The sequence below is a fragment of the Cinclus cinclus genome, chromosome 6, assembly GCF_963662255.1.
Source record: "Cinclus cinclus chromosome 6, bCinCin1.1, whole genome shotgun sequence".
NCBI classification, from domain to species: Eukaryota; Metazoa; Chordata; class Aves; order Passeriformes; family Cinclidae; genus Cinclus; species Cinclus cinclus.
The window spans coordinates 3,284,638-3,356,726 of NC_085051.1; positions in this window are offsets into that span (position 1 = coordinate 3,284,638).

A 72,089-nucleotide genomic window follows, 5' to 3' on the forward strand; every position below is an offset into this window, starting at 1 on the left:
CTTGCAGAGTCCAGAATGAGATAAGTAAGGTATTGCTGCATTCAATATAAATAATAGATTCAGAACAAGTTTTTTTTCAGACTGACAATTACCAAGGGAAGGCACAATTAAACTGTAACTGTTTTTGAAGAGGCACTGTGGAACATTCCAGATTATAAAACTTGAACCAAATTGGCATAAGCACTTTAAGGTCTTGGACAGGCTGTTATGGAAGAAAAAAGGACTTACCAACACCACAGAATTACAGTAGTTTGCAATATTCATTTAAAGCTGAGTGGAGGGTTTTTGCAGGGGGGAGAACTTGCTAGTGACTGACTTACAGCAACAACAAAAGCACTCTGAATTGGGCATCCGTGATATTTATTACACATGATCCATCAGATAAGTCTTGTTTGCTGAATCCAGTGGCACCAAACAGAGCTGCAGACATAGGCTTCTCTTTAATGGTTGGGTTTTGCCTTCATGGTTTTTCTGTGAGTCTCTTCGAAAAGTTTCTCTGCTTGTCTTCTTTTGCATTGCAGAAAAATAAAAAAAAAAAAAAGACACACACAAAAGACTGCGTTGTGCTGAGCCCTGCTTCAAAATGTGTGTTTAAGTGTCTGATTCCTAATTCAAAAACATTGAACAGGCTTCACTATATTTTGGATGTGAAGCATTAAAAAGAGCTCCTTTTTATTGTGGTGGTGTTAATTCCAACTGTGTTTTGAACGAAGTGATTCAGTAATTTTCTGTATGGGCTTTGACAAAATTTAATATTGCATTTCACTCTAACTCACCTGAGTTACATATGCTAAATGCTTTTTTCTGCAGGGGCAATATCAGCAGTGAGGACGAGCCAGTAAAAATCTGTAACTGGAAGTATTTCTTTCACAGATAGCAGTTAATGGCCTAAAGGGCATGAGGGTTCTCTTCCTGAATGGCTTGGTACTGGTTCTGTCTGACACCAGAGACCATTTAGTGCCTGGGACCGTGGCAACGACTTAGGAGTGAAAGAAATACTGCCTGGGTAAATAAAGAGCTTTGAGGAAATAAGTAGTACAGTGCATGTTTGCAGTACTGGCTGGTTGAAAGGGGAGGTGGTTCATAAGAGGTGGGATTTCAGACCTCTAAAGGAAATAAGAAAACTCTTGGAATCACTTCTAATATACACTCTTACTGCAGACACAGAGCTCAGCACGAGGGGAGTGCTCCAGCCTGTTGCTCAGCTCCTCTGCTCCCTTCTAATTTAAAACGAGCGTGCAATGTCTGGGCTGTGCTGTTTCCAGAGCAGTACCTTGCTGTCAGAAGGAAAAGGGCTGAGTGTAGGGCCTCCCAGGAGCTGCAGAGCGACACCAGCCCTACGCACTGCGGAGCTCTGTCCTCAGGTAATGGTGGAGCCACCTGCAGAGCACAAACCTCTGCACTTTGCCGTGATGAACCAGAGCTACGGAGCTCAGTGCTAGGTTGTGCTGCCCGTTTGCTAGAGCTCTTTGAATCACAGAAAGAATTGTGCATCCCAGAATGGAAGCACTACTAGGGTTTGTAATTTGATTATTCGACTATCTATTGGTCCAGTCACAACATAGTTTTAACGTGCCAAAGTCCTACTGCTAACATGCTACAACCCAAAGATCCCAAGTGCTTTACAAGAAATAGAAATTTGTGTCAAGTGTTACTTCAGTTGAAATAGTTACTTCAGAGAAACCCTCTACTTGAGCTGTTATGGCTCCAAATTACTGCTCCTGCTGCAGACCTTCCCCAGTGATACTGACAATTCTCACAAAAATAATTTGATTGTGACTTGGGCATTTTACATTTTAAATCATAGTGGTGAAATGCATTCCCGATGTAACTGATCTGAATGGATTTACACTGGGTACCATTTTAGTTCTATTAATGTAGTTTAAATGATTTCACATTGACATACATTTCAGCTAAAAATAATGCAAAACAAGGTATTTCAGGTTCACTTGCAGTGGTGAAAAAGTTTGGAGGAGTTCCACTAGAATTCATGGAAACACAGCAGCACCAAATCTGATTTCAAATATAGTCTGATACTTAACAGCGTGCTGGCATTTGTTTAAAGAATTTCCTAAGTATTTTTATAATAATCTTAAATGCCAAGGCCAGACACATAAGGAGAGAGTTTTGCCAGCTGAAGTGTTGGATTTAATGGCTGACTTCAGAGATCCATAATTTTTTTTTCTTTATTACACTTCTCATGTTACACTGGTTCATTGAAAACATCAGCCTGGATGCTGAACTTCATACCAAAAGAAGTGTTGTGTAACTCAATCAGAGCGAAGGGTTTTAGTGTTAGAAAGTTAAGCTTTCTAGAATGATTCCGCAAGAGGCTAATTCCGTTTGATGGAAAATATAATTTGTTTGCATTTGAAGGAGAATTCTTCTGCTTACATAGGTTTTCATGTGTAGAATCCACCTCTGTGGTGTCCATGTAATGCAGAATAAATTTGGGAGATCCAGGGGGTAAAAAGCCCCACTGTGATCATGATTACATCTAATTCATGACAATAGTGTCCTTGGTCTTTGGGGATACTATTAAGCATTCTTGTGGTCATAAAATTTGGGATTTGAGTGTGTTTTCAGTCTGTAAAGCTTTTCAAATAGCTTTGGAATGTGAAAATGATTTTCCATAATGCTGGTGTAGAAAGCATTTGGGATCAGGCCATAACCTTGAATAAAGGATCTTAGAGTGTAACTCCTGACATGGAAGATTCCTGTCAAGTTTGCTTTCAGGTGCTGAGAGTCATTTGACAAGAACATGAGGTACTTCATGTTTGCATAAGTGTAGGATAAATGTGCCATAGAAAACCAGCAAAATATCAGAAAATCTATTCCATTTATAGCTAGTTCCTGAAAAGTCTTTCTCACACAGAACTGAAAAATGAAATGTGTCTTTCTGGCCATCCTGGATGCATAAAACTGATTCTGAATACCAATTAATTTTTTAGCATAATCATTAAACTTTATAGATAATCCTAGTATTAAATATAATCTACCCATTGTGTCACTGACGTCCTCTGTTTTTTACTGGTTCTTTATTACTTTTTATTGTAATTGCACCAAGTTATAAATGCATAAGTAAATGTTTTAAAAATTTTAATTAATTGAAATGAGAGAGTGAGAAATAAAAACAAATATTTAAAACTCCCCAACTGTAGTATCCAGCATAAAAGTTACATATCTTTTCTATCATTAAATAATCTAAATAACAGAATAACTTCTGTAGATGGGGCAGGGTATATACTTTCCTCTTGCTATAACTGTATGATCAAATGCTTCAGATTTTGCAGTGAATAAGACCTAGTTGAGAGATTTATCATATTTTTGCACCTCCATTTGAAACAAACACGTGTAGTAAAATTGGCACTTTTGTAAAAATGAACATCCCTTCTTTCTACAGAGACCATCTAATGTGGACAAAGTGATTGGCAGATGAATTCTGGGTTAAAGTGCGTAAATGTTTTGTACCTGACACCAAGATACTCTACATTTTGCTGCCATGCTTTCTGTGTGTTCAGAATTCTGACAAAATTCATTCTGAAGGAAAACTCATTAAAGCATTATGTACTGAAATGGTTGAATTAATTCTCATTTTTAACCCTTTTCTGTAAAATTATAATGTGCCATGAGACCTTTTTCTGCAACAAGCCCTTTGGAAAGTAAATACATATGTACATAAAAAGGAAAGAGGAGAAATATTGCATGTAAAAAGCTCATAAAATATACTAATTGAGGGAAAGTAGGTAAGTAAAAACTTCTTTTATTTCCTTCATTTGTGCATTTGTGGTGCTGCCAGTAAAAGCAAACTGGGGGCACACTGGTTGAACAAAGTCAGAACAAACTAAGTTTGGGCATTTTAATTTTTTTTTGTTTTTGTTTAATTTGTTGTTTTGTTTTGTTTTTAACATTATTGTTATTAATTACTTAGTCCTAGCACTTATTTTAAAGGCCATTTCAGTGGGGCAGTGCACACTGAATCTGAAACTATCATCCTGGACATGAATGGTAGTTTTCATTCAGAAAATCAGCTGAGACATGCTCAGTATCACTCCTTCTCACTTGTTATTTATGTAGGTATGATTTTGATGCAGAATTTTGCTGTAGAGGAGGGATGCTCCAGGATGCTTCACTATGTGTTTCTCCTCATTGCAAGGGGAGCAGCACCCCATGATATGCTTTGGAAAGGAATCCAATCACATGCATGGGGAGACTGCATTCTCTTTTTTTTGCTCTGCCTTGTGCAGTTGAAGGATGCTGCTGGGTACACTGGGGTGTTGCCCTGCGCTGTGGATTCAACCCTGCTGCTGTTCCACTGAGATCAGTGGAGGTTTGGTTTTCAGTCAGAGCCTGTGATATCTGTCCTTGCTGTGGATCATCCGCTGTATGAATGAACTTCAATTTCTGCCTGCTGTTGTCTCCCTGCTGGCACAGCTGTGTAATGAATTCAGGGTGTCATTCAGTGACAGTTTCTCCTTGCACAGTGGAGCCTGAATAGCACAGAAAGCCTGAATGCAGAAAGCTGCAGAGGGCTCTTGATTCTGATGAAAGGTATCTCCTGTTTTTCTACCCAAAAAGTATATTTGTATTACAAGTTACACATTCCACAGGCTCTGTATTTCAGGTTAAATACCTTCTGTTTCGTTACTGGGTTTGTGCTTTAAAGATGCCCTCAATTTGCCCTGAATTCCTCAGGAATTTAAGGCATTGACTATTTTTCAGGTCTCAAGCATGAAGGAAGATGATCCCTCTTTGCATTCAAAATGGCAAGGCGTTATTTTGAAACAGAAATCTTGCAAATCTTCAGGTTAAGAAGCTAAGGAATAATATTTTTTGTAAAGTCTTTCTAAAATATTAGCTGCAGACACACATACCAAAGACACATATGGTTTCACCACAGGGAAGAAATAGAAAATATTTCTAAGTCAATGTTTAAAAGGCATCATTTTATTCTATGTATTCAAGGTATTTTATTAAGTGCCAGATGACAAGCTCAGATAAATGTTACTGTAGCAAGAATCTATCCTACTGCAGAGAGTGCAACAGAGGAATTGTACAGCAATTTCTACTCCAGCATTTATTTCTGTATATATTTATTTCTGTTAGCTATTTATAAGCAATGTTATTTATTTGGGACTCATAGATCTCAAAACTAAGGAAAAAAATGTTACAAGGATCTGAGTAAATGAAAGGAACAAGATTTAATGCTTCTGAGAATCTGCAAGAAGAAATTGTTATTTTGGTGCCATTTTACTTGTGAACATCTCCTCTAATAACTGAAAGGATGATTCCATAGGCTAGAAGATAAAACTGTTTTCTCTGGCTAGTAAAATATCTTGTGCTACTCAGAGTTTAATGGAGGATTAGCATTTTTATGTCTTTGAAATATGTAGAAAATGTGAGAAGACTAGAAAAGAGAAACTGTACTAATTTCCTGCTCTTTGTTCAATTTTACAAGAAATTATTTCCAGAATTGATTAGTGATACTGGACAACTCAATTCCTAAGTGAAATGGAGTGGTTGTAAAGAGATTTACTTTTGAATTTATGCAGTAAAAAGCTTTTAAGATTTTCTCCTTTTTGGGCACCCAGTAGTAACGACATTTGGATCGCTACCTATTTCTGAAAATTTCTGAAGGTTTGACTGATTTGTTGCTTTTGAGAGGAGAGAACAAATCATATTTCTGTGATTTTCTGTAGTTTTGAATTATACCTAATAGAAGCAAGCAGAAAACCCACAAGGTTTTCAAGCACAGTCTCAGTTGCACTGCCACATGAAACAACAGATGTGATTTAACAGGTTCACCTAATTAGTCAGGCATCTTACATTATTGGATTGCCCAAAGAAATGTTCCTAATACTTTTGACCTCTGTTCCATGCTTTAAAAGGTTCTGATGCCTGGCTAATACATAACAGGAATGGCAATTTGAGGTGGTGAAAGAAATGTGTTTGGGAGCAGCCAGCAAGGGCTGGCTCCTTTCCCAGGGGCTGGGAAAGGCAGGAGCTGAGCACGACCATGCAGGCACCAGGGCTGGGACCTCATCACGGTCCTAGAGCACGAGGAGGACTCCGTGGGGCTCCTGGACCCACAGGCAGGGCTGTGGGGGCAGCAGGTGAGGCTTGGGGGGGACCATTCCAGCCAATTTGGACCTCAGCAAAATCCTTGCATTTGCTGGTCACTGCAGCCAGCAGGTCTGGGTCTGCTCTTCTAAGATGCAGTTGTACCTCAAGGTTTGTGTTGTTCCACCCAAAATTGAAAATGTACATTTTTCAGAGCCTTAAGTACTGACCCATTGCTAAGCTTTTTGCTACTCTTGTTCTTTGTTCCCAAATCATCCATAGTTGATGATTCTTGTTTCTTCAGTGTTTAACTGCTGCCAACACATCTGTGATTATTTCTCCTAAGCAGTGTTATCACTAGGTGTTTTTTAGACAGCTTCCTTTTTCTGATAGGCCAGAATGTTTTCATGGATTTTCAAAAGCAAGGCTATTTTTCAGCTGCTGGATGTCCAAAGAAGGTACTGGGAAGCTGGGAAGCAACTAATGCTGCTCTGATTTGGACTGACCTCCAGAAAGGTGCTGAAGCATGATGTGTAGTATTTCTTAATCTTTTCATTGAGATGATTAGGGGTTTTCTTTGCTGTTCTTGCAGCAGTGTCATTATTGGAACTGGAGCAGATGTTGGTATTAAGTAAACAGAGTCGTAGCAAATGACTACCTGTCTAAATTTTTGTGTCTTGTATGTATTATGAAGTATCTGAGCTCTGTACCATCATTTTATAATGGTTGAAATATTTGAGAAGATGTCTAAAGATTAGCCTGACGTGAACTAAATTAATGAAAAAAATGCTGGAGTGATGCCTTCCATTTGATCTCTTTGCCAAAGGTGGGAGGTGAGCTATGTGGCTTGTGCTGGAGTTCTGAAAGTAGAATTTGTTGTTAAAATAGTGATTGGATCTGGAATATCATTGTTTCAAAGAAAGCCAGAGCGTTTTTTGCCAATATTTGTGCACACCGATGGGAGACTGCACATATTTGAGAAGTAGAATGTCCAAGCTGTTTTCATGGGACCATCCATGTCTGCAGACTGAAACATGGTGGAAAATTCCAGAGCACCTGTCAGTTCACACCAAGGTTTAGGTTCTGAGCATCACAAAGCACAGCTCCATCTCTTTCCAAGGACTTGCTTCTTCACAGAGGTCTCAACCACCCTCATCACCTGTATAGTCCACTGGCAATCCCAGAAAGGAGCGATCATAAGCAATGAAAATATGAAGGTGAAGAACCATACCTATCCCAAGCTGTGCAGAATAAAGGCCTTAAATGGAAAATGCAATCTATATATTGCAATGCCTTCCTTCAACTTATTTTTTTTTCTGAACACCTGGTGTTTGATGCTGTGCTGTGAGCATTCTCTGGACCCTTTTTCTGTGATGAGCACTTAGTTTTTTGTGGCTCTCTGGTGTTAATGAGTCCAAGCAGATTCAGGAACTGAATCCAAATGACAGAAAACTTCACAAATTCAGTGAGCAAAGTTAAGAGGTTTTGTTGTTATTTTCAGTAACTGCTGGTAAGAATGTTATGTTAATTAGAGAGGTTGACTGCTGCCTCCAAAGGTGGATTCATAATTACATCCTCTCCAGCCTTCAAACTGTTGTATCTTGAACCTTCCTCTCTCTAAGGAGTGGCATTTCCCTTGTAAAGCATTAAAAGATTTTTTTCCCCATTTGGAGGTGGGTTTTTTGTTTGTTTGTTTGTTTGTTTGTTTTTTAAAAAACGAAGTATCTTAAGTCCTGTGAGTGCCTGCTTTGAAGGCAGGGCTGTAGTGGTTTGTATGTCAGTGGTACAAAGTCCTTGGGAGAAGGAAGGGCTGCAGCAGAGAATCTCTACTTCCAGAGAATGGGAAAAGCTGCTCAGGGATGCCATTTGGAGCTCAGCAGAAGCGACTGTTCAGCTCAAAAGAGCAGCGTACTCTTGCCTTGCTCCAGGTCTGTGAGCTGTCTGCTCATGCACTGGGCAAGGAGAAATGCTGGGGAATGATTTCCTAAGATGATACAGTGAGTAGCAGCAACTATAGTTTTTCACATTGATAATGAGTTTCACAGGCTTGGGAAAAATGCTTTTAAATCCCAGGATTAAGGAGAGCTCGACAGGAATTACTTTGTTTCTGAAATTACCCACAATGTTTCAGATTATGGAGGGGCTGTACTTTTTTCTTTCTGAAAGTTCAGGCATCACTCTTCTTCTGCTGGTAGTGGTCTTGCCTGAAACCACTTGAGGTGGATCATGATCTTTCTTTTAGCTAGATGTTATTGCCCAGATAAATACTTAGGTCAGAAATGTTCAAAATGATGTTGCCATCCTCACTCTGTACAGGCTTTCCATGCTAAAAAAAGAGAAATCTAAAAAAATATTTAACTGCATAAATTATATTGCATATGCACAGGCATCAAGCAGGGCATCACGTTTTGCAGGATCAAGATCCCTGTTTATGGAGACATGAAAATCTGCAGTATTTTGCAGAAGCTGATCTTGAAAAGTCAGAAGCAGAGATGTGTAGGATTCTTGTTTTGGAGTTTGGCCCCATTTCTGTTCCTGCCACTGACTTGAATTTTGGGTTATATTCAAGTAACCTTTGTATTTGGGAAAAAGTATTGCAGAAGTTACAATGGGTATGTTAATGTGACACAGCTCGAGCAGGACATGGCACAGTGCTGTGGTGTTTGAGCCAGTTCTGAACAAATTTGCTCAGGACTTGGAACAGCCCTGCCTAGAATACAGGAGGGGTATTTGTGTGATCACTGAATGTTCCTCTTGATTTAATATAAGCAAAAAAATAGAGATTTATTTTTGGAGTGCAGTGCAACTCTCTTTAAACCTGTCCCCTTTAGATTAATTTTCATTTTCATTTGGATTCACTTTTTGTTTTATTACTGTTGTTGAGAATGTTGCAGACAACAAGGTTTCATACCCCAGTTCTAATCCAAAGACACTCAGTAGTCTTTGCTCTACAGACATTATTGTGCAGAATAACGTGTACAGCACAGCTCATGGGCAGATTTATTTGTACTATGCATATATAAAATGCCTCTAAGCAATGAAAGCTTTGGGCTGCTCGGTCAGATCTTTGAATGATAAATGGATTTACTCAACAGCAGTCATCTTCATGCATTTGACATTACCTGAGCTCCATCTTTTCTATGAACACAAGGAGCTGAAGGAAATTGAGTTTTGCCAATCTTGGGAAATTGCATCTAATTGCATACTGGTTTATTTTCTCTTCTGGAGAGCTGATACAGTTGATATTGTAGGATGATTGCATTTTACTGATGTGAGGCTGCTGGCTATGAAAAGGAACATCGTGGTCCTGTTCCACTGCGATTTCTTTGTTTTATGAAAATATTTTTGTATCTTTCATATCGGATGTGATATTATTTCCCCACCAGATGTCACGCAAACAAGCCCTAATTATGCATGTATTCAGTGTACTGGAGCACAGGGAACCTGCTCAATGCCTGACTAATATTACTTGCAGAATACTGTACTAGCATAAATACAGCATTTTCTTGTTCCAAGCCACCTACGGGATACTTATGTTTCAGATTTATATAATCAGTAATATTTTATGTTTCCAGTCTATACAAAGACAGTATTGTATTAAATAAAGAAAGTGCTTCTTTTTAATGGTGTAGTTAAGGCTCCACAGTTCCTCATCTTACTTTTGGTCTTGTTAAATTCACAATGAATTTTTTGATTTATTTTATAAAGGCAGAGTTTGTTTTTAGAGCTTTATTTCCTATAAGTAAGTGATCCGATCTTCATTTTGAGATTGAAGTATTTCAGTGCAACATTTCAGTATGTTTCAATTCACTGAGAACCTCCTGGACTGGAGCATAAAATATTATCATCAGCGTAAAATATTAAATGGTGCTGTATGTCAAATTTTGAAAAAATAGTGATTTAAATAATATCCAGGAGGCTCCATTCATAATCTCTCTCTCGTTATTACGTAAAGAATAGTATATATCATGTACACTCATTGAAGAGGACATGGAGCTACTTTTAAGTGTAAGGGGCCCAGAATAGGCACAAGTCATAAAGCCATGCATTTCTGCCAGGGGTCTGGTGCTCCTTGCAGCCAGCACAGCAGCTGTGTCATGAGCTGGTGAGGCACTGGAAAAGGTGTCCTGAGCATCTGTGGCTGCCCCATCCCTGGAAGTGTCCAAGGCCAGGTTGGATGGGGCCTTGGGCAGCCTGGTCTGGTGGAAGGTGTGCCTGCCCATGGCAGGGGTGTTGGAATGAGATGAGCTTTAGGGTCCCTTCCAACCCAAACCATTTTGTGGTTCTCTGAGTCTGTGGGGCGTTTTTGCAGGGTTTCTCTGTGAGTACAGGGGAATCCTGCAGACAGGATCTCCTGAGGAACCTGCAGAACATGTTCTGCCTCTTGCTCCCAAATCCACTCATCTTCTTTCTGCTTTCTTCTGCAGACACTCTGGACTTGTGGAAGAGGCAATGCTGTGAGAGCAGGCAACCTCTTTTAAAGTCAACATGTGACTTTAAAGAATAAAGGGTTTTGTTTGTCATGTAATAGCCAACTCTTCCAGAAATGTGAGGCAACAATGTGATTTGTCCTAAAAAGTCTTGAGTACATAACTGCCAGGTATTTTCCTCAGAAGGAAGCAAGAAAGTACAGAGTCTGTGCATGACAATCCAGATGTGTCATCTTCCCTTTTCCTTTAGCTAGAACTTTCTCTACCTAATCCAAAATGATTATTGGTTACAATCACCCCTGTTTCTTGAGGGACGCTTCTATTTCCATCTGTACCATCGTGAATTTTTAACTGAGTTGCTCTTGGTAGCTAAGAGGTGATCATGGGAGAGACATTCCTGTATGTTAGGGTTTATTCTGATAATTGGCCTTGACCAGGGAGAGGCAACGTTCCAATGTCAGTAATGTCAGTGAGATATCACTCTTTTAAGTATATGTGACCTAATAAGAAAACTCAGTAACTAACTATGCAAGAGTAATTTTAGCAGAGAACAAATTACATTGGGTATATTTAGTTTCTTTAACTTTAAACCAGTGAGAATGTCATTGCTAATCTTTTTTTCAGGTGTCTTCTACTTAACTGCATGGCAAAATGTGTAGTCAAAGAATATAAATAGATTCAAGAGCAATTGTCAAATGCTATCTAAAATGAATAGCTGAAATTGGACTTGGAAAGTGATTGTGATATAAATATGAATTCAGTATCTTGCTAATTTTTTCTAGCTAGAAAGCTTCTTTCTACTTTTGTTTTAGTAAGTTTTTTTTTTCTGGTTCTCATGCTATGGTGCCATTCTTGAGAGGACTCCAAAGAAATACAAATACCCAAGAAAAATTACATTCATGAGAAGTGCGGGAAAAAAATCCCACAAGGTTTTGGGTTTTTTGTTGTTGAAATACTCGTAATTTTGTGGTTTAAATACTTGGCCTAAAATGACTGACAAAATAATTCTAATTATGAAAAAACATTATCAAGCTGTAGTATATTCTGATTAGTGTGATCACTCACTAAAGTGTTCTGCTTGGGAATTGATGATGCGAGATGGCTTAAATGTGTAGCTCATTATTATTATTATTATTATTATTATTATTATTATGGATGGCTTCTAAATTTACTGAATTGCTTCACCCAGTGCTGCAAAATAGAAAATTATATTCCCAATAATGGCGTTCTGTACTGAAGTTTATCTAGCTATAAGAATTTACATGTTGAAATAACTTGCAAAATAAAAGAATTGCTGTTTCCAAACAGAAAGCCAATAAGAATAATGGCCGTTAACTCAGTTTTCCATTAAATAGCTTAAAGCATCCTCAAATGTAGAGACAAACAATCAGTAATAAACAAAGCACTGAGTGCAGGCCTCTGGTTGAGGTAATTCTTCTTTTTGCTCCTGCTGATCCCACTTTGCTGAACTCACCATTGATGAGTTTCAGGGACACAGATGGAGGTGTCTGATTGTCCCAGGCAGGAAGGTTTGATCCACTTCATCAGAGTTCTGGGTGAAAGGAACACTGGCGTGTCTGTTCTCAATGGGAATGTGCTGCTATGTGGTTTCCTTGTTCTTGATGTCCCTGTGGACACCATGGGAGAGGCATCTGGTCATCCTGGGTCAGCAGTTGCCATCACATTAGTTAAAATCAGAGATTGCATTTTATGGCTTAGATAATGAGTTTCCTCTTAATACAGGCTCACAGGCAACGTATATATTTTAGACTAAAACTTAGTTACAGAAAACGCTAATAGTGTGAATGGAACCCGTGATTAAAGACTGTTAGATAAGAATAGATACTGGAAAACATTCTGGATGGATTCAAGGAAATTTCTGTTCTCCATTTTTCATACTGGAAAAGTGTCTTCTAATAATCAAACACTAGTTTTTTAATACAGTTCTGACTTAGTAGCTGAAGTATTTGGTTATTTTGGTAATTGTTAGAATAATGACCAGTTATAACATATAGTTTATAATAATAACAGATAGTTTATAGTTGGTCAGTAGTTTCTCATTCAGCGCTGTGGCTTCTTCTTTGCCTCTCTGAAAATTTAGTTTAATGGAAGTAGTGCTGCAGCACTTGATGCTGGATTTTCAATTACTTTGTGCATGTAAAAGATATAATATTTTTAAAAATAGTGTTATATTTGTGTATTTCCATGCATCATAGAGATTACTTTAGTCACTTTCTATCATAACATGCACTTCAGAAGACTTTTATTAAAAAAAAAAAAAAACCTATGCATTAACACTAATTCATGGATATTTGGAAACGTGGACTGTGGTTTGTCTTCCAACTCATTTTAATGTGACATTTTTTAATCAAAGAAAGAGTACTAAATGCAGTAGGAATCAATAGGCTTTGTTTTTGCACACTTGCGGAGTAGGAAATACCAGTGACTTTCTGTGGGGTGAAGCTGGCAGCATAAGGAAGAGTGACCCCAGAAGCAAGAAATTCAGAAACTGGTGTGAACTTGCTGCAAAGTGCTGCTTAAGTAGCACTGTGAAAGAAAATGCACGAGTGATAAAGGAGCAATGCACTGTGGTCAGCCACAGAGTAAGGTCTGCTCTGAAATGTGTGCAAGTTAGAGAGGGTAAAAATTCAAAGTACTGCTAGAGCACAGTAGCTCTTGATTGTTCTTGGTTGGTTATGAACTACTTTAATAAGTTTCTTTTGTGAAGGTACCTGCCTTAAATTATTGGTGAGTCTGGATTAAGCACTACAGGCTAAACAGAAAGAAATATGTTTTCTTAAATTGAACTGTGTCATCTTTTGACAATTGTTTTAAATATGGCACTCTCTGCATTTACAGCAAGAAATGTTATTATTTTATAAGGTATAAGAGCTGGACTTTATTAATTATACTTCCTTTACATTATTATTGCAAACACCGTTGAGCCCAATCAATCATTTCCTTGATTGAGAACTTAATGCTAAGGATTAGTTCATGTGGGGCTGGATGTTGCTGGGAAATTGCAGCATCTTCTTCCTCTTTTCTGCACCTTTTCATTCCATTTGGTGAGTTGTTTTTCCCAAACTAAGCCAGAGCTTGTTGGCATTCCAGTGCTGGCCTGTTGCAAGCAGTTGGTGAAGCAGTGGTTCTCCTTTAGGTCTTTGTGTTTGAATGACCACTAACTGGCAAGCTTATCTCTGTCATCCTTTCCTGCAGCAATCATGCTAATTATGGCTTTTCAGGACACTGGGAGCTCATGTCTGGGCAGCTTCCAATGCTCTCAATAGCACTATGGGCTATTTAAAATGAAAATTTGTTCTGATATTTAAAAAGGCCATTTGGAGGACTGCTTGGCATCCATGTGAGGAGACAGATTGATGGCTTCTCCCAGTCTACTCCAGCACTAGACCCAGGTGATTTAAAAGTCTTCAAGGTGGCTGTAGCACATGCTGTGTCAGCCAGTGAAGGCAGTCGAGGAAAAATTAAACTTTAAAAGTTTCCTCCAGGTTTGAACATCAAAGGTGTTTTGAAAGGAACTCTGGTGATTCAGCAAAACCTTTTAAATTCAGAGGAATGTTTTGAGGCTCACAGTTTTAGACTGTAACACTGCAGAGTTAGTGTTGAATTGCTGTTCCTAAATTACTCTAAAAGTGAATGAGAATTTTTGCCAACTCAGTAAAAGTTAAGGTGAGATAATTTCTATGTGTTTCTGGTCATGTTCATGTCTAAGGTGGCAAAAATAGGATGTTGAAGAGTGTCAGAGGTCAACTTCTTAATTTAGACCAAAAGTGGAAAATATTCAGGAAATTCTTGGGTAGAAGATTAGTGATGTAGTAGAATGAGTGAAAGAATGAATGAATGCTTGTGATACTAATTTATAACAGAAAGATTGATTTTAGAATTATTTATATGAGCTCCCTGAGCTCATTTAAAAATGATGTACAAAGATTTCAGTAATTGAAAAGAGCTAAGAGCAGTGCTGAAGAATGACTTGAGGATAAAGAAAATGGTGTGCAGTATTGAAGAATGAATAAGAGAAAAGTACAGAATAAACTTGTGGAGAACTAGTGGATTTGGACCAAAGTATGGGCCGGCTGCAGCAGTGAAAGAACCACAAAACATAATGGAGCTGGAAGATATGAAGTCTTTGACTTTCCAGTTTTACAGGGTATGCATGTGAATTGTTTTTTTGACTTAACTTGAACTCCTCTCTTGCGTCTCCTGCTTCTTCTTTTACACCTTTCTGTATGTGCTCCAGTGGCTTTTTGGAGACCATTGCTGTTTACTGCACAGTCTGGCAGAAATCTGTTTGTAATTCATGGGATTAAATTTTTCATTTTTTCCTTACAAATACCTTGAAGTTTCTCCCTTGGGAATGTCTCAAGAGTGTGACTGCAGCTGAGGCAATATGCCGCCATAAAATGCCAATATTTAACTTACTTGAATCTTTAAGCAGTCTTTGATGGTTTGTCCCCTTGATTTTCCTGACAAGGTTGATACTCGGTTTTAAAATGTCCTTTTCCTTTGACCTGATTATTTTTAAGAAGTGCCATGGGTTTTTATGATGCAGAAGCACAGTAAAATGGGTATAGCTTATACTCACAGAACTGGGCCCAGTTTAGCTTATGTCTGGCTCTAAGGCCCTTTCCTTCTTAGGCACAGTATGTTCCCTTGGGGACAAATTCTGCTCTTTACAGAGCCTCTACATGTGTAACTCAGAGCAGAGTTTTTTTCATTTGTGTCAACTGTATTTAGATTTTATAAACATCAGCTTCAGTATTTATTCTAGCTGCTTTGAAGTTGTTGGAGGTTAGGTTTTTTGTTTTTTTTTTTTTTTTTTTGTTCCGTCTTACGTATTGAATTTTTTCCCATAAATTGCTAAGAAATGCTAACCACTGGGCACTTCTGGGTACTTAAGAAAACAAAAAAATGGCTAAGCCCGGGGGAAGGAGGGCATACGGCTGCATTTTCTCTCATCTGGGGAGTTTCTCTCCGAGGGACAGAGATACTGGGAGATTTTGGGGGCAGGGAAAAGTCATGACTCAGGACAGCTGCTCTCGCCTGCTCTCTCGGGGCTTTGGAGGAGGACGGTCGAGCTGCTGTCCGGGTAAGGGAATTTCACTTCCACTGCCAAAACCCAGCCGGGAGCTGCCTTTCTTCCGCTGCCGGGATGTCCTGCAGTTCCTGCCGCGGAGCTTCTGATGCATCTCGTCCACTGCCCCGGCGTTTCTGGTCATTCCTGCCATTCCAGCTTGGTGCTCCTCAGACTCCTGCAGGGGCACCGGGACCGGCTGCCCCAAGGGGGGTTGTAAAGCAAAGCCTCTCCTCCGTCCCCTCCCATCCGGGCCCGGCCGCCGTCACCGCCTGCTGCCCGAGCTCTCCCCACAGCGCCCCCTGCAGGCGTGGAGGAATCGTCGCAGCCGCCCCGGCCGGCCGGGAGCCAGCAGCGCCCCTGCAGGCTGTGCCTGGAACTGCACCCAGGGGAAAGTGCCTGCAGCCGAGCCAGGGCCGGGACTGCGTTTGTGGTTCTGTTTGTTCTTAATGCCGTAGCTGGTTTTGCTTGTTTGCTTTATTACACGTACTAGTAAAGAACTGTTATTCTTATTCTCATGTCTTGCTGCCTGAGAGCCCCTTAATTTCAAAATTATAGTAATCCAGAGGGAGGGCGTTTACATTCTTCATTCCAAGGGAGGCTCCTAGCCTCCCTAGCTCCCAGCCTTTCTAACCAAGACAACTATACCTTTGCTTTTGAAAAAGGCCAATCTGTCCAGAAAATGCTAACATATTTTTGTTCTGTGGCTGCTTGTTGTCAGTGTTTTTAGCCAGCTATCTATAAATACTTTTGGTTTTGAAAGCACCTTCAGCCCAGTATTAAATCATATAACGGCTGATGGTACCCACTGATTGGTATTTATTGTTGTCTACCAGGTCCAATAACTCTTTTCCTGTGCTGTCTGCGGTACTGGCATAGTTTATATGGGAGCTGTAAAATGACTAAAAGATTGGCTGGCTTTTGGTGTGGTAATTGTTAATGTCCAGTCATAGTGGGTCTGTGCCGGGCTGTTAGAATGAGTGAGAACATGCTGTTCTCATATTTCTGTATATTATTCTGAGATCTCTGAAGGATACAAGCTTGGCTCTGTGCCTGTTTGTACAGTTTGGTGCAGTTTGCCACGCTGATATTTTGCAGTGTTTTGCTGTCAGTGCTATGGAACTGAGCTCTCACACCTGCTGTGAATCTCCCTGTGCTTGGTCTGTCTTTATATAGAGAATTACATCCCCTGTGTATTTGAAAGCATTATTCTGACAAGTAAAAATGTGCTTGATAGCACATCATTCCATTTTATTAAGCAAAATAAATTGATATTTAGTAGAGCCCTTTTAATAAAGGATCGCAGCACTGAGATATCTGATGGCATAATTTTGTGATTCTTTATTAAATTAAATGGAGTTAAATGAGTTCATATCAGTCTACCTGGGGTAAGGATCAAGCAAAGACTAAGTGTGTCGTAATGAACCAAAGACAAATTAATCTGAGAGCCATGATTTCTACTGTTTGTGTCTTTGGAAGTGTTACACAAAGATTCAGCTTATGTTTTTTCTGGTTTAAACTTCAACAGTACCAGCAGTCTCAGCACTGCTGAAGTCTGATTTTTAAGGCTACTCCAGCATGAGCTTCTGCACTATGAGCTTCTGCACCATCCTGCCTGACTGCAAACACCGTGGTTATGTAAAACTTTCAGATGCCTAATTTTTATTCAGGTGATGTGATTATGTGGACTTTTGGATCTAATAAATCCGTGTAAGTGCTGCAGATGTCCAAGAAGAATTTGTGATTCTACAAGAGCACTGACATAACAGTATTATTGCACAATATGTGTTCCAGCGTTATGTGCAGTGAAAACAAATAAAAGTCCCTTAAGCAGCAACAGGTATTTTAGTGTAGCACAGAAACATAATCATTAATGGTTATTTCCTTCCTTCTCATTGGAGATGCAGTAATTGTTCCCTGAGAATCTGGTGGTGAGGGGAATTTCTTGCTGTTTATTTTAATAATATCCTCTGTAGCACCAGTAGATAATGCCTACTACCCCCAGTGTTAATAATTTTTCAGCTATTTTCTGTCTTCTCATTCTTAAATTCAGCTGAGGTTAGCTTGTTTTCTATTGTAACTGGGATAAGCTAAGAGTGTACATTTAATAAGTTAGATCATCTCCCAGTCATAAACAGGTAAACTACTCTATCCTGATTTTGCTGCATTAATACATTTCAGGAGCAACTCTATTAAAGACAGTGAAGTTGTAAATCTGGTTAAGTGTAATGCTAGATGTGAAGTACGAGGTGTGAGGTGAGGCTATTGTCCATTTGAGTGGTGAATCACTGACTCTGTGTGATGGAGAAATACTTTCCAAGTAAGCCGTGCTGAATTGGGTCACATGTGAAAGAATATAAACTCAGATGTAATGTACTGTAGATTCTTTCACAGCTATCTAAAATGTAACTGTGCAGAGCTTGCAGTTACCTGGAAATCTCAGGAATTAGGACAGTGCTCTGTGTGTGAGCAGCCATCTTTGGGAATTGTCTAAGTGTCTTTAGCCCAGCATCTTTAGTGCCTGGAAAAACCTGAGATATTATGTTAATTCCTGAATTGAGTGCTGTACCTCCTACTCAAGTCCAGCTGTGTCAACAACACTGATGTGATCCCACATTTCCCTGCAGAACACTGCGTACATTTTCTCATAGTTTGCTTCTTGCAGTGCCTATCAAAATTAGAGTGTAGATAGTAATACTACTGCTGTTAGGGAATTTTCATAGAATTGTTACAAGCTGGTATCAGCAGAGCAACCCCTTCACCCTTAATGTCAGCCTGCCAGACTGCTGTGATGAAGACAGTTCTCACAGCTTAGCAGGGGCAGGGGAGCTGTGCTGTTCTTGCTCTGTGTGGAGAGTGCAAAACCTTCAGCAAGACCGTTCCAGCTTTCCACCTTGGAAAAGGTCCTTCCTCGGAATTACCTGCCTGGGTGGTGTGAAATCTGTGGGAGCACTGCATGGAGCCTGTGAGGGGGTAAAAATGCCCTCCAGCCGATGCTGAGGAAGACCCCAGCAAAACTTTGCTGCAGAGAGCTGGCCTGACACCTCTGAAAATGATCAGGGGTGAGACTGAGGAGGTCACTGTTTGGTGAAGAAGCTGGGAGGTGATTAGAATCGTGGCATGGGTTACTGAAAAAGATACTTTTTGTATTTCAAGCTGTCAGTGGATGGGTTCTGGATGGTTGTAGCCTGGCCTGAAGGGAGCTGTGCAGTGAGTTCAGGCATGGATGGTCTTACAATGCTCAGCAAAATCTGGAAGGCAGGAAGCCACTTCCAGGGTGTGAAGCTAAACTAATATTCAAGAATAAATGTGACCATGTTTTCAAGGTCAGCTCTTTTAAACTTCACAGTCTGGAAAGTCAAGCTCTCAATACAAAATGAAAGGAAAAAAATCCCCGGTGTTTAAGAACAAACATAAGCGAGCCCCTTGCATTAAAAGCAATACATTTTAATAGCCAGCTGTGATTCTTCCCACTAATTTACAAGTGTGGTATGCAAGCTTAATTCAAGACTCTGCTAGCATACAGCCGCTGTCCTAGCAATTTCATATGCAGTTTATTTTGGGGCACAGTATTTCTCACCATATTAGCTAGCTGTCTACAATAGCCATGGCAAAATAAGCAAGCTGGGCTCTGTGATATATAATGTGGCATGACTGCCACAGTGTAAAGTGGAATTGCTGTATCCAGCAAGGAACCCATAAAAAAAAGAAGATAGCAGCTATGGAGGAAGAAGTAACAAAAAGCTGTGCTTCAAACTTTGACTCACCAGTTAGAAAGAAATAAACCAGTGATGGCTGGTAGAAAAGAAATACTGTATGTGCAGCAAGAGGGAGAGTATACCCTCATATCTATTTTTCTTAAAGAAAGTAGGAGGTTTAAATTTTTACCACTATTTCTTTGGCAACTTGAAAAATTTTGCTCTGGCTAGGAAGCAGGTATTCATCTCCGTCAGCTCTGACTGGGAGGATGCGGCATGGCACTTGTTACCTGCTGGTGCTTGCTGCTGGACAGCTTGAAACAGTAGCACTGGGAAGTGAGGTTTGTCCTCAGTTGTCACAACGTGATGTAACCATCAAAGACAAATTAGGTCAGCAGATTTAACTGCTTTAACGAGGAGCGCTATGCTGAAAACTTCCAACAGTCCAGCTGCCCGTGAGGAGCACCTCTCTTTTCTAGCAGCAGAGACAACACATGCAATACATGCAATACAGTCCGGAGCAGATTTTGCTGTTATTTACAGCACAGAATTGCTTGGTGGAATGGATTAACTCAGAACATACCCATATCTAAATGTGTACCGGATTGTACTTGGCTTTATGCAGACAGGGACCGGAGGTGGACACCTGAACGCTTTTGCCTCTCTGTCCCCGAGCCAGGTTTGTGTGCAGACTCTGCCTGTCCAGCTCCAGGCTGGTGGCTGCCCTGCACTACCCTTCAGTGCAATGCCCAGCAGCGCTGGACACAATTTGGTGTGGAGGTTTTCATGCAGAACTGACCACCACAGCTTTCAAACAGCCGCGTAGTAAACTGGGCATTGCATTTTTATCAGTGAAGGCAAATCAATACTGCATTTCAGTGCATCTTTCTTTGTAACTTAGATTTAAAAACCTTAGACTTTTTTTTTTTTAAATTTCATATTTCTTCAATTTCTATATTCATATTTCTAAATATTTTCAATATTTCATATTTCACATTTCATGTTCCTGCATGTAACATCCTGGTACTGCATCCATACATAAGACATAATTAATTTAAAGATGCTCTGGCTAATTAAAAGAAAATGGAAAATAAAATCTTTAATCAAATCAGTTCAGTTGGAGGCATAAATTAAGAAGGTCCCTGAATTTCATTGAGTGAAAAATGTTCTTTTCTGTCTATAACTGCCACTTCCAGAAGCTTTCTATATCTCAGCAGCTCAGTGGTCTGGAATGACTTGGAGAAAGAAGCCAGTTCTAGAGATCAGGATTAAGTTAATGAAATAGTGGACTGAACATAATCCCATACTTAAAGTCAATTGTGCCTCTGGATTCTGTTTACTTGAGAGATCTTAACTCTGAATCTGCTGGCAGGAATACAATACATTGTGTAACTACTATTTCAGTGGAACAACATTAATTCACTTGCCTGGAATTGTTTTGGAAGTGTTTTGTTGTTTTCATTAATACATTTTCTAAATGAAATAATTAGGAGAGTCATTGTGTAAAATCCTAGCAATCATTAGAGTTAGCAGTATCTTAACAGTGAAAACAGCATCACCTTTACTGTTGTTGTGCTTGCCTGTTTTCGTGAGTATAATTTTTATACATTTCACTCACTTCATGCTGGAAGAAGAGAGGTAAACTTTTGACGTTTCAATGAGTTGGACTCCTTTTTGAACTTAGAATGGCTTTTAAAATTGAATCCTGCTTTCGCGAATAAAGGGGATTTTTTTGTAGCCTTGGTATTTAGATTTCCAAAGGAGTTAAAGCTTCCTCACGAGACAAGCTGCCTGGAATGTATTTGGCAGCTTGCCAGCAGATTGTTATTTGCTGCTTTTGCCACCTTGGGAGGCAATATCTTTCTGACATGCCCAGAACATTTAAGACATCCAGTTCTTCACTGAAGTAAACAGCAGACTAATTTTAAGAGGAACAACATATCTCTCAGTAAAAGTTGAAGAGACTAAGGAGATCTGGGCTGCAGGAATCTATCCATCTATGAGACCACAAACCTCAAATATGGCTTTAAAGAGAGTGATATTTTTTTTGTTGTGCTTCATATAATGATATGGATGTCAGTATAACAGAAAGTAACCACTAATGCCAAGAAGCTGCAGAGAAGAATCTCGCTCTGACCTGAAAGGATACTTTTCTCAATCTGATTAAAAAAATTTGATTAATTTCTTCTTTATATTTTCTGTCTATTTTAATTTTTTATTAACGGCTATGATTTCTTCTGGATGGATTGTAAAATCAAAGCTTTAACATGTTTTTAAGAAAAAACATAAGAAAAAGTGCATCCATAATGCCACCCTCAGTACAGCACTACAGTTCCATCACTGTGTAATGTGAAAAGGTATTTATTTTATTTTTTTTCCTTTTTCATATTTCCTGTATGTGTGTTTTGCCTCAGTAGAACAGTAAATGCATATATTTTTAGTTTTTTTCTGCCACTGATTATTAGAGTTGCAGTGGAAAGCTGTTTTCTGAGTTGAACAAATTAATGATTTGCAATGGGCATACACTCCATAAGGTGAGGACTGGAATATTCTTAATTGAATAATTGGTTCTAATTATTTCTAATTCTGAGGGAAGCAACATTTTTCATTGATCAACTTGTCGTGTACTTAAGAAATATTAATTCACGTGCTGCCATTGTTATGAACATGCTGCTTCTGCTGTTATTCCATGAAGCCACTATGGTCTTCATGTGAGTCTAAGAGTATGAGCATTATGTTTTTCATTTTAAATAGATTTCTCCTCAAGTAAGGGATAATTCTTTGTATAGCAGTTCTGTTCTATTATTTTCTTGCCTGTAGACTATAATTTCTTCTTTGTATTTTCTGTGGCCGGTCAACACTGAGCTATGTTTACATCATGGTTCTGCACTGGAATTTTCTGATACTTCCAATATTAAAAAATCCTATGTATAAGTAATTAGCCCAACAGATATGTGCAGGTAAGGATATGTGTCCCATGAAATTTTGACTATCCAAGTATGCTGTATTATAAAACCTGAGTAGTCACTTGTAAGTGACTATTTTGTACCACTGCCTCTTTGTTTATAAAGTGGCTTGACACTTTTTTATTTAATAGAGAATGCATTAATAGAACCTAGATACAGAAATTACAACCCTCCCCCACCTTTGCTAGTACTATGTGAGCCTTCCTCATGAGTGTGATATAAAGAAGGAAAATGTCTGTTGTCTCAGATTAAGAAAAATGCATTCTCAGATTGATGCATGTATGCAAAGAGTAGGAATATAGAAACAAATTTTGTTTCTGGCAGATCATAACTTGTGGGTCAACACTTAGATCAGCCTTACTGTGGCTGCACAGCAACTCTGTCAAAAGCTGAATATGTAACAGGGAGTCTATTCCAGTTTTTGGACATGATCATCATTGCAACAGGCTTGACTTTCTCAGCATATCAACTGTTTTTTAAGGAAAAAAAGACAACCTCAGATTATTCAATAGGATTGTTCTTAAGTATGTGTTCTACCTATTTTTGCTCTCTTTCTTCTAGATACTCAGCTGATGGATGTCAATTTGCTATTATCCATTCCTGGTTTTTTAGAGCTAGTATTTTAAGACAGAATTTTAGTAGATAGTTTCTTTTCACAGCAATAGTCAATGGAGTTTCTCTGCATTTATGTCTGTCTGACAGAAGTCAGGATTCAAACTTCACAATTCCCTGTGACACACCTCATGACTGTATTCTTCAGAAAAAGAATTGTCAGTATTCTGCAGTATCAGAGACATCAGAAGGACACTCTTCCTACTCTTATCCAGAGGGCCTTGGATACACATTTCATGGATCTTCAAGATCCTGGCTTTTTGAAAACCACAGTTTTCCATATTTGTTTCTATTTTCATCACCCCAGTTCTGCTTTGATGCTGCAAGTGGCAATTGCACAGCATCTTCTGCACATCTTTTGTGCTGATTGTTATCCTCGTTTAAGTGTCTTCTGTTTAATATTATCCAGAGACTTTGGTCCTATGTGTTATTCTTGGTTATGCATTTTCAAGGTGTGACTGAGTTAAGGATCTGGTCAGTCCAGCAAACACTTCAGCATTCTTTTTCCTCTGCATTCCTGAAAGGAAATAATTATGACCAAAAGTTAACAGACTGCCTTTGCCCTCAAATTTCAGTCAAGTTTTCTTTTATCTATCTGAACTTTAGCTACCATGTCTGAAAATGGGTATGTAACTCTTTTCTGGAAAAAATCCGAACCAAACAGGTTGGGAGCAGTCTGTTATATTTTATGAGACAACTTTGTCCATTCAGCATGCCTGGAATCTAGCTTTTGGAAGTCTGAGGACTTCTATCATCTTCCAGGTTCTTTGTAATCAAGGTTAAATTTCTACCCTTACTTCTTTCCATCAAATTAATACAAATTACTGCAGGATTAAACTCACATAGCTGCAGACAAAGGTTAAATTCTTGGGGGTTGTTTGTGTGAAATGTATCTTGTCTGAGTTTTTCTTGTGCTTACCCTTTTACCCCATCTCCTTATAGCTGAAGGAAATTTTTACCACTCTGGATCTGCATGCTCTAACAGAGAAAGGCTTTCAGAAGGTCTAAAACTCTGGGTAAAATTTAGTCAGCCTATGTCTGGAAGAATGCAGTGCTAAAAGTGTTACACAGAGTGAGGATGGAGCATTTTACAAAGAAAATACTTCTTGAAGCCTTTAGTCCCTCCTGACTGCAGCTGTGCTGGAAGAGACCATTACAGAGCAGACTGTCAAGGTCAGGACCTGCAACAGTTTTGTTTAAGTTATTTCTAATGAAAACAAGTTTTCTTTCAAAATATTTTAGAAACCAGTTTGCAATTCAGTGGATAATTTATTTGGTTTAAGTGCCATTTCTTGGTTTTGGTATTGAGTTTCAAAACAGGAAGATAAATGGTTGCAGTAGAGCTTAAGTTACAGGAACAGTTGGTGGATAATTTATTGTTTAGTGATTCTTTTTAGTCTCTGATCAGACTTAGCTTTTCTCTTAAAAAATGGACTCAGAGATACCTTTCTGCCAAGTTTGGTGTTTTTTCACTTTCCTGTATCTCAAAAACATCAGAAGGAAATATCACTGAACTTTCTGAAGTACCCCTACTTTAAAGAAAGAGATCTCAACAATGAAAGAACACTTATATAATATGTTAAGCAATTCAGTAATAAGAAAATGTCAAGAAAATGACAGTTTAATATCCTCTTTGTTACTGTAATGTTTGCAGAATTTCCCCTCTGAATCATACAGTAAAATGGTACAGATTAAGGAGTTAATTCTTAATAAATTAATATATTGTTAATAAATTTAGTATTCCAAAATCATAGGACAAGTGGGAAGCAGACCACAGCTAGTACACAGTAAATATCTTGAGGTCAAACCATCATTTTAAAGATATCTTAGGATAAAGGCAAACTTAGTTTTTTGAAAACTAACTGAATGAGACCAAAATACTATATTTTTTTCTTTTGCTAAAATGGAAAGGAACAAACTTTCGTTTTTGACAATGATATTTTTTTTTTTTTTTTGTAATGTCATAAGGAGTTCTGTATTTAAATAACTTTTGTACTAAGAGTGGTCGAGAAGTATTTAAAGTTTAGTCCAAAGTACTTAAGGGTGGTTGGACTGGTAGACGTGGGAATAAGCTCTCAGCTTAACAGCTAAAAGCCCTAAAGAGAGACTGAAGAATTGCTTGATATTTAGAAAGTGACAGAAGAACTAAATATTTTCAAAATAAACTCTCTTTTGGAATAAGGACTCAGTGGTACTCCTGAGCAAAATCAAGGTTTGTGTCGCTGTTGGGACAGACACAGGTAAAAAGGCCTTTTATTATGGCTGCACATTCTCTTTTTATACATTCTTCAACACAGTGCCTATTTCCTATTTCCTATTTCGTGTTCATTGGTACAAAACAGTCAGCGTCACCATTTTTGGGGAGACTTTATACAAGAATTCTACAGATAATGGTTTGTTTTTTTTTTTTTCCAGCTTCAGGTGTCCGGTGTTTGTGTCTGTTCTCTGAGTTCCTATGTGAATGACCTTGTCTTCTTTTTCCTTTCACAGGTAAACATGAATCTTACCAATTTCTTCTTCTGTCAGCTCACTCCTCTGACTCACAGACCAGCTGTCAGCCCCTACCACAGGTTTAAGTTTCAGAATAACTAATATTGTACAATCCATTTCTGACAAAGAGAATAAGTGAAATGTGTCAGAAGACACCTATTTATTTGTTTGAAACTTAACCTTGGGAATGGACTTCTCTTCTAAAAAATAATTTAGAAGCAGATGCATTGCAGAAAATGTCACACAAAAAGGCATGTCACATCCTACATGTCTTGTTTTAATTTTTCTCTTGTTTTTGTTTTTCTCCTGCCAATCTTTCTATCTGAAATCAGGCAGTTCAACACTTTCTATTCCACTCACTGCCATTTTCTGGCACTTGATCGAGTTCTTAAACTTCTCTGATAATTGTCAGTCAGCCTAGCACAACATTTTACAAAATTAATTGCATTCTAAATAATAACAGGCAATTTGACTCACATAGCATCTTGCTGTCACCACTTCATGTTAATAATCTGCCACTTGCTTTCTTGTTCCAGGAATATGTATGTTTTTGCCACTGAATATATTTGCCTTAGACTGTTTTCAGCTCCTGTTCTTCCTTTTTTCCCCCCTCTTTTTCTCTGCTGTAGGGTTTTCCCCCCAGTACCCCAGCTCCTTTTGTTAAAAAAACAAGTTTCATATATACTTAAAAAATTGTAGGAATGTTTGGGGACGTTTGTATTATTGATGGTTGCTATAGGTACCTAGAGCAAGTTTTCAAGCTTCTTTCTCACTGGTGTCTGTAAATCCTACAGCTATTGAGAACAACTCAGCTTGATATGCTCTACAGTATTTACTTCAGAATGGATGAATAATTTATACAACTGTGAAATTTTTTTTTGTGGTTTTGTACCCTTAGGAGAGCAGCTGAATATTTACGGTGTTATTTTGAATGTTATGATTATTTTCTGTAGTGCGTGAATGTTTTGGAAAATGTACCAAACCAAACCAAAATTTATTATATGAAAGGTTTTATTTTTCAAGGAAAGTCTTTGCTTATGGCATTGTGGTGGTAAAATATCAGTTGCTTAATTGGAAGGAAGATAAAGTTCTTGCTGTGCAAGGGCGATGTTGAGTGAGGAAGGAAAAGAACAGAAGGAAGCAGAATTAGGTCTGTCTATGTGGATTGATATGTTAGTGACTATTAAGGATGTGTGGTAGTCTACAGGAACCATATTGACAGGATTAATTCTCAATTCCTTGCAGTCTTTTTTGGTTGTGGAAGATTACCTCTGTAAACATACAGGACACAGGTTCAAGCTTGGCTTAATAAAATTCCCCATTGCATCACTGGAGGCTGGAATAGGAATCCAACAAAATCAACTTGTTGCATAATTTGTGGTGATGCAAAAAGGTAAATGTATTTGCCATTAATTTATAATGCAACTATTTTACTAAAAAGTGATGTTACATACAATATTTGTGGAACATTTCAAACATTTTTCTGAAAAGTCAGGTCAGACAAATATTTTCGTACCATGGAAACATCATAAATCAAACATAACAAATATACAGATACTTTAAAAATTGTACAGGACACAACTCTTGTGGTGACCTGTTCATTGATTTCCAAATGCCAGAAACAGCAGATGCATAACTGGTTCCAGTAATGGCTTGGAGCCAGAGATAAGGTTTAAGCAGGATGCTCTTTGTGCTTCTTTCAGTTCTATGTCTTTTTCAGGAGACAATGTTGTATCAGTTGTGTTCCTACTTCCCTTGTAAGGTGTCCTAGGCAATCAGATAGTGACTTTTTCCTCTTAGGAAGGATTTTGAACTTCATTTGACACTGTACCAACTCAAGGACCAATGTTCAGATTTTAGTTTTGCTGTTCACGAGAGACAAAGTCAGGTTTCACTTTTGCTCTTCAGCAAATGCAGAAATTTTTCCCTACTTAGGTAGAAGGTGAGTTAAGCTAATATCTAGAGAAGCATCTGATGAAGGCAAATGGTTGGCACTTCAGTGAAACCTGTAGCTGTTGCATGCATGCAGTAAGTGACAAGAAATTGTAAGTAGCGTTTAGGGTGATCTTTAGAATCATTAAGGCATTAAGCCTCTAACACATCTGCAAGTTTCTTAGAGATCAAGAAGGTTGTGAAGCTTCAGAGGACCACCATGGAAATAGAATGGCTTAACTTACATGTATTGATACCAATATCCTACTTAATATAAAATTTCAGCGCTTCAACTGGAGCAGAAAAACCTCCTCTTGGCTCTTGAGATTACCCTTCAAAGCATCCTACACTAAATGCCAGCACTGCTTGGAGAAACAACTGTTGCTATACAACGCACCTCTATGCACACCTACAGTCGCCCTGTGATGACAATGAAATGAGAATGTATTATTCTACTTGTACAGATCATGGGGGATTTTTTTTGAGCAGATAATGACACATACTCCTACTGTTTCAAATTATGAGGAGGAGTCAACATGGAGCAGTATGTGAAAGTAAAGCTTATATTTGCTCCCCTTACAAAGTGAGCCTACAGAAATTAATCTGCTACAATAAGGATTTTGAAATACTGGCTTTCATAAGCAGCAACTTTTGTAGATTTTATATTGGTATCAAAACACGGCATCAGCTTCTTGTTCACTTTTATGTGCAAGTAAGGCAATGAATGCCTCAAAGCCTTACATGGTTTAGCCCAGGAAGTTTTGCACTTTTTCAACTCCTATCCTCTTGTTGTGATAGCTAAGACAGCATTAAGATTTTGTGGTTGAAAACTGAGGAAGAAGACTGTACTGATATATTTGGTTCTCTTTTTACTTCAACAGAAAGCAGTCTTGTAGAAGACACAGGTGCTACATCACTAGTGCCATTATACATTATTCTTTTTTTCAAGTTTATACGTAATCATGCAAATTTTTCAAGGACATTTTGCAGATTAGGCAAAACGCCATCTGCCTGTAATGAGAAATATCTGTGTTATGTGACATTAAATTTCTTCATTATGTTAGGAGACACTGAATAAAGGTTATCTCAAAACTAGATAATACCCATAGTATTGAATATAGGATAAACTATGTACAGTAAAATGCAGTACAGAGATGTGTTTTGGATTCAGTATGACAATACCAAATTGATACCATGCTGATGTTTTGGTTGTTGCTAAGTTGGGCTCACCCTAAATCCAGGATTTTCAGTGGCCCATTCCCTGCCAGAGAGAAGGCGCACAAGAGATTGGGAGGGAGCATGGCTGGGACAGGTGACCTGAACTGCCCAAAGGGATTTCCATCCACAGAAGGTTGAGTCCAGTATAGAAACTGGGAGGATTTGTCCAGGAGGGGCTGATCACAGCTCAGGGAATAGCTGGGCACTGGCCAGCTGGTGATGAGCAGTGGAATTGTGCACCACCTTTTTGCTGCCTGTCCCCCTTTGGCTTTGTCGTTACCTGTCTTTTTCTAATTTTCCTTTTCTTTACAATTATTATTTTGTTTTTCAGTATTTCAGTTTTGAAGCTGTTCTTACCTCGACTCATTGATGGAAATAGCTGCATTGGTCAGAGCATGATGCAAATAACACTAACATGGTGGGTTCAGTCCCTGCATGGGCCATTCACCTAAGAGTTGGGGTTGATGATCCTTATAGGTCCCTTCCAACACAGAATATTCTGTGACCTGGAAATGAAGCTTCTTCTCCCTATCCTGCTGTATGGTACTTGGTTGCTGTTTGGGGATTAAACCACAAGACTTGCATTTCAGCTGCAACCATATTATGTTAGAGGAAAACCCTGCATAAGTTTATCCACTGAAAAGACTGAGAATCTGTCAGAGCTCTTGACAAACTGTAATGGATAGTTACATTTTCTCTTACAAATAAATACCTTACTGAAATTCTCTAGGGTCAATATTGATACTGACCTTTTCCACTTGACTTTTTTAGGAAATGTATTATATCCCCCAGATGATCTCAATTATAATATTACTGCTATGAGGCTCAAAGTGCAGTGCTTTGTAGGTATGTTTTAAGCTCTACATTATTGGCATAATTTTAAAAGCAAACAAGTATATTAAGCTTTCAGTCTTAGAAGATTTTCTTTGAATTATTCAAAAGTCATTGAGCTAATGTATGCCATCTATATATGTCTAGATGTGATTTACTCTGGCTCTTTGGCTGCTTCAGATTAACTTCTTATCAGTGTAAAACTGCTCAAAACTATTACATTTCTCATATTGGTATAGGAATTAAAATAATTTAAGTCTATTTTAATGGAATAATATACATGTAAAATACAAGTTCTTTCTTTTTCTTAATTATACCTTTCTGTAGTGTGATAAATTATATTTTTTCCTCATTTTTGCAAAAATATCTATTAAAAATTTACTACTTTCTCAAAGAATGTATTAAATGGTAATAAACAAGTACATAGCTTCATAGCTGTACTGATACAAATGAATAAATAGTGTTTTGTGTTACTTTTTACTGAAGTCAATGGATCAAAACTGAAGTTGTTGGTGTCAGTGAGACTGGTAACTTTACTTTTGTAAGACTTGGCTCCAGACCTGTATTTCTTGACTCAGCTTGCTCTTTACTATTCTTTGGAAGACAGTAGATTTTAGTGATGGTGTTGGTGGAGGTGTAATAATAACTGTGCTTGTTGAAACACTTTTTCAGCTTCCAAGACAGTCTGCTGTCCTGTTTTGGAAGGAATAAATGCAAACTGTTCTAAGGCCCTGTACTTAGAACATGATTCAGCTGTGTTTCCAGGTAATCTGTTGAGCTCAAGCTTAAATACAAGGGATTTCTGGCAAGATACCCAGCTCATAGTCTACTTTATTCTTCATCCCTGTGTTTACTGAATGATTTATTTTAAAGTTTCCCCAGGTCCCAAGAAGTTAAAACACAGCCTTGTTAACTCTGATCATATTTCTCAACTTCAAATACTTCATCATTGTCCTAGTTTGAAAGACAGGTGTTTGCTAAGGAAAGCAGAAGCCTCCCTTTGAACTGAAAAATGTGATCCTTCCTTCCTACAGATTATGATGATTTTGAAACTAAGGGAGCTCTCAGGCAAAGATATGGGGGTAGGAATAACAGTTCTTTACTAGTATATCTAACAAGACAAACAAGAACAACAGCAGCTATGAAATTACCCACAAACAGAACAGTAACTCAGTCCCAGTGTTTTTTGGCTGCAGGCACCTTTTCCCTGAGCTGCAGTTCCCGGTGCTGGGGGCGGGCAGGTCCCGCAGAGCCGCAGGAGAGCTGGGGGTGATGGCAGAGCTGTCCCAGGGGGAGAGAGATGGAGAGAGAGCCCTCCGCTCACGGTGTGGGTCCCAGTGCTCAGCAGAGTGCTGGATGGTGGCAGGTTCCAGCGAGAAGGCAGCAGGGCAGGGTCTGACAGCAGTGAGGATGGCTCCCGACGCTGGGATGGCAGGGATGGGGCTGAGGCACCGATCGTCCTTCTCGTCCCAACTCCAAGGGGGAAATGGGGAGAGCCAGAGCCTTCCGCTTCCTCTTCTGGATGTTTGGATATCGAGGGGTTTCCCTCTTCCCTCCCCTCCCCCTTGTCACCAGGGCCCACTCAACAGGTATCTTAGCATGACAATGGGGAGAATTCCACAGAGGGAAAAGGGAGAGAACCAACCCCCAACAGTCGTCCGACATCTTAAGCTTTATTTGTTTATTTATCTTTTATTCTAGGTTTTTATTATATTGTTTTCATCATCATTATCTTCTCCTAATTGTTAATGTACAGTTTCAGACTGTGTTCATTCAACCATCCTTCTGCAGATTGTAATGGCATTTCTTGAATGACTGAAATTCATTTGATCATACATGAAAAAGATTTAGTAATAATAAATAATTTTTACGGGTTTTGACAGGGGCTCTGTGTGTAGTACTTGTGATGAAGAAACATTAGACAGTCAAAATATTGATTTACACATGATTTTCCTGCCAACTGAGGGGAATAGGGATAGATGGGTACACACATGGAATGCCTGGGCTCCTCCTGTTATTATGCTTGTGGCCTGCATATACAGTTAAATTGCTGCAAATTTGTTTGTGTTGCTAGTAGGTTAAATTTCCTGTAGAAATTACCCTATAAGCAGAAAGGAAACATTTATGTCAAGAGTTGCATCCACCAGAATTTACAGAAAAAAGGTCTTTGTAGAATGGATGGAAAAAGATTTCTTTGCACTTGGGACTGGAGAAGCTGTGAAGCATATATAAGAAAATGGCATTGAAAAGATGTGTGTTTCAATCTTGCAAAAAATATCGGAGGACTTGCAAGAACACAGTATGCTGAAAAAGGGACAGGATTTTATAAAACAGGTTATAGCATGATTGGGTTTTTTTTGGTTTGTGCAGAAAGTTGATCACAAGGTTTGTATGAAGACCTGGGTATGCATAAATAGTGCTCTTAAGATAGTTTTGTCATGGCTGGTATATCAGGGATTTCAAAACCTGAGTGTCTGAAGGATTAAGTGCTTAGAACCAAATACTGCAACAGCTGCTTGGCACGGAGAATAACAGTAACAAACTTTCATATTTTCTGGTTTTATAATCAAATCTTTGCACTAATATCCAGTTACAGGAAAATCTTGAAAATAAACTGAATGATAAATGATACCAAACATGACCAGGAAGTAACGTGGATTCTGCATGAGCTGTAGCTGTAATAATACATTAGGAGTAACAATTATACGTGTACAGAGGACTTTAACATGCATTGAAAACCATACTTTCTCTGCTATAAAGACCTTAAAAATCTATGTAAAACCAGATAAAGCATGCCAATCTTGGAATTAGGTAAGGTTTTGTGAGGTGCAGAGAATAGAAGCAGATTGTTTCAAATCCAAGAAAAGTTTAAAAAGGAAGGAGGAAGCTTTTGTGATAGAGAAAGATGAGCACAGGAGATGGAAAGAAAGGTTCAGAGATGAAATGAGAAAGGGAACAGAAGCTGGAGTAGATAGGCTGGATTTGCTCTGCTGCGGAGACACAAAGATGCAAAAAGTAGTTAAGGTGCAAATTAATATAATTCATGCAGAAATTATATTCAGGCCAACCACCTATGGTGAGTGATGCTAGATATGGACTACTGCAGATATTACAGCAGTGTAGCTAATTGAGCTTTTTTTTCAAATGGTTGATCCTGTTTTATTTGCCTCTTTGAGGGAAAGATACTGTTCTACCCTAGATTCACACTATAAACACCCCATGATAGTTAATAAAACTGTTCCTTTAATTTAATTTTAGTATAGCAGATTCTTCAAAGGGTAACTAAATAAAAATGTTGCACTCTGAGCATGTGAAACGGGGGTTTAGTTTCTCTTTGGAGAAATACAATTTAACAGCTCTGAAGCTTTTGTGTGTGGGCAGAGAGTAGACTTCACTTTAGGTCAGAATTATGAATGTCTTTTTTTATGTACTTACCGAAATTTTGTACACTCATGATCCATTCATTTGTGTTTAAGTACAGTAAAGACTTATGTCTTCTGGGTTTTATGTGGAGTAGATACAAACTGAAAAACCCAGAATTTTGGCAACTATGTCCCAAAAGTAACATGCTTCTTCCATCTAACCACTGCATACTGGTTTCTTATTGCAATTAAGCTAGTTAATTTTGGCCTGTCTATCCTCAATTACCCTTAAAAGTTCTCATTCCTGTTCTTTTCCTTCTGATCGTTTTGTTTTCTAATGCAAAAAATTCTCCTAATTATTTTTAGTTCCAGGTTTACTTGCAGGCTTGCCGTTTTATTAGGGAAGTTTTAATCTTTAATTTTTTTAATGTTGGTTTTTAATTTATTTTTATGAAGACGAGGTAGCTAGTGTGCATCAGAAGAGGCACAATTGCAGCAACAGTATTTTTCATGGTCATCCTTTCCACTTCCACAACACTTAGCTCTTATGTTGGAAACTGAGAGGCTCAAAAAATGAAGGTACAGCTCCATGAGTGTGACCTTGCACAGTGCTTGACAAAATGATAATGGCTGAGTGGCTTTTAAGCCTGTCTTGAGTTATGATGTGGATACCACACCGTGGAATATGGGTGGGCAGTAGTGGTGCTGGTGAGACTCTCTTCCTCCCTCTGTAGGACTTGAGTTAACTAAAAGAAAACATGAATGAAATTCTGTTCAGAAATGAAATTATACTGTTAACTGCACATTTTATTTTAATTTTTACATATAACTGCAATGAATTTAGCAAACAAGCATATTGCTATAATCTGTCCTTTATATATTTGCAACACCTACAGAATTGCCTTAGAATGAGGTGGGATCTTCTTTGTGAAAGGCTGCTTTCAAAAAGTAGTGTGGGAAAAGATGTACTTGCTCCACAGGATTTCATTATCATGGTTCAAAGCTGAGATGGATAACATGGCATAAAGATTTTCTTACTTACTCCTCTAGACAATGAATTATACATTTTTTTCCCCCATTACCCCTGTGCAGTGTCACTGTTTCACTAATGTTGGGCCGAGGCTCAGAATCCACACATCTGTCAAGCTTCCTTTCAAATACAAACTGACTTTAGCACCTGCAGTCATCACTTTTAGCTTCTGTTGATAAGAGGAAAGAAATACTTCCTTTCCCACTCCACTTTTCCAGCTGCCCATGTATCTTGCATTCAGTGAGCTGCAACACACAAAACCAGGTAAGGGGCTAATGAGAGCCACCAACAATACTCAAACCAGTATCAAACAGTACAGGAGGCTCATGTGAGACTCCAGACAAACCTTTTCTTTCTGATCAGGAGTCAGAGGTAGCAATTTTCTGAGTGGGATTTTACACCCTTACAGAGGTGCTTTGTTTCCTTCTCTTTTCTTCTAGTTGCAAATGAGTAGTTTGTTTGATAAATTGGAGTATTTGTACAGCAACTGAAGTATCAATATCTGGTTGATAGTCCCTAAATTTGTTCTGCACCTGCACCCTCCTCTTCATTTAACAATATAGACTATATTGCTCTTTTTTTCAGATTTTTTTTAAAAAATAAAGCTCTGATGTTTTACTAAAACAATTCAATAGCCAAATTTTAAATCTGGATAATCCTTTGTCCATGAAAGTACATCTCTTTACTCTCTCTTGACTAGACTGCTGGAGGACTTTAATTGCTGGTGTTGGTAGAATGTGTGGCAAGGGCTTTTCTTCATCAAAATAATATTTCTTTTAACGCTGGAAACAAAGAATTCAGTGAGGAAAAAAAGACTTGGAAAAAAGTCTTTTTGCAACCCAGCCTACAAGCCTACCTAACCACAAATCTCACCATGCACAGATGATGGCTTTGGCAGATGAAGCTTTTTTAATGGTCTCATTAGGATTCTATATGTGAATCTTACTCCCAGAAAGAGCTCCTGCTTCTCTTTGCTGGAGAATAGCCAACTTTGAAGCTGTGCTTCAGGTCTTTGGGAATCTTCTTTCTCAAGGGTCTTTATACAAAAGGAATTTGTAGGCTGACTATAAATGAGGGTTCTCAGTGTGTTCCTGTGTATGGAGATGCCTGTCTTGAAACAGGCATTTTCTTCCTGTCTGCTGCTCCAGACAGAACCTCACTGAATTTATTCAGACCATTCATCTTCACTGTAGCAGGTCGACATGAAGTATTAATATATTATTTCAAGGCAGCTGCTAATCCATCACAACAAGAGAGAGAATGTAGAAAGAGGGGAATGGAAAAATTGTGTGATGTCCTCAAGGTCATAACCAGAGCATGAGACAGAAACTGGTTATGGTGCTCTGGGTTGCAGGCACTTTGATCTAGTCATGCTTCTCATCAAACACGCAGCAAATGAAGCAGCTAAACACAAACTAATAAAAACCCCTCAACGTTTTATTTGATTAATACTTCTTTTTTAAATCTACTGTTATACCTGGCATTCAATATGTTAAAACTGGATTTGTAGCTTCTGCTTTCCTTGAGAATTCTTCAACTGTAAAAATATATTTAATGAGTTATTAAGGTATATTTTTCTCTTATGTGCTTCTCAATTAAATTTGAGCACCCTGTTTTAAACAATACTGAAGAGGTAGAAAAAAGTTAAACCGAAGAAAGACTTTAAAAAATAAAATAAATAATAATAAAATTCAGAGTGTTAAAATACCAGACAGAAGATGAAAGCGAAACTTGCAGTAAATATATGTTACTTCAGTTATCCTTTAGTGATGAAATGAGAAATCTGATCATGATAAAACTGAATATAATGGTGAGAACAAATCTTCAGGAGGGAATAATGGGATTCCATCATCGTTAACAAAATGTAAATCCTGCTGGGCAAGTGACATATGACATTGCTTCTGACTCCACTAGGAAAAGATGCCATTTTTACCTAGTGGATTTAAGAACAACTTGGACTGAAAGTGCAAATAAAATGTTTGAAACATCCTGAATCGGAATGTGCCAAATACAGAATGTCATGTCTCAGGTTATAGTGTGGATCGTCCCTGTTCTCAGCACTGCTGATAATTTTGCTTCTACTCTGTCAGTATAACATTTTTCACAAGTGCAAATGCTCTGGTGTTGCTATCTATGTTCCTCATTTTCTCCACAATAGGTATATTAACAGAGGGGAAAGGAAAGGCAGCTTAATTACATCTTTTTGATCCAAAGAATCGAAATGACAGTTAAACTTGCTTAAGTGAAAAAAAGCAGTATAGTAATGCCTTTATTCTCATAGCTCTGTTCCAGCTGAAATTATTAATGTATCATCTTATTTTATGGTATCCACCAGCAGAGTTCTTGAAAATTTACTCTTTTTGGAGGATGCAGTGAACAACACTTTCCCATTATAGTTTTCCCCTTCTGGAACTGTTCCCAATAATTCTAAAATAGCATCATTCTTAAACTCAGAAAGATGGTACAAAGAGTCTTCAGCAAGGGGTTCTATTTTCTGCAAGTCAATGGAATAACATGCAGAACAGTAGTTTGAACTGAAATGCAGGGTGCTTTCATTACAATTTTCTTGCAAAACACTGAAAAGCTTGATTTTCTTCATTGCATATAGTTATAGTGAAGTGACAAGAAAATCTCTTGTACTACAGATAGCCTAGATTTGTCATAATTCCCAATGGCACAGTGGCATGTACTTTATTCACTTTTCCTTCTGCAAAGGGAAAGTAAAAAAAAATAATTATAAGTAGGTAGCAGAAAAAACGTACTGACCTCAGACATTTTTTAAATTAGAATTTTAGAGCTGTACATGAATAGATGGAAGAAAAACAATGAAATAATTTAAATGAAAATTATATGCATGAAGAAGTTATTCAGTGATGAACTTAGAGGAACAGATTTCTGTGAGTCTTCAGATGAGCAGAGAGGAGATGGAGAATCTTTTAGATCTTGAATGTCAGCATTACCTACAACAGCAGTCACCTTTAGAAGAACATAGCACTCGTAAGAAAAGCAAAGTGGAACCTGAAATGGGGATCATGAAGTATATAGAGCTATAACCATGTCCCCTCAACCTCTGCATTATATTTAATCATTTAAATTGATTTGGTTATTGTGTGTTTTGTGTTTGCACTCACACTGGGCTGCCATAAGAGGACTTGGTAGGGAAGAATCAGAAAAACAAACTTCTTTTTCCTAAGGACAGCACCATTCTCTCTTCCATACTGATGTCCCAAATTATTCACCCATTTTAAGCTTTATAAATTCTTCCCATTCTTATTTTTTTCTTATAGAAAAATCTCTCTACGCTGCACTGTTCAGATTATTTCTTCACAGCCTTCCGTACTGTATTTCAACTGTCCTCAAGCCTGATTTTCCCTAATGTGTGACTGAAATCTGAATAATCCTGTTCCTCTCTCCTGAGTCATGCATATTTGGGATGGCAAAAACAGGCATCACTTACATGTTTGCAGGAGGAACGTGATGTTGTGTAAGAGAAGACCTGCAAGCAGTGCAGGGAGTTTGTAAGCAAACTTCCTGTTGTCTTCTGTAGGCAGTGTACAAATGCCATGGCAAATCTAGACCCAGATGACCCCAGGACTTCATGGCTGTGCAAGAAGGATGTCCATAATGCCTAAGAGGAGACTGAGATGCTGGTCTGAGAGGTGCACATAACAGAGACAAGTGAAGAAAGGTGTTTCTGTAAGCAAGTCCTCTATTTCAAGTGAAAAACTCTAATGGTGTCCTTTGTTAACAGGTCTCAAAGTGCATTAGCACAGTCAGTTATATATTCTCATCATCATTTGATGGAATGGAAAAGTGAGTGTTAAATAAATTTACCCTATCTCTAAATGTTGCCATTTAAAAATCTTTCCCTAAGTATCTATTCTGTTTTTATGAGATCTCTACTTCTAAGCATTTTAATCACTAAAATGCAGATTTATGGGAATGTCAAGATGCTTACTTTTAATCCATAAATTAACTAAATTCTTGTCAAACATGAGTATCCTATTAATCTTTGATAAGCTATGTTGTATGATGACGGTCAGCAATTGGATGCATAAATTGATTTCACATCCCCGACTGACAGATTGTGGAAGAATGTTCAACTCAAGAATTACTACAAAGTATTTTGATTAGTAGTGTTTATGATGAGAACATTTGCAAGGCAGCAGAACTGCTGCTTGCTCACTTTTCTGTATGACAAGCCAGTGCTGGGGACGCAGGGCTACTCCAGCATCTGAAATTGAGTAGCTGTGTAAGAAACTTGCATACTACATGTTACTGTATGTGTTTCTATTAGTATGCTCCCTTTTCTCTACTGCTGTTCCATTTTTCTTTACAGTTGGCCTAATATTTTATACTTCATCTTTTCTCTATTTATAGGATAATTCAAGCTCCGTAAAGATGAAGCAAGCCACACTTTGAGGGCAAGTCTTGTAAAATCTACATGTTTATCTCCACTTAATCTGGCTTCCTGCAGTAGGCCAGTGTCCCTTTATGTAAAGTGCTAAGTAAAATCCAGCATTGCAATAATATTCAAAACTCCAGTGATGCTGCCCTCATTCAAAGCCTATTGAAACAAATGGAAATCTCTGACTAATTCCGGTGAGATTTGATCAAATCTTTCAAGTCAGTGTGTATATATGTACCTCTTCAGATGTGCTAAAAGTTATCTGGGCTGGCATTGCAGAGTGACCAAAAATAATTGTTACGTTTTCAGAAGATGGAACAGCAACTACGGTCTTGGTATTTGCATTAAGGGTGAGCAGATCTTATGACTATGTGGCATCTCAAAATCTGCTTCTATCTTTGGAGGAGTTGCAAAAATAGTTCTGGTTTGCAAAACCTTATCCATGTTTTAATTTATTCCCTTTCCAAAGTCATTTTGAACAAAATTATGAAAAAGTATGCAAAAAGGACCCACCAAAATGAATAGAAGTGCACACAAATCCTGGAAGTTACTGACCTACATGCACTGTTCTGCATTTTCTCCCTGAACTAGATTGTATCTTTTCACTCCACATCTTCATTTTTTTGGGGTTTTTTTCCTAGTAGAGGTCTTGTTTTTTTTCCATTTTGATGACTCTCTTTTTACCCTGTTTGTTCATTGGATAATTTTTTCAAACTTCTTTTTAATCTGAATTGCTTAAGATAAAATATTTCAGATGAGCAAAAATAATTGGGAGTTATCTTGTTTAGATACCATGTTAGATGATGATTCATTAATTATAGCTAGACTGCATAAAGGTATGAGAGAATAATAAGGAATGATATCTGGTGTTAGAAAAAATGAAGAAGGAAAAGAAAATGGTTTTTGCAACTTTTTTTTTTACATTAAAGGGACAACTAAACTATTTGGCTGTTCATCATCCCATATCACTATTTTATCTCAACATGTTAACACCTGGTACGGGGTCTCTCTCTTGTGTTCTTGGGAATCCCTGTCATTATTAGCACAGTGTAGCCCTGTAAGATGTGATTTGTGTTCCATTCATTCCTGGAGGCTGCAAAAGATCAGGAAAGAAACCTTTTTACGTAGGTAAATCAGCACAAGTACTGATTTTAGAACACATTACTAATAAGAGTGAGTGGTGCAGAGAGTATGAGTGAAATTTGGGGAAAAGGAAATTACTTCTGTACAATTAGGTCATAGATTAAAAGCTGTAAACCCAAGTAAATTCTCAGATACAAAATACAATACCATAATCCTATAATCACATTAAGCAAATATTAGATTTTTATGCAAGGGGAAACCGTCAGGAATGTTAAATTGGATCTCCTGTGCAGCAAAGAGCTCTGAACTGGGCTGTGTCTTCTGTTTTCCAGAATCTGGACACAATACTTTAAATTGGGATTTAGTTGAGGCCAAATTCATATTGAATATCCCAGACATACCACATGAGTTGAAAGTAAAGCCTTTCTTTCCTTTACATGAGTTGATCAAATTATCATGAACGTAGATAATAAAACTATTTTCCTCATTTTCTCAGGGCCACAAAAAGCAATTAGCCACAGTGCATTATATAAACAAAAGAACCATGAAATCTTCTAACTTATAATCACATAAATAATTAGAAGTTTACTTATAAAATTATACCAAATAGGAAACCAAATTCTTTGCAGGAATAGCTAGAAAGCCATTGACAGGATGCCATTCCAGCATTGACCAAAAGGATTACGGATGTGCAGACTCCATTAGCAAACGGTCTCTAATCAGAGGGTGGATACAGGAACAAAAGTACTGCCTTGTGTCTCAAAGGACAGTAATTTCGGTGGCTTGATAGTTAGGGTGCTCAGGTACAAATGCATATCTGAATTGCCCTCTTAAAAAAACCCCAAAACTTACTAAGACGCTTGGAATCTCAGTGATCAATGAGATGCTAAAGGAAGCTAAGTGAACTGAAAGAGCAGCGTGGGTGAGGGCAGTGCCTGCTTTCCCTGCTTAAAGTACAAATTGTGGCTGCACAACTTACACGACAATTTCCTGCTTCTGCACTGCCCTGCTCCCAAATCTCAATCCCAAATGTATTTTGGAAACTTTTCTTGGGGCTTAAAGTATTCTTGGGGCACACCATCTCACCTTCGAGTAATCATCTCGGTTCAGAACATTTTTAATTAGGGTTTTGATGTACCCTTCAATTAGCAAAGAACGAGACTTTTTATTGCTTATTCCTTTTACAGTTGTGTAGAAATATGCTGTAGGGATACAATGGATTGATGGATGTTTTTTTGCTTCTCTCTTTTGAGTTTTTCTGAGATGTGGGTTAAATTATTCACTTTTTTCCCCCGAATGTATAATTAACTATGACTTATACTGAGATTTCATTGCAGGGTAACATAATGCCAGTTATTTTTATGTCAAACATATGTTTTTCATAGTGGTTTAGATAGTTGTGGGTTGCAGCTAGAGATTTTTATCATGCAGTTATTTCTTAGATTTATGTAATAGCTTATGCAGATTTTTTTTTTAACTTAAGCTTTGTCAGAAGAGATAAAGTCTGAATTGCAGGTATTACAATTCTTTAGGGAAATCTAGTCCATGTTGTTTTCCCTCTTGATTCTGTTACCCTTTACTGTAATTTATATTAAAAATACAATTTATACATTAATTCCTAGATTTTTTTGTCCAGGTATTTTTAAGTAAAAAATAGGTAGTGGTAAAACTCCAGCAGAAGCACAGTGTCACTCTTCCATTTTAAAGCTTTTGCAATAAAATGGAACTTCAGATTTCTATCCCAGGGAAAAGGCGACCTTTTAAAAAAGCAAAATAGGTAAATAGATATTATGCTAGCGGGAATGAAGAAAGCTCTCTACAATAAAATGGAGCAAAAATCGGTGGCACTGTGGATCTACAAGCCCAGGCTTGTGCAGCCTGCAAGTGTTTTCATGCCTGTGTGCTCTTTACTTCCTTGTCTGACTGAGACGCAGTGTCCTATGTGCAGCTGACCACTCAATATTCTTTTACTTTTCCATGAGTCACTGCCTTTTGAAAGGGGGCATTAGGAGTCTGTGAATATGTGAGAAACTGGGGAAAATTGCAGAGAAGTGAAAAACCCAGTGGCAGAAAGGGAGGGCGCAGCTATTGTGATGAAAGGTCAGAAATGTTAAGCTCTTATCTCACACATACACACAGATGTTCATTTCAGCTCTAAGTCTATTACCCAGCACATCAATTTATAATCTATTTCCCTATAAACCTGTTTAATTAGCTGAGCATCTGTGGCCTGGTGTTGCTCTGTCAATTTAAGCAGTCAAAAAAGGCTTTGTGAGGTTTTTAATGAAATCCTGGTGTTTTTTCATCTGGATTACATTTGGTTACCACTGGACTGAGTTTGGCTCAGAATCTGCAGTTAAAAATTGTTTTCAATTCCTTTCAGTTCAGACATAATAGTTCCCTTAGCCTTTAATTTATGGTGAAAGCTTTGCACAGTAAAATATTTTTAATTATTTTGTAGATAGAGAGTCTGCAACCAAAGAGTTCCAAGTGATTTGCCTGAAGCAAGATGATGATTGTCAAAGCTATGACTAGAATGCAGAGGAACACAGCTCCCATTCTCATGCTTCATCTACTGTATGCAGTGACCCATGTGCATTTTTTAGCACATTTTTCTTCTATGTAGCAGAGGAAGGATCACAATATGGTTAATGCATATAAATGCACTGAAATATACTTTTGTTTTTAAGTCTTAATAATCTCTCAATACTGCAGTGTAACAAAGCATGTTATTATTTCAGTTTCATGCAAAGACGAGATGTGAAGTCCTGTCTGCTTGAAGAACTGAAAAATATGTGTTTTCTGAGTGGAAAATGTGCTTTGATCAGGGAAGACCCACTGTCAGAAAGTCAGTTTTATTCTTCTGTCATGGTGAGGTTATTACAGATGGAAACACCATCTCACTGGTGAGAGTTTTCTAAATAGAATATCGCAAAAATATCTCAGGAGTTAATAATCATGCATTGATTTTAAATGGTGTTATTCTTACACAGTTAAGAACTCAGCTATGCTATGAAATATTGGTCCTGTTCCCAGGTAAGGTGATTTCAAAACACAGACTGAATGTGTTGGCCAGGATCAAACAGCAATAGAAAATATCTAGTATTTTTCTGTGGCACGATCAGTGCTTTATTTCATTATTCAGCTCCAAAATGAGCTGGAATAAGACACCCCCTCTGCCCAAAAAAAAAAAAACCCACAAAATAAAACATCCCATTATAAAGCCACAAGAAGCCCCAAACAACCCACAAACAAACAAACAAAGCAAAAAAAGCCAAAAAACAAACAAAGAAATCAAGATAAATGGATAAATGCAATATTGTTAGGAGCAGGACAATATCTAGTACATCTATGAGAGATTAATGCAGAAGTAATGACAAAGGTGTAACAAAAATGCAGGATGGTTTACTCTTTATTAGAAGACGGATGTACATGACTGCAGTTTGGAAGGTGTTTAGCACTAATGCAGAGTTCTTTGTGTGGGGAAGATGTCCTTTTTGTTAAACTTACCCACTAATGTGGAATGTCACCTGCTCCTCAAGAAGCTGTTTCCCCTGGATGGTTTAAAAATAGTGAGAAATAGACCAAAACTGTGTAGTACAGTGGAGATTGCAAAGTTCAAGGATTGGAATGAAACTGCTGAATCACCAAGCCATCATATTTTTGCTCTGAGATGCAACCTGGAACACAGACACAATATGAAAGAAGCGAAGGCTTAGTAGGCTATTTGGAATTTTAGGAGTATTTCCAAGCCTGAGGTAGATAATGTCTGAAATAATTAATCATTCATTTCAGGTATAGAAAGCAAAGAGCATCAGCTCTCACTGTTAGTTCTTCTGGCAGACATTTCACTGAGTAAAACTGAGAGAAGGGAAAGTCCCCAAAGCAATATGAAGGCAGCATCAGGCTGGATAAAGAAGCTGAAGTATAGAATGATCAGGTGCAAGAAACAGTGAAAAGAACTGCCAGCTCCCATATGAATGATGATTTTTTCCCCCCTTCAATCTCCTGTCTGAGCTCTGTGCTTGTCACTTGGAAGAGCTCAGCCTGCTCCACATCCTCTCAGGTGTGCTCACGAAGCGAGGGGTGCTGAGCTCGCAGGGCAGAGCTGAGTGGCAGCTCTCTTCTGTTTCTCAGTTTCTGTCTGCCAGTGCTGCTCAGCAGGGATAAGCCTGGCTCACTTGTGAAGCTCTAACTGGCTTAAATGCCCATTCAGTAGGAGGGTCAGGATATAGAAACAAACATACATTGACATTCCTGCTTAAGAAAATAGGAAGTGGTATCTATGGTATTTTTTATTACCATCGCTGCATGCTGTGAGGGTGCCAAAAGAGACAGGTTATTGTTGATTTTTGTTTGCCATTATGATAAATCACTGTCTGCAGTACCTTTAGCTCATTTTGTAGCCTCTGGTGTCAGTCTACCTTGCACAATTTCCTATTGTCTGCTTACAGTGTCCTGTTTCCATTTCCTGTATTTATAGATTGTAATAAATACTCGTTTCAGGGCACTTAACCAAACTGTATCTGTAATGCCCAAATGTGGAACAATTTCAGTACAACAGAGGACTGGAATATCAGATCTGGATGCTCTAAGAAACTCTCTTGGTAGAACTTGGACAAAATACAACAGATGGTGTATAGACAAGCTTTTGGAAACTAATCACAAGGATTTTCCTTTGAAAGCTCCAACTTCCTCATTAGGAAAAGGACTGAGGCATATTAATTGATTGCTGAGTTGCCCTCTTTAGCCTTCTTTAGCTTAAAAAAAATATAAAATATCCCAGAATGCCTAAGAATCTGAGATGAATAAAATTTAATAGTGGTTAAAATTTAGTTGTGGTAAAAAGCACTAGAAAGATTTGAATTGGAGTGCTGTTGGATAGGTAGGAGTGGAGTATGTAGTGAAAAATCCATCTGGGGTCAACAGAGCATTTCATTTAAATGACATCTAAAAAAGTTTGAAGTTTCAGCATATTGGAAGCCCCAAGGGCCTATGATTGCACTGTCTGATTACTTTGAGAAGTTCAGAACAAGGAAGGAAATTTGCTGCTTCATTAAAGGCTGATTTAGAAACAAAAATATATAACTTAGTCATGGATGAATTTAAAGTGGAAATTAGAAGGAATACTTTGGAGCAATGAAAAGAGTTTAGGATAGACCTTGGTTATTTTAATAACATAATATGATTACGTTTATGTGTTTTTTTCTCTAATGTTCTTGAACCTTTGCAGGGAAGAAATAAAAAATGAAGCCCAATACAGTGCTCATTCCTAATTTCACCATTTAGGAATAGTATGAAGTACTTCCTCATGGGACCTGTTAAGGAATATAATATATGCTGTGAAACTATATCCTTGTTACTCTTGAGAGGATTTTCCATCATGTGACACTAAATATATTTCTGAATCCACAGCTGATGAGTTTAATTACTCATCATCCCTTTACATTACAATTCATTACCCTGAGGTAATAAAGACAAAATAAAGCATTTAGATGCCATTGTGCCATTGTTATAGCGTGTTCAGCAGATTGTCCCTAATCAGTGCTGCTTGTGTTTATGCAGCATAATTAATAGAAACATGACAGCACTGTCCTGAACAAACCAATTTTAACAGGTGCCTGAGCTGCTGCTTGTCTTTCATTTTCTACTACTTTTATGTAAGGATGGCTAGTTTAGTTACAGGCTTTAATGAATTATATTTCTTGATCTTACATTTGGAAGTCACACTTCAATTTTTACTTGTGATTATTTTTATTATGTAATAAAAATATGCCCCTAAACCACAATAGTTTTGGCTGTAGTCCTTTCTGTACAACCCTTGATACTAAAATTTTTGCCAGAAATTATATTTTAGGTAATAAAGCTCTGAAGAAATCAACATTATATCAAAAGTAGTGAGTTCTATATTTCTTTATATTATACGTAACTAAAAGACTTTGTTATTGGCAAAGTTATTTTGTTTGAGTGTTGGTGACACCTGTGTGGTATATTACAGCTGAAGGGAAAGTGCTTGTATAAATGGTAACCCCAAATATTTCCTGATTACAAGTAGACTTTGACTCTTTACTCGAATTCACAGATGACTGTAATCTATAAATTAGCTATTTTCAGCCCTGTTGCTATCATCCAACACATGGAAGTTGCACGCCAGCTGTCAAGTAAGCCTAGCACAAAACTGCCTTTGTGATACGGGTCACTGAACCTGTAAAGCCACTACCCCGAATGATTTGATCTTACTTAGCCCAAAACACTATTTTTGATCCTTGGCCCTCATTTTCAGAGCAATCAATAAGTCAAATCTCAGATCTATAGAAGACAAACATGAAATCGGAAAGCACCGTAGTATCTAGGGACTTCTGGGGGAAAGACCAGTCCAAAAGACATGAGAACTGGAAACATTTCTTCCATCATCACTAACACTTTTCAAACATCTGTTTTGTGATGGAATGATTAAGAACTTTTTTCCTTTCTGAAAAACAAAATTTAAAATTCAAATGCAAACCAGCAGTACCTGTGCCCAAGGACTTAATATTGTTTAAATAATTTATTTTAGAAAATAACTTAGACTTTCTTGGTTGTGCATGCAAGAGAAAAATATTTTAAATTATAATAATAACATAACATAACATATAGTGTTAAGATTTACTAATAATTGTATTATTATTAATTCTTTTCATTCACGAGATCCTTTTTTTTTAGATGTTGACTTCTTTGTCGTTAAAGTCTTCATTTTTTAGGGCAGTGTTCTTTCTGGTGCTCTCAGCAGGCATGTGCTTACCAATTAAAGACTGACCTGGCCTACCCTTCTTGCTTTTTCATGCACTTTTGTTATTATATAGCATTTATTCTGTTGCTTTCAGCACTGCAATCAATAGCTGTGATCACAGCCAAGGATGTTACATGACTATATGACCCAGATATACAACTCTAGGACAAAAAAAGCCCTGACAGTTTGGAGAGCCTCATATCTTGATTTAGTTTGCTCTAAGAAAAAAAATATCTTCTGGAACAAGTTGAAGGCTTTGTAACTTCCCTGTGAAGTCATGGGATAGTTGTTCTAATCCAGGCTTCCATCTCCCTGCACAGTGAGTATGTGTACATATACAGGTTTCATTAAAACAAAGGAGAAGAGCCCTCATTGCAACAGACCAGAGAAATCCCTAAGAAATCTATTTTTCAGGTTTTTGCAGCATGGCTCAAGGCATTACTGATGTATGCTATGGAAAATACTGGACCCAGAAGTGATGAAGGGGATGCGTGACCAGTATAGATATACTAAACACTGGAGATAAAGAATTTATTAAAAAACATTATTAATCTCTTACTGATCCTAGCCTGTTTCATTTGTGTATTGTAAATTGTTCTCTTTCCTCAAGCATTTTCATGGTAAACAAGAGATAAGTAGTTCTTTTTGGGTTACATAAAAGGTGGTGACAAGGGTCTGTGCCTGTGCCTGTCTTTGCAATGTACTCATGCTGAAAGGCCATTACTCTGATGTCTGAAGTATTGTAGCACAGGGAGAAAATCTAGAGTATACTTTATGTTGCTGACATTGAAGTGTTATTTTGGGACATTGTTACGGTTTAATTTATGTAATTTAATTTATTTAATGAAGTCAATATGCTGACTTATCTAAGCTAGATCTCAAAGAGCTCAGCTGGGCACTGGAAGTGGCAGAGCTTTGTTCCTAGGGTCATACAAACCGAAGAGAACCTTCCTCTCCAACTGCCCACCTTTCAGCTAAGTCAGGTTCACTCATTTGGATATTTCTGTAGATCACTGAACTTTTGCCATCAAGCATTTACTGCCTTTTGCATAAATGACTATTTTTTATCCCCAGGATAATTCTGCCATGGTCCGAGTCACAATTGCAAAGGGCTTAAAGTGTGGGGATCCTTCAGTTTCTAGTTCAGTATGCTCCAGACTTTGCTATTTCAGTTGTCTGCCCTACTTCTTGCCTAAGCAGTATTATATGTGTTAAAGTAAATTTATGCAGTCACTGTAGGAAAAAAGTTTTAGAGCATGATGAAATGCTACGATTTCATATATTGGCCACTAATATTTTCAGGAATAGGATTAAGGCCAAGTGAAACTCTTGAGTTTGTTCCAAGTGGTTTTAAATACATGCATAACTGGGTACAAATGACATAATTTCTTCTTTAAGAGCAGTATCTAGAGTGAATTATTTCAGTTTGGAAGTGAAATATCGCATAAACAGTGCCTCCAGAATATAAGGACTTAGGTTTTTTGGCACAAAGGTCAGGATAAATGCAAGCTTTCAAATTATCAATGAGCTCAGTAGTTCATAAGTTTTGTTTTCTACAAAGGTCAGGTTCTGAGGCCTAACAACACATCAATTGGCAAACAATAAACATGGTTACATTGAATTATTCTATTATTCCCTTTCATCCCAAAGAAAATCCATAGACCCTCCATCCTAGTAATATGGCTACCTGGAGAAAATAGTGGAAACCACACTGAATTTAAACTATGATTTGGGGAGGCAATTTCTGTTTCTATTAGCTTTTTTTTCCACTAGCAATATTTTTATTCACGTAAAATATTTTTTGTTTCCAATTAAAATACAGACTTTTCGATTTTTGTTTTATGGCCTCTCAAAGGCCTTCAACAATCAAAATGTGCATCATGCAGTCCAAGCACTCAGGATGTTGAGACATGGGGACGAAACTGTGAACAAATATTTCAAGTTTTATTTTGTTTTATTATTAGAGGATGCAACTTATAAAATTATTAATATCAGAGAGTTACATGTGGCTAATACAGTTGAATTTTGGATGTGCAGAAAGGTATCCAGAGGATTCACACAGGAAAATAGATGAGTCTGGGGCAGGGGAAAGAACTCTGCACTTGCAAATAAAGTCTGCTATATTTGTTCATGTGAAAAGGTGAAGGTGAATTTTTTTTCCTTCTTCTTCTGTTTGAACTTTCTGCTGTAGGAAAAAAGCTCCAAACAACAACTTAAAGAATAAGCCTAGTGTTCCTATGTCTGAGCATTGTTTTTATTGTAGAAATTCTTGATTTGTTGATATCTTGAAATTAGTATCCTTCTGACTGCAAAAGAGGATGGTGTTTCAGTACAGCTTCTCCTTTGAGCAAGAACAGGTACATTATTTAAGAACTAAATGGAGGAGGAACTCCTCAGGAAAACAGCAAATGAATGCTAAATGCTAAAATCTCTATGAAACTGGTACAAATTAGCTAATATTAGATTGTACAATCACATTTTCATTTTCTTTGCTGTGATGTTACAGTATAAATGCTTCAGGCCACGTGTATAATGCAAAGCCTCTTCTGTAAATACATTTTAGGTGACAGTGTTTTCAGCAAGTGACAGTTCTAAATATAGCCTGACAAGTAAAAAGACATTGCCCTTAGGATGGGCTGATCACATTGCCACAGCTTTTTTTTCTCTTCTCTATTACTATTTCAAATACCAAAAATAAAATAAAATAAACCCCAATCCCCCCCCCCCCCAAAAAAACCCAACAAAACAACAAAACCAAAAACAAAAACAACCCAAAAACCCGCAAACAAACAAAAAACCCCCCAAACAAAATAAAGGCTCTTTCTCTTGAGGGCTTCTCTTGTAAATAATGATGAAGCCTTATGCGAGGGTGACATAGTTTTGTTTCAGGTTATTTTTGCTCAATTTAGTGTTCATCTTTGGAAGTGTGATTGGATAGAAAGGACACAGTACACACTCAAGTGCTGTACTGATGATCAAATGCATGTATTTACAGTTTCCATGTGTACCTGGTGAAGAGAAGAGGAACACACAGAAATGAATGTGCTGCAGCCCTCTGAACAGCATGGGCTTTAATATGAATAGGCTTTAAGGGAAAGATTTACAGACAGGATGTTTCTAACCATGCAATTCATTTCAGCTCAACAAAAGTGAACAGAACAGCAATCCCAGTATGTTGGGCATTGGAGAATCTTCAAGACACAGTGTGTTGTCTTAATTTGGAAAAAATATTTTATAAAAGACCATTTGCTTAAGAGTTGGACTTGATAGTCCTTGTGGGTCCCTTACAATTCAGAATATTCTGTGACTCTCTGAAAAGAAAACAAGAAAACTAACACGATTAGTGGAATAAGCTCTAAGTTTTTTTTTCCTTGTAACAATTTGTAATTCCAAAAATTAACATTGAATATAAGTGGAAAAATAGAAGAAACTCATGTTATTTGCAAAGACATGTGAGTATCTTTTCACATTAATTGTTATTTTCATTATAGAAATGCTACCAATTTTGTAAAGTTCCAAGCAAGAAGGGAGGAGCTGGGCCATGCAAACCCAGCCACAGGTGGACCTGTGGCAAGCACTGTAAACCAGAAGGTTCATCTTATCTCCCTTAGAGGCTGCCACTGCTTATCATATTAAAAGTGACATCCTGTGTTCCAGTTAGCACCCCATGGTTTAAGCCTTTCCTGGCTTCCAAATGCTTGCCTCTGCCAGGAGGGATGTGCCATGATTAATGAATAAATCTCTACCTGGACAGGCAGACTGTAGTGAGGTCTCTGTGTTCCAAAATGGTTGCACTATAACTTCTCACTGGAAACAGCAGTGTCATCTGCAAACTTCCAGGCTCATTTCAGATTCTCTCCAAACTTCACCCGGACTTGAATTTTGGTTAAGCATTTGTGTTCACACAGAGGCAAGTGGATTGTTGTACAGGAAATTGAGAAAATGCACTGAGGTTCAGCATCATGTATCATGTATTGCTTCCCTGTCCTGTCCCACCACTGATCCTTGACATTTCTGCAGAGCCAGTGACTGAACACTGGGACTGTGTGCATGTTAGGACCAGCTAAACGACTTCCCTAAGCTTGGCACTTTCCCTTTTTATGTCAGATGTACATTGTGACTTAATATCACAATAGGCTTGAGGTTTTCCACATTTAGAAAACAGAACTGGACTCGTGTTTAATCTCTAAGGGATATGTGTGCTCTGGTTTGCAATTTGAACAGCTGCATTTCAAAATTCTTTCCTATTTAACTGTTTTCCAGCATTTAACTATAGTCCTCTGATGAGGCTATGTAAGAAGACAGATTTTTAATGAAAGACAAAAACCCTCTCCTTTGTACATTCATGGGTGTGAACATATGATGCAATCTGGCCTCCACCAGTCTGCCTTCTAATTATGTGTCCATGAACCTCAAAGATGATGCCAGAAATAGTAGTAATGATAAACTATTTCAAGTTCATCATCCTAAGAGGAGGAATTTGGGAGCTGTCACAGTACATTTTTTATTAAGCACCCAGATTAGCCCAGTGAACTGTAAGAGAGGCTCTGAGGACAGACTCTGCCATTCCCTGACACAGCTGAAATATGGCCATTAGAGCCCATCAGAGATGTTTGTGTGGATATGCAGATTTATTTCCACATTCATTTGAAGTCTGTACCTCCTGAAGTGCAGCCCCATATGAAAATGTTGATATGTGGCTCATAGAAGGGGGAAATCAGCAGCTCCTGGGCTGGTGGGGTTATTCAAAAGAGCGTGGCCATGTTGTTGGGGGTGATTCTCCCCCTCTGTTACTCTCTTGTGAGACCCCACCTAGAATACTGAGTACATTTCTGGTGTCCCCAGCATAAGAAAGACGTGGAACTGTTGGAGCAAATCCAGAGGAGGCTCATGAAGTTGATAAGGGGACTAAGAGGACTTCACCTCTGAGGACTGAGGTTAGAGAACTGGAGCTGCTCATCCTGCAGAAGAGAAGGTTGCATGGAGTCCTCTTAGCAACCTTGCAGTCTGTGAAGGGGCCTACAGAGAAGCTGAAAAACTCCTCATCAGGAACTGGAGTAACAGGACAAGGAGTAACGTGTTCAGCCTGAAAGAGAGGAAATTTAGGTGGGATATCTGGACTAAATCCTTGGCTGTGAGTGTGGTGAGGCACTGAACCAGGTTGCCAGGAGAAGCTGTGAACACATCATCCCTGAGGGTGTGCAAAGCCAGGCTGGATGGGGATCCTGCTCTAGTGAAAGGTGTTGCTGCCCCTGGCAGGGGTGTTAGAACTAAAGGATTTTTAAGATCCCCTCCAATCCAAACGATTCTGTGACTCCCATCAGCAGCAGGGCTTCCACAGCTCCCAGGGTTTGGCCAGGATATAGAGTTGGATTCACCTGGGAAAGGGCCTGCCCAGAGCCCACAGCTCCGGCTGGATTGTGGATGCGGTGACACAGTCCCACACAATCCTGCACAATCTCTCACAATTCCACACAATCCCACACAGTCCTGCACAATCCCACTGACTGGGATGGAGGCTGGGGGAGCCTCCGTTCCCTCACAGCGCCCCGGCAGGACCTCCTGATGTCCCAGCAGGATCTCCTGGTGCCCTGGCAGGATCTCCTGGTGCCCCGGCAGGATCTCCTGATGTCCCCACAGGATCTCCTGCTGCCCTGGCAGGATCTCCTGATGTCCCCACAGGATCTCCTGCTGTCCCAGCAGGATCTCCTGATGTCCCAGCAGGATCTCCTGATGTCCCAGCAGGACCTCCTGATGTCCCAGCAGGATTTCCTGCTGCCCCGGCAGGATCTCCTGCTGTCCCCACAGGATCTCCTGATGTCCCCACAGGATCTCCTGCTGCCCTGGCAGGGTCTCCTGATGTCCCAGCAGGATCTCCTGCTGCCCTGGCAGGATCTCCTGCTGTCCCCACAGGATCTCCTGATGTCCCCACAGGATCTCCTGCTGCCCTGGCAGGATCTCCTGCTGCCCTGGCAGGATCTCCTGATGTCCCTACAGGATCTCCTGCTGCCCTGGCAGGATCTCCTGATGTCCCAGCAGGATCTCCTGATGTCCCAGCAGGATCTCCTGCTGCCCTGGCAGGATCTCTGCTCTCCAGCCCAGCCACCCTTCCCACCCCTCATGGCTGCTGGCCCAGGGCTGAGCCTGCGCCTCTCTTGGCTGAACCAGTTTTGCTGTTGAGCAAAAACATTACTCTATTTGGGATGTTGGCTGATTTAATTCCATCAAGATCAGTAACTCTACTCAATTCAAATCCTGCAGAATACGAAGTGTGGCAGAGTGTGTTCTGGCAAAAATGTAACTCACAAGAGAATGCTTCGTACCATTTTTTTTTTTTGTCCTCGTGAGTGGTTAGAAAACCCACGAAAATTCTTCCCTGTATTTTCTTTAAAAAGCTTAGCTTTATACATCTCACTGCTGACAAGCTATGTTGTGATGTGTCAGTTTATGTTGTGTCAATTGCCTCAGGTTATATAATGTGCCATGATATGACTAATGCAGCCCAACGTGAGTCACCTGTCGTGACAGCTTTATGCTCTCAAAAAAGCTCTTTGCTTTCCCTTTAAAATATTTTTTTTTGTTATTATTGTTTTATTCTTCTTAAAGATGCAATTTTATCCAATTTACTGTTCATTGTTTTAAATTTTTTACAAGATGGTAGGTAGGCACATACGTTCACTATTAATGTATATGACTAAATGGTTACTGAGACGAGTAATAGTGTGAGGTGTTCCCACTGCCTGCTGTGAAGGGAGATGATTATAGATCTGCCTCTACAATGCAGCACTGTACCTGAAGAAAATTGTTACGAACAGAGCAGAAATCCCAAGTAGCAGGTGGGAATCTAAATGTGAGCAGTTATAATCTGGGCTCATTTTTGTATATAACATTATGTTGAATTATTAACACCAGGCTATGATTGCGGTATTAAACTGATAGTGGCATAAACACTCAGTAGGTACATATGCAATATGTGAACACTGATATAAAAGCAGAATTTTGCCCATTTTTCTTTTAGGAGAGACACTGAGATACTCTGAGCCACTGCTGTTTTATGCCACTGAGATTAACTTGGTTAAAGCGTGGTGCTAACACTGCCAAGGCTGTGGGGTCAAAACTTGTGTGGGCTATTCACTTAAGGGCTGGACTCGGTGATCCCTGTAGGAACCCTCCAGCTCATAATATTCTGTGATTTCTTAAAAGAACAATTTGCAGTGCTTAAAGGAAAACAGGTGGAGATTTGTAATTTCTCAAATGTAGGTAAAATAAAAGCTAATTAATAAAATGTGTTTCCCTGTAATCTTTAACAAGTTTTTTTGGTTCAGTGACGCTTTATTACTATGAAAGCATGAAGTGGTTGTGAGGTTTTTCATTATGTCTTTCCTCCTCAGATAAAACCAGACCTCATTTAAGTAGAAGAATATAATATTTTCCTTAAAATGATCTTTGTATCATAACAAGTTATATTTTTTTCTTAAAGATTGAATGATTGGTGCAATCAGGAAAAGAACTTACATTGTTGCATGCTTCTCAAGTTATATAGAAAAATAGTAGGTTTTGAATCTGAATAGGTTCAGATTCACTAGTCTTATTCAGATGACAAAGTATAATTGCAGAAACTCATGTCTTTCCTATAAATAGCCTGAGAAAGCACAAGTAGGTTCCAGTAAAGAATTACTGAAATCAGTTCACTTATCTTACAGCAGGTGATGAATCAACAGCAATTTTATTGACTGCAGAAGTCTAGAAGTGTATATTTTTATCAAATTTTATCATGTACTTATTAATTTTGCCATACCATATAAATTCCTTGGGTTATCTTTCAGTAAAATGCCATGTTTGCTCTCCAATATCAGTGAACTCTTAGACACATCATTTCATTAGCCAAGACTGCCTGTGAGTAGTTATACAGTACTGTTCTCTAAAGGCATTACATCCATGTACCATTTTTATTTTTATTAGTTTTTAAATTTACTTTTCCATCTTTTGTGATTGTATGAAATTATTTCCAGTGTTAAAAAAAGAGAAACGATAGAGGAATAAGCTTTAAATCAAATTTGGTTATTGAGTCTGTACTAAAATAGACTTAGATCTTGCAAATTTTGTGTTGTGCTGTTCTGAATTTCCTTGTGGCTGGATGTGACTACAGACAAGGCTATAAATACATCCAGTACCTTATAGTTGTCAAATTTTCCAAGTGTGCTGAATCTGCAGAAGAGTTTTTCCCCAACGATTGTGTTGAACACAATGATGCGCTGTCCTCTGCTATGTTAAATAGTCCGTGAAAATGTGAAGCAGCACAGCGTGACAGTTTTTAACTATCCAGTGCAATAGCACCTCTAGATTTACTGCCAACAGAAAGACACAAAGGGGAGAAAAATCCCTGAATTTACAACCTGAATTTACTTATTTATGTATATGCAACAGTTCTCCATTTATGGACTCTCACAAGGTGCTTAGCCTAGTGCATCCCTCTCATCTTCTGTTACTAGTTGTGCGTTCTGTCTGGCACGAGGCAGCCACAGCCAATGTTTTGAGTACTGCTTTCAGCAACTGATTGATAGCAACGCAGTTATCAGCTCTCATTCTATGATACATCCCATTCTGTCTGTGACATATTTTAGTGTTGATCAAGTCCAGTTGCTGCTTTTTTAATAAAATGAGCAGAATATTGACAACCTCATTAATTATTTAGATAGTGTGTTTAGTGTTGAAGCCCATAAAGCTTAGTATCTTCATCCATTTTACATGGATATTAGGTCCAGCATTGGCCCTTGATAGAACACTGTTTATGTGTAAATGTATTCATCCCCTTCTCTCCACATTTTGCTCTGCCTTTCTTATCTATAGATATAGAAATTAACATACTTGCCTAGTCTTTGTTTTCCTTGTATGTGCAGCACTTAAACTTTTTCCAGGCTTACCATTTTTGTGTGGTTAAAAACAAAGCTGTAATTTACAATAATAAAAATGTCATAGGTCCTAATTTTTCTCTGTAACTACTAGGAACCAAGTTCCCAACAGTAGGAGTGAGATTTCTCCCTGCAAATATATAAGTAAGTTGCTCATGTAAAATATTTACTGATCCCTCTGGTAGTCTGCTCCCCAACACCACACTTAACTCTAAAGAAAAGAGCAATGCTGTTAATTCATAGCAGGAAGAGGCTGTGAAGAGCAGCCAGTTTAGGCAATGTACTTTGTGTACTTCGACAAATATGCTGATAAACCTGAACTAACAAAAAAGTAAAAGGCTTTGCTGTTTTATTTTCAGCCATTGGTAATGACTTGGCTTTTGATTGATTCAGTTCTGGTCACTGCTGTCTAATTTAATCTCCATCCAATTTGCTGGTTTCAATTGCTGTATGTTTACTAAGGAACTGCAGATTGTGTTCCCCAAACCCTTAAGACATAAAACTATTGTGCCTGACTACACAGTCTTTTATTCACTAAAATTGTACAAAGTAGTAAAATTTATGTTTTAGACCTAGGCTCCAGTATAATTATTGGCCCTTTTGTTGGTTTTAGATTTCTGTACCATTTTCCCCATAAGGATATACTAAGGAAATATTTGGAATGGCAGCCATGGACTTACTAAGATATGCTTCATATGCAGCACCTCGTACCCAGCACTCTGGGGATGGATTTTCACTCATGTGTTACTTTTGATCTGTACAGTGTGAAATGCTCATATAAGAATTTTCTTCTGTTTCCTGTGCAAGAATGAAAGGAGGAATAAAACGAAAGGTCTGAGCTCTGACTCTATTCAAAAGCAGCAGCTGTGTTACTCTTACTAAATGTGCACAGTATGGTAATACACGGTAGAGAGGAAGCGTATTGGTAGGATATTCAGTCCGAGGAGATTCTGGTCATAGACCTTGTAGGACTCCCCCATTTTTGATTCTGCAGCAGTCAGGTGTGTCCTGTGTCCTTAAGTGTTTGGGACTGCTTGAGTCAGAATTGCTGATCTTGGGGCATATGCCTTTGCCACATGACCTAAGGAGCTGCACCATCCGTGGCAACCAATCCCAGCTCCTATGGGGAATGAATGGCTCGGGTAGATTAACAACCAGTTATACCCACTAAATGCAGGGAAGTGTTTCAATGGGATTCACAAAGTAGCCAGAGGCAGGCGCTGATCCTGCGCAAACTCCACTCTTCAATTTCACACCTGTTTTTGGTCACGGAGAAATGGCACATTGGTGCTCCCTTTAACTGCTTGGTCCAAGGTTTCAGACAATTGCTCTTGAGCAGCAAACCCACAGGTGTTTCAAAGTTGCAGGGAGAAATCTTATTAGCTGACTTAGAATCCTGTCAGCAGATCGCATCATTATTTAATGCATCATGGTTTGTCACAGAGACATTTCTGACCCTGAGTTAAAGGGGCTACAGACTCAAAACTTCAACTGGTGAGCAGTCAGGCACTCTGGAACGTTCATGGCATATGTGGCAGAGTATGGAGATAGCAACAAATATGCTGAGTGGAACAAATTGTGACTGCAGTGCAGATGGAGAAGACTGCCTTTTTTTCTAAATCCTTTTACTGAAATACTCTGGGAGCCTAATCTTAGGAATCCTCCTGTTACTAATCAGAACACCTGTGTGCTTTGGCTGTAGAAAGATGGAGGGGCAGCAAGCTGGGTCTTTAGAAAGCAAGTATAAGGGGAGATTTTGGCATCAAATTTTCCTGCAGGAGTAATAGAGATTATAAACTCTCAAAACTCTCAGGCCTTTTAAAAGGGGTCTTGCCTAAAGCTTTTCAGTAAACATTAATAGCTCAACAACATACAATGTCTTCCACAGGAAAAAATAAGCTTTTATTGCTAGCTGGACTGCTGTGCTTGTGAAAACATCAACACTACAGCATTTATGGGCTAGCTGTGTCTTCTGTGTTCAATCTAAAGTGTCTGCAGACTGATGTAGCATTCATATTGTGTGAAGGGGTAAAAAAGGCTGGGAGTGAAGGAGTAAAAATGCTTAAAAAAATGAAAAATTCTTGACAAAAATCAGTGGGAAGGAGTGAAAAGAGTTGCCATGACAAGCTCCAGCACTGTATCCCTGAAGAATTGCTTTACACGTTTAACACCCTTGCAGTTTCTGTTGTGATTATGGTCTAGTTTCATTCTTAGTTTGATTTGTGTGTTTGTAGATAAATCATCATAGAGGGATACTCTTTTGAAATAGAAGCATTTTTGCTTCTATGACTGTGACAAATGCAGGGTTTTAATGATTATGAGCTAAATTCTCCATAAGCTTTACATGATATACTCACAGGGTAATTTCTCTGACATTAATACAACTACTTTCTGCTGCTTTCTTTTTATAAAAGCTTCAGAAGGAAATATGTCAGTCTTGTGAAGAAGTCATTAAAGAAGAAAATATTTAGGAGGAGAATACCCGAGTTTGGCTTTGTAAGTTTAGACGTTAATCTCTTCAGTGTGGACAACATAAACTAGGAGGAAAAGGAGAGGGATATCTGAGACTGACAATTTTCAGGATGTAAAAAGGATAATGAAAACGATGAGACTCTTAAATATGACTTTATGCTTATGTTGAATGAGAGTTCTATACTTTAAAATAAATTTTATTCCCTAATTTGGAATTTTATCAGCAAATGCAGAAAAAATAAAATTCTGGAGTACACTGAATTTCTTTTTAACATTGCAGTGTGGCCAATTAACTACAGGAATAATTATTCACAGGTCTCTAGTAAAAAGACTTGACTGCAAGTGTGAAAGATCCCTGTAGGCTTTTACAGGCAGAAGTAAACCTGCAGGACAGGTGGCAGCAGTTTACTTATGAACACAGATTGCAGTTTAGTTCTCCAATAGCTGAAATTCCAGAGAAGGTTGTAGTTGTATTCTGCAACTGTAGAGCTGGGGATCATCATTATGAAATCATTAGCAGTTAATTTGGCCCCTGACATTTTTCTGCAGCTTTATGCTTTGGAGCCATTGGAGCATAATTGTTCCTGGTCTCAGTTATGCTTACCTACCCCTGATTTCATATCAGATTCATACTGAACAATGAACACTAGGGCTGGATGCTTAGGCCAGAAATTGGTAATTTTCTCCAGATGAAGGGCTGAATGACTTTTTTTTTCTTTCAATATTTGCTTATTCACAACTCTAATAGGTGTACCTGGCTTAAGGCTGAAATTTCAGTTTGATTTCCTTTTCCTGAGAGACTCGCATGTCATCTGCAATGCAGTGCAGTCACTCACTGGCTCCAGATGTGAGTGTATATTAGCTATCTCTTCTGCCCGATTACTCCTGTTAACAGTCATTAACTGGATTCCTCACTGAGCTTTACGTTGAGTTGTTCAACACCATATGGTATGCACTTCAGTAACTGAAGGATCAATGTGTGTAATGGACTAATGAATGTGATGGATGAACATGTAAGTAGCTCTTTTGTCTTCCTCTGATCATCTGGAGAGACCAAAACGTTTTCCGTTTAGTTTCAAGTATATAAAGTTTGATGATACACGTTCTGTTGGCTTACACAAATTGACAGATTGAGCTATAATCTTAGATAATTCCCAGAAAAAGGCAAAAAATTCTGCTTCCCTTGACAGGATAGAAGCAAACAAGTGACAATTTCCCAGCTGTATCAGTCCAATGAGCTCTGTGCTCAAGAACTCTTTCTTTGATGGTCACAGAGTTTCCTTTATAGCTTTTTATTCTGATTATCTGCCTTGGCTGGGAAGCACAGTCGAGGCACTTTTTGACATGTGCATTATTCTGCATTTCTCATCAGATCTCAGGCTGTGCAGTTTGTTCTTCATGTGCCATTCAGCAGTTTTGCTTGCTGCTCCCAGAGGCACAGCTGGAGTTAGACTAGTGGAGGGAAGTTTGCATTTTGGAAGGTTTGGTAGGGTCTGTCATCTCACCTTCAAAATTATCAAAGGATACTATTTTGAGTTGATAGATGACAGTATTGAGGGACCCAAGTTCAAACTATGCTTACTTCTTTGTCAGGCAGTTGTCACAGAAAACATGTATTTAGAAATTTGCTAATCATCTTGGGCATTCTAAGGAAACGTGAATAGCTGGAGAAAGAGTTTCCACCCTAGCTAAAACATGCTAGAAGGTTCCTTTAACTAATGAAATTGTTCCTTTATGTCTGCCAGCAGGGGATTGTGCTTTTAGTCAGGTGCTCAAACCTCCATAGCCAATGAGCCTATTTCAACTCAGGCTCTGTTAATGATAGTTCTGAGAAGTAATTTTTTGTGCTCTGAAAAGGCAGAGTTAATTTCATATTAATTTCTATATGTTCATGTGAGTTCGAAATCTGTTGCTCCCAAATTTATTGCTAACAGAGAAATTATTAGTTTTGCTTTTCAAAGATGATAACCTTTAATATTACCCTATTTTATTTTGAAAATCATAATGTCGACATGTAAATTTTTGGAAACTTGCCCTTAAAAACACTCTTTTACTCATAACTATTATTGTTTCTTTTTGAGGCAGGTGAAATGTTTTTAAGCAATTGGTTCTTATGTAAGAATTCTCCCTAATTTTTTCTTAGAATAGACAATGAGATCTCTTCTGGGGAAGTGAGCTGGAAATATCATGGAATCATAGAAGAAGATGAAACACTTCAAGCATGTGTTATGTTGTGCTGAGTTAGAAATGTCATAAAATTTGAGGAGCTATCTATGTTAAGTACTATCCAGTGTAAATAGGGTTTGCAGAAATTCTCTCCCAGTCTGCGTTTTTCTAAGTACCATGTTAATATAAATATGAATATATGCTTGAAACTTACTGCCTTTGCTATTGCAGATTTAAAGAAGAATGTAATTTTATGGCATCCCAGGTAGCCTTTGTTTTTCTTTTGGGGAGGCCTTCATATTTGTTACTGCTGAAATAGTATAGTTTGGTGAGCTTCGTGACCATAAAGACTTAATAAGTTCACCTGTTTTTATCTCTTTGACAAACTGTTTTGCAAGTGTTTTTAAGAGATGTAGTTGTTTTTCAGTGTCTGGGAGGATTGCCAGTTGAAGAAATTATATTTGTTGATTAGGCCTCTTAGAGAAAACACAGGTGATAAATGTACTGTGAGAGAAAATGCAATATTAGTAAAATACTACTGGCTGCTCTTAAAATCCAAGTATAATCCCATGCAAGATTTAATAGTGCATAAGTGATAATTATTCGTATTAATGACCTATCACATCCTCTCATAGTAATAGCAATGTAATACAAATGAAGACCCCTAGAACATTCACCACAGGAGACTGCAAAATTATAAATTCAGTATTATGTTCAATAGCCTTAAATAGTAAAATTCATGAAAGATATCGAGGCAGTTTTCATTTAATTAAAAGAAGTAGTCTGCAGAGTTTAAAAATCTGTGCATGTTGTTTTACAAGCAACAGAGATGATCATATAATTCCAGGATTGTAGCAATACTGGATTAATACTGTTAAAACTTATAATGGCAAAATATCTGTGCAACAGGCTGTCATAGGAGGTAAGGATGTTGACAGCTTGCCTTACCTTTTGCTCAAAAACCCAAGAAATGCTTCTTCTCTAGCCAAAACAAGCATCACCACATATGCTTAGGCTCCTTTTTCTCCTCACTCTTTTTAGCCAGGCTGTAATTGTGACAGTGTTCCTGAAAACAGGAATAGAGCAAGGAGAAACCAAATACGGTTACTTGTGTCTTTTAGTGGGCATTTGAGATAATTAAGAGATGTGGTGTGAGAAGATGTGCATGAAGTAAATGAAATAATGAATAATGAAAGCTGTGCTAAGGACTGTTTACAGTAAACAAAGTCACTTAAGAAATCAGCTTAAAGCTGCTGCACCTTTTGAGTACAAAGATACTTGACCTAAGACATTCTCACTTGACTAGAATGTTTCCCCTGAGAGCCACTATGAATCAGTTTTACTATTTCATATCACAGTCATTTAACTTAAAATTGCGTGGATTTCCTACATGAAATGTAAGATGAATTTATGGGTATTGGACAGCAGGTGTTCATGCTTACCAGTGTGTAGCCTGACCAATGTCACAAGTCTAAGGAGACGGAGTTATCTGCAAAATTGTAAACAGCTTCTGAAGTGTGGAAATGTAAAACATTTTTTCTCCTATCTGCCTTTGAGCAGAAATAATTTTTCCCCTCACACTGACCCAGGATTAACACATATACTAATGCCACTCAGGAATCTTTCTTGATGGTAATTGTCAGGATATCAATATTCATTCATAATAAGAATAATGATAATAATATCAAGATAATATTCATTCATAGAGATGTCAAATTTTCCTGCGTCCATTTATTCACTTCTTACAGTAGTAAAAAACTTATCTAAACAAAAAATGGTTTATGGGAGCAGAAAGCATTATGGTTATATTTAAGAGAGCATAATTTGCTCTGTGTGTGAATGTGATAGCTTATATATACCTATATATTCCCACTGGAGATTTTTACATTTTTCTCTGTCAATTTAGGGCTCAAGAAAATAGCATGTAATGCACACCATTAGCCATATTATTTCAGTCTTTGTAGTCTCTGCCCTTAGATGTTTTCAAGAGCTCAGTGGATCAAGCCCTGAATAATCTGGTCTGATCTCTCAGCTTACCCTGATTTCATCAAGACATTGGACTCTTGAAGTCCTCTCCAACTTGAGTTGTCCTAGGATTCTATGATTATGTCAATGATAAACTATGTAGAGAGAGACTCCTTATATCTGGTTCAGTCACCAGTAGCTGAAAGTGTCTGTGAATATGCAGGAACTAATTGGATACTTAGCAAAAAAGAAAAACAAAAAAAAACCCAACCAAACAAAAAAAACCACTCATAAACTAAAGAATTGATCAAAAAGATGCAGAAAATCTCACATAGTTATGGAAGGAATTCACACATTGTTTCTTATTTTCAGCTTAAACGGTGCAGTCTGTTTATGCTATTTTCCACATATTTTTCCACCATTGTTACAGTGTTCAGCTTTATTGAAAGCAGGAGAGGGGTATTTGGGAGCTGAAAAAGAGAGTTCACATCATGTGCTTCTAGTGCTAGGAATCTGCCTGTCAATTGTTATAAGGGGAAAAATCCAACAAGTTTTCTGAAAGGAGATAATGAGGAAAAAACTCCTCACTTCCACTGACTGTTTAAAATATTAAGTCACTAATTAAGTGACTAAGGATATACCTTTGTCTTCTTATGTATTTAGCAAAGCCTTCTTAGTAAGAAGGGTGTTAATTGACCACATTTTAGGAATAGAAAACGTGATCAGAAATTCTCAGGTTGGACCATAAATATAAAAATAAGGGCAAAATTTGCATTCTCATTTGATGAACAGAAGATGACAGAGTTAGAATATTTTATCTTAATCTGTATACCCCTCTTTACCTTCTGGTGCTTTTTGAAGTCGTATACTCTGATTCTCTGAACTGATAGATTATGTGATATTTTAAGCATTTAATATGCAAACTATAGAAAATAAATTGACCTCCTTGCGTTGAGTTTCTCAGGATAAAAAGTACAGGGTTTATAAGCTATGTCTCCTTTTCTTTCCACCCCCAGGATAACATTCAGAGTTTCAACTTACTCCAACCCACTGCTTGAAACACAGAACACTTGCTATTATATAAGACACTTCAATTTGATGTGATTTCCCTGTTCTTGTTATTTTCCATAATATTTTTCCCTGCTCTTAGATGATCTTTTGTTGAAAGTAACAGGAAAAGAAGGTATTAGGGGGATAGGGTCACTGTGTGTTCTTGCAATAGCATTTTCAACAGGTGATACAGATCTGTGCAGCACATTTCCCAGAAAAATTTGGGGTAGCAGTCAGTTCGTGTAAATAAAATTATCTACGTGTGTGTTTTGGTTTGTGTTTTGGCTGCAAGGTGGACTGTGAAAAGATGGACATGATGGTCATACTAAGAACAAAATAAATGCCTGTTTTAAAGGCTTTCTTTGAGAAGCAAGTGAATAATATCTGTTGATATAAATGTATGCAACTGTGATTTATGTTATCCTTTTAAATATCAAAAGACTTTTTGTAACCAAGCAAGAACCATCTAAGCTGTAAATGACTACAGACTTTCCATTAGATATAAAAGTTTTAATTTAATAAATGTAGAGGATATTTTTTATCTCTGCAGCTAATACACACTAAAATGCTGTGTTAAAATATGATTCTTATTCCCTGTTGGGTTGACATCCACAACTTTTGTCCTTGCACCTACAGTTGCACATGCTACTGACATTGATCCTAGAATTGATCATTTTTGCAGCTTCCAGCACAGAAATGACAGAAATTACAGTGAAACAAATAGACACTATATATTAGATATCCTCATTCTCTAGCATGCACACGATATGAAACTAGAACATAAAAATTATGCAGAATCCTAAGGTTTTGCCCACAGGGTGGGGGCCTAAACCCAGCAGCTTTTAAACCATCCTTGAAAAGTCCTCCTTTATGGCTCTCCCACCAGTCCTGACACCACAGCTGAGGCAGCAGCTACACTGGATTTACCTACAGTTTGCATTTTTAGAGAAAAAAAATTCACAGAACATGCTAAGAATGCTTCATATAGGATTAACCTTACTTGTTTTGAAAACGTAAAGATCTTTGAATGATGTTAATTACAAAAGAACCAAAAAACCAGAGAAAATGGCAGTCTAGGAAAACCAGTATTTTCTCCTTTTTATCCTTGAGATGGAATATGATCCTCTCTTTTATTAGAATTATCTTAGAGATAAGATTGCTTGAAAAATATGAATTACAGCAGTAGTACTTTTATTACTCCTTTTCTTTTTCTATTCGTCTGCCTCTTTAAACCTCCCTTCTTTTTCATTTCAGTGATGAGCAAGTGGGGTTAATGGGAGATGGTCTGCAGCTCTTCAGGCAGCAGTGGCTTCCATGACATCTCAGTACCTGCGATGCCAGCAGGTCTGTTGGACAAGGTGGAAACACAACTGTGAGGAAAAGGGGAGGCAAAAGCTGAAGTTGGGGTGCTGAGGAGTCTTCTCCGTGCCTGTTTTCACCTGATTCAAAAATTCAAGGATGACCCCCTGTGGGAGCAATTTTCATGCTCAGAATCTCTAGAGACAGGAGCAGCTTTGACAACAGCATTAAAACAAGCATCCAAGAGAGGCTTAAATTTTGTCGTAAACATTATAGAATAAAATCTGAGCAAAATCTATTCCAATAAATGACAGGAAAGCATGTGGTTAGTCAACAGCCAAAAAAAAAGGTGATGAATTTTCCCTAAATGCAGATTAGAATAACCTGGTTATTTAATAAACAAAGAATGCCCCTTATAATGCTTTAGCTTTCATGACTAAAACAGTTCAGACCAGGTTTATGTGGACTCACAGCTGGTCATTTCTTGTATGATTTCATTATTTTTTCCCCACTATCATATTTTCTGGAACTACTGTTTTCCTGTTTTTATCATCCTTGGGATGATGCAGGAGTGGTTTTAAAGTGGGAAAGCAGATGCTGGTGGAGTGCTAAACAAATGCCCTTGAAATCATTGGATTACTTTCATTGTAAAGGCCCCTGCTGATGCAGATGCATGACTGGCTAATACTAGATACTTACAAGGGAGCATAAAATCTTTAAGCAGATGTGTTGTAATTAGCACAGCTGAGGAAAGCAGAAAATATTTGGACACACTCTTTTATATGTAAAGGAAGTGGGAAGATACATTACTTTTTCTCATGTCATTCTGATGCCATGAAAATAAATAACTTGATAAATTTCCTTGCTTTTTTTTCCTTGGCTTAGTGATTTTTAGGACTTGTTTCACTGTGAAGGGAAAAACTGATGACATGAAAGTGCAAGACTTTGATTTAAAGCATGTGGAAAGATATTGTGCAGCTTTTGCATTTTATGCTTTTCCTGCACTTAGATGTCCCATTAAGTGACCTCAAGAAAAAAAACCTCTTTCTTTCTCACAGGTATTTTGGCAATGGTTTCTATGTCTTGCATATGTTTCTATGTCTTGAGTTTGATGGGCTCACACTCCTAAAGGAAAACCAGATGAAATTTCAGTCTTTTTCAGTTGAGCTTTGACATAGTTGCCTGTCAGCCTGAGAACACATGGACTTGTTCTCTGGTGTTGCTGTTCTCTCACAACCCTTCCTGACCTCCTTAGCATCACTCCAGTTTACTTTGGCCTACAACAATTCTGCATATTTCTCTCTAAAGGCACTAATGCCGACAATGGAAACTACCAGATTCCTCATCTGATTTTTCCTTCTTGTAACTCCAGTTTTTTGTCTTTACCCCTCTTGCATCAGATGCTGTTTAACTTCAGGTCCATGCTTGCAGTATCACTACACGTTTCTACTGGCACACCCAAAAGCAAAAATGTGTGTTTCAAATCAATTGAATTTAATCTAGGTGCCTCAAATGAAAAACCAAATATTTCACTTAGGGTTTTGGCAGGAAAAATGGATGAGCTTGAATGATTCTGTGCACACATACCTCTGAATACCAAAGGAGAACTCTTGAGAATTCAAGTTCTGCTATTAACGAAGCCATCAGGGCTTGGATCTATCCCTTTCCCTTGCTAAAGATGATTCTGTAATACAGATCACTGCTAGCTGTTATAATGAATTACTTGCTTTCCTGCATGACTCTTAATTTAGCTCTCATATTTAAAATCCAATTTTCTTGCTGCACTGGAGCAGGCAATTCTACTTCATCTTTCCCAGCTGCATTATTTTCTTTTTCTAACCTTCATTGCCTTGGCTTTATTGTGCAATTCTGAGACACTGGCCATCTATTCTACAACATAAATTACTTTCTGTGTTTTTGCCTGGCTTTTGGGGAGAAGGAAAATGCCATCCACTAAGGGCAAATTAGCTAAAAACTCTACCTTTCTGGGATGCACTGAAAAACTCCTCACCATCTGTCATGCAGATCTAGGACCACATATGGAGAAGGAAGTAAAGTAGCAAGCAAGAGTATAATTACAGCTTGGAGATTGCTACTGATACTTTACATCTGGAGATTTAACTAGAGATTCTGGTTTCGTTTTGTTCTTTATTTAGAAGTCTACAGTGACAAAAGGTGCCAGTTTCTTTCTAGCTATTTTTTCTCAATTATTTAGACATACAAAGAAGCAAAGAACATTTTCTAGAGAAGAAATATGCCATGTTTTTTTAATCTATGTCACTAGAGTATTAACATATCCCTTGGTCTATACAGACCAACAATTGTTGACTGACTTAGCATTCATGTAACTTCTTCTAGTACACCTTTGCCTTACCTCTGCTTCTCTTCCAAGTTCTTGGCTACATTCTGCCTTTTGTCTGCCAACTTTCCTTTGTATCTGTGTACACTGGAATTACACCTTTTTTTTTTTTTTTTTTTTTTTTTTTTGTTGTTGTTGTTGTTGTTGTTGTTGTTATTGCACATCAGACTCAGATTTGTTTGAGTTGTTTTGGATTTTTGCTCTGAAGTATCATCCCATCACACAAAATTAACTCTGTCCAGCAATTCCTATGACCTTTTTACTTTTGGTATCTTCAAGTACTGCCATTTTGTTGGATGTGAATGACAGGCTAGCTTTTCCAAACTTCTCCTGCCTCCTGTATCCTCTGATACATTTCTTTAGTGAGAAGTTGCTTATTCCTAACTGTATTTCTTATAATTCTAACTCTTGCAAGCAGCTGCCAGATAAACTAATTCACCATTAAATAGTCATGTAAGTCATGGCTATTGTAATGTCGTGACTTATGCATGACACGTAAGTATGTCATAGCATAAGTTCTGTTCCCACAGTTTTATACAAAATGGTTCCAAGTACCTTAAAATAACAAATTCTACAATAAGGGGGGGGTTGTGGCTCTTTCAACTTCTCCTTCAAAGAGCTTTTCTTGTGTTTTGTTTTGGTTTAAGTCTCGTGAGAAAGCATAGTTATACCTAAAATTTGTGTAAATAAATCAAGACCTAGAGTCATTGAGATGAGTGATTACTTGAACACAGTACTTCACGTTGCATGATCGAGGGCTCCTGAAATCACTTCTGACTGGTGTTTATCAGCGGTGCTCTCTGTTGTGTCAATAATATGAGGAGGCCTTAGAAAAGCCAAGGGTTGTGTGTGCTGAACAATCACAGAGCAGTCTGTCTTGTACCATGGATAGTGCAAGTTAGCAGGAACGTAAACACCTGAAAGATATATGTTCAAGATTACATATTGATAGCAGAGATGAGAACAGAGAATCCTGATTTCAAATCCTTACCTACTGTGACTCCATTGTGCCAGCATATAAATACCTGAATATCATTGCTTTCAACTATAGGTTCTTTTGAATTCAAGTAGATCCATGTCCAATGCAGTTTAACTATTGCTTTTACTGTTTTATTGCTCACCCAGATTTGCAGAGTTACACTACCTGAGCATAATATTCATCCATGTTGTGAGGTGGAACATGAGATCCTTACTAACACTTAAGTGGAATTCTTACTTAATACTTTATTATAATTTTTTTTAAAATTCCTGTTAAAACTCTTGTAGTTTCTGGTTCATCTGGTTCATCATACATAAGTGTTAAAGTAATTTATCTTTTTTAGGTCATACTGTGCCTGGAACCTACAGCTGATTTTTTTCTGCAATACCACAAGACAGTGTTAGTTCCCTTGTGACTGCTTTAAAAGCACACAGTCTGCCTGCTTACCAGGAAGGAAAACTTTGAGATTGTTTTGCTTTTGTATTCACTGGTTTAATGCACATTTAGCTCTAAGCTTCTGTGAATTCCTTAAGATATACAGAAGTCTCTCTTAAGGATGCAGCCTATATCAGATGAAGGGTCCATACAGAGCATTTGTAGAGTGGTGAGCTAGTGACATCTGAAAAAGCTGGCATTTGGCATGTTGAACGTGTTTAAGGAGAGACATGAACGTGCATGTGTTTTCTTGGACATCTCCTGTTCACCTGATTTTTCATCCAATCCCCATGGTAACGTGAAGGACTATCTGTCCCTTATTAATCTCCAGTAAATGAGTAACACTCTAACACTGTGTGTTATGCGATCACCCAAAGACACAATCTGGGGTGGTGGTTTCTCTGTATCGGTGTTTTACAAGCAGAGATGACTGAATTCTAGTTTATAACTCCATTTTTTTGTGTGTTAAAAGGAAGGGTGGCTGCATTTGCGCATTCAGCAATGTGAAAATGTGTATATGGTTTTATAAAGGTATATTCTGTTGCTTTGTTGCAGTTTTTAACTGATTCTGCCAGCAGTAGGGGAGGAAGGCAGGAGGCAAAAAGGCAAGAAGCAGTGTTGCAAATCCATTCTAATAAATACTCTAAAACACTATATATTCAGAATTAATGCCTGGTACATGCCTGTTGATTTATTTATGCCATATTTTCTGTGTGGCAGAAACATATTTCCTCAATTTGAAGAAATTTTTTATTATCTTTTTTTTTCTATACCACTGAAATTTGTGCATGAAATCATACCTTATTGCTCAATTTTAGGTAACTCATTTTTAGGCTAGCTCATTTCCTTATGATTTAGCTTGTAATGGCTGTTAGAAAGGGCTTGCACTATTGACTTTTCATGACAAGCTTTGTTTTGGTGTTCAAAAGGCCTGATGATTGTGCAATGGTGTGAAAATTGAGTAAAGTTGGAGTCAAATTTAAATAAATTAATCTAGCTTTAAGCCCCAAGTAAATTCATTCTGTGTTCCTCTATTTTATGATAAATCAGCTCTTCAGTGTGTTAGTCATGAAGCTCTGATTGATATTGTCATAAACTGAAGTGGTGTTTGCTTTTTTTCCAGAGCAGTAAAGCCGATTTAAAAAAAGCTGATACAGTCATTTCAGATCCATTGCCAGTTATGGTTCACGGGTCACAAAGGTGAGCAAATGTGATGGGCTGGCAGGAGAGAATGAGCTCTTACAAAGGCACGTTTTTACTGCACAGAAAAGTAGAACAATCCGCCACCTTAAGAAGAAAGAGGAAGCCCAATCCAGTGCTAGAACAAAACAATGAAGGGTTCCATGTGCCAGTAACTGTCGTTTCCGTGGGCAGACATGCAGTTTCTAAGAATAACAGCTTTTATGTTAACGCTTTCAGACTTCAATGTGGTCAAAGTCTTGATCCAAATCAAAGCATACTGGCTTGCAAAAGCCTCTTGCCTTTTTTTCCCCCACGTGCATTTTCTTTGATGTCAGAATCTTATTGTATATATGAGTTTGTTAAGTCATAAATTATTCTATTTCAGGAATAATCTAATTTTTTAATCACACCATCAGTTCTATATTTTGAGCCCTAAATTTTCTTAGTGGATACATGGAATATTGAGTGATAGCTTTCCAGATACTTAAAATACCTATGAAACACTTTATATAGACAAGCTTACAAGTATAACTAACTATATAAGTATCCAGAATATTTGTTTCATTTTAAAATTTTTACTTGCATATAAACCATGGCTTTCATCATGCTAGTGGCAAAATATAGCTTGCCACAAGCCAATTTTAATATTTTTATCAGTAATTAGTTAATACTTCCTCAGAAAAATACCCTCCCTCAGAATTTTTATTAAAAAGTGTGAGGGGTTTTAATAGTGATTTGTGAGTCATAAGGTGTCTCTTTCTTAATCAAGCCCTAATGTTGGCTTTTATGGACTGAGCTGTTCCTAAGCACTTCCTACCTGTTCTTGTCACAGGGCTCTTTGTGACTGTGCAGGGTGGTACAGTCCATGCATGGCACCCAACCATGAAATGGTATCAGAACTAACAGTACTGAACACAGTGTGTATTTTCCTTTTCATCTGGTCAAGCTAAGGTCTTTGACAATGATTTTTTGGTCTCTGTCTCTGTAATATGGTAGGGGAGTTGAAAAATCAATGGGAAGAAGTATTAATTATTGATAATTGCTTCACAGAACTTTCTGTAGTTCATCTCCTGCTTTAATGTAGTCGTGCTCCAATGTGCAATAAAGAGTCCCTCAATACCCTTAGTAAAACCATGGCCCATGCAAATCAAGAGATAGTTTCCATGGGTTTAATAGGATCATGGATTCACTTTGCTCAGAGGAGTTTTCATAATTGCACCCTGAAGTAGGAGATGCAAGGCTGTGCAAGCCTCTAGCAACTTCAGTTCTTGTGGCTTTCCCCCACTCTTTCTTTAATTTTTATTTCTGTACTTTTAAAAAGGGAAATCTGGCATGTGACTTTACTCAATCTGTCATGTAGGGCTTATAGCTTCCCTCAAGCATTCTTTTTTTAGCATGGTATAGGTATATGCACTCACATACAATATGATATACCAGTTATTTTCTTTCTTCTGTTACACTATATTCTAGAATTTGAGTGTGTCAGGCATATGTTCTTTTGGTAACTTCAGCATAGGTGTCTTCTTAATGAGCAACACATAAACCCCATTTTTTAGGTTGGTGAGAAGCTCCTTTCTGAATTTCTTCTACTGGTAGTTTTTAAAATCTTTTGTATGTGTATGTTCCTTGGAGAAGGGCCCAATTTTTTTCTTGTTCTGTTTATTTTTTACAATGAGAGTGCATCAAGCACACTGATTAACACTTCTAATTGCTGTGGACACACACAGAAGCAGCAATAATCCTATTTCATGACTTGTAAAGGGGATATGTTGTCAGAATTTGAACACTGACTCGAAATGTAAGGATATCCCATACTTTATTTCATTTTATTCCTGCTGACAAAGATGTCTTTTCTACACTTGAAATTCCTGTCACAGGCCATAAACCATAAAGCATTCCTTACAAGGTTTCCTGCTGCTGGTTAGACTCCAGAGAGTTTTCCTGAGATATATACAATGTCTTAGGAAAGAAATGAAAAATGTGCATGAGAGATACTGATGTACTTTTTCTTGTTGTAGTTTTTATCTGGGAAATAGTGAAGTGCTAGCTGAATTGATACATTTTTATGCAATAGAAAAGATATAACAAGGAGAAACAAGGAGAAGCAGAATGAGAGATAAAGTCTGATGACCAACTTTATTGTATGTTTTTATTTATTTCATAAACATTTATTTTTTATTTAAAGGGAAAAGCATGGTGGTGGTTCCCATTTTTCATCTTAGGAAGAAATTATTCATGTTTTTCATACCAATACGGTTCAGGACCTCTGAGAACTTTGCATTTACAAGTACAGATTTGGACATGTTCCTCTACTCCACTTGATCTGAAACCCTGAGTATTTTGCAGTCTGAACTTTAAAGAAATGATAATTTTTTAAAAAAGTTAAGAGTTATCTCCCAAGAGCTTTGGTGCTTAGCAGCTAGCATGCATCTTTCTTGGGACATTATTCAATGTAAAACTGTTTATTGTTCAGGCAGCAGATACATAAGGATATATAAGTGTTATTCTTCACGTTCTAAAGGTATTTTGAAGAATTGTGACTGGTAAGGAAAGATCTTATAGGTTTCCATATCCCAGATCAATTTAATTAAATACTGTTCACATTTGCTTTTAGAGTCCTTAACGTCTGTGAGGATGTCCACTATGGTTTTGAATTATGTAGCAACTGGAAAACTGACCTATGTGTATCCAAACTTGAAGACTTTTTAAATTATAGATAATTTTCATCACACTTACCACATTTACATGGATGAACTTTGTCTTGAGAAGGGAAACCTGTCTAAAAAGTACATGCAACTTGTAATTCAAATCAAGACCAGCAGAAGGTCTAAAAATAGATATCTTGTCAGTTTAATTTTAATCATAATTTTAGTTCACTTGAATCACGATTCATTAGGAAAAAAAAAGCTGTTTACTTTGGAAAATAAAGATAGCAATTAACTAATGCAAAGGGGTTAGTAAATCATAAATGCACTTAGAGTGTTTACAAAGCCTATCTTTATCTGCTGTGTAACTGTAGAATGCACTTATTTGTATCAGCCTGCTTGGCTTACCTCTGATGCTGTCTTCATGAATAGTTTTTATTTCTCATGATTGTAACTCAAGACTGCCATCAGACAATGTCTTAGCTCTCATTTCCCTTCAACCATGCTGAATTGTTTTTGTTGCTGCTGAGGCTGTGTTTCCCACCGCAGCATCCCACAGGGGTTCAGGGCACCTAGTGAGTTTGCCAACCAAGGCAGCAAGTTGGCAGGTGTAAAATGTCTGCATGGAAACTATGAAACCAAGC